Below are 72089 nucleotides of genomic sequence, written 5' to 3'. Positions count from 1 at the left end.
ACGACGGACCTTCTGACCCGAAGTCGGACGCCTTGTCCACATGACCAAAGAGGTTAACCCCGTCAGCAAGCTGACAAGGTAAGGATTTCATCTGTGGGATGACTCCATGCCCTGCTACATACTCCCCCGTCAACAGAAGGCACGTCCCGGGCCGCATAGTTGGGTACTGAGGCTTATTTTGTTCAACTTTGATATGAACGTGCTCAGCCCCATGTTGGGCGCCAATGTAGCGGCCACAAAATTTCTGAGTCCCGTGCTGGGATTCAAACGACGGACCTTCTGACCCGAAGTCGGACGCCTTGTCCACATGACCAAAGAGGTTAACTCCGTCAGCAAGCTGACAAGGTAAGGATGTCATCTGTGGGATGACTCCACGCTCTGCTACACATGTATGTATTCAATATTAAGTGCCTGATGTATGTAACATGTATCTCTTGAAAATAATAACTTACAAAAACAAGAGTCATCAGAAGATGACATATCCCCCCTGGCCCCCACATATTTGAAAGGACAAATCATCTGACAGTTACTTATTGTGTTTTTAGACAAATTTGAATTGTTTCTAAGGAATTCATGAAAAATATAAATGCCATATATCTGTAATCAGAAAAAGTCACCATTTCAAGATCTGTATCTGCCAAGATCTTTTGAAAGATATGAAATGGTTTTCAAGTTGTGCTGAGGAAACAAAGTCCGAAACATTTCCATGGACACCGAGAAAATAATAAATCACAAAAACCTGTAAATACCAAAAGGCACCACTTTGGGGTCTGCCACAGATATCTACTACGTTTTACTGAAAGACATTAAGAAGTTTTTGAGTTCTGCTCCGGAAACGAAATACACTTCTCACTTTGGAGACTATGTCTGAAATGCTTCCATGGAAATAAAAAAAATAAGAAATCACAAAAACCTGCATATAGCAAAAGGCACCACTTTAGGTTCTGATTGATATATCTACCATGTTTTGCAGAAAAATATTGAACAGTTTTGGAGTTCTGCTCCGGAAACGAAGCCCATCCCTCCATTTTGAGACTAAGTCCGAAATGTTTCCATGGAAACACAGAAAATATGAAATCACAAAAACCTGTACATAGCAGAAGGCACCACTTTGGGGTCTGAAACACATATCTACCAAGTTTTGTAGAAACATACTGAACGGTTCTTGAGCTCTGCTCTAGAAATGAAGCCCATCACTCCATTTGACTAACACCAAAATGTTCCATGGAAAAACACACAAACAAAATGTCAAAACTCTGTAAATAGCAAAAGGCACAACTATAGGTTGAGATTATTATATCTATCCAGTTTGGTTTAAAAATATTGAACGGTTCCTGAGTTATGCTCCAGAAATAAAATGATTGCGGGTGGACGGATAGACGGACAGACAACGGACAGACAAACGAGGCGTCAACTATATCCCCCCACATTACATGCCTGGGGGATAAAAATGAAAACAAAGTATAATCTTGCATAGTATTAAAGATTCTACTTCATTGAAACAATGTCTTAAATTATTCATAAAGGTTATTGATTTTAGGACCATGATCGACTAAAATATATGTCAAAAATATCTCAAGGTGGTTACTACAGCAACTTCTGAAAGGATCTTGATAAAATACATTTACATTAATAACTAAAAAGACCAAAATCATGCTTTGTTTCTACACATCATAAAATAGTATCTGCACTGCTAATGATCTTATCAGAAGATTTCAATGTTTTCAAATTACTCTCATGACCAAATCTTAATCCTACTGAACTGCAAAACATTATACCAGAAATTACTGGGGTTCTGGAAAAACTCTACCTGTTGGTGTTGGTACAGTGTGCGTAGACCCGTAGGCGATCAGTTGATGAGGTCGATGTCACATGAAACACCTGCTTCCCAACCAGTCTCTTATACAGCAGTGTCAACCAGTAGTCCTAAATAACACTAATACTTATCATAATAATACCAAGATCAACCTCTCTGCTGCATTTTCACCTTAATCTGTAAACAATGATACGGATTGTTTGATAATGTGACTTTTTCAATACACTTGTGCATGCTCAAAGCTCAAACGCATTATGCCTGTGAGGCACTAGGTTAATTTTAACAGTTATGACTTATCACACTGGGTACCCATTCACAGCTAGGTGAACAGAGGCACTTCATGTTCTAACTCACATAAGGTTAAACCACATGTGGCATGTGTTCATCATTGTGGGGCAAGACCCAAGTCACAGACCCTGTCAGCTGAGTCAAGTTGCCAAAGACGGTCACCCAGCAAAGAACTGTCCACAACCAATGCTGCTTTAAGCTTTAATTGATTTGTGATCTGTGCTGCATACACAGAACCACACACCAGTTTCACCACCACAGAAAGCAGCAACATAACAATCAAAACAAGGCACAAGGCATTGTCCACCAATAGTCCTAAACAAAACATCACAACACATGTGGTGAGTCTCGGGGAGAACGTAAATTGTACAAAGACAAGAGTCATCAAAAGGTGACATATGCCCCCAGCCCCCATATATTTGACAAGACAAATCATCTGACAGCTACTTATTGTGTATTGTGATGTTTTCTTAGATTAAGTTTGAATCATTTCCATGGAAGTCATGAAAAATATAAATGCCATATATCTTTAAACAGCAAAAGGCACCACTTCAAGATCTGTCTCATATATCTGCCAAGATCTGTTGAAAGATATCAAATGGTTTTCCAGTTGTGCTCTGCAAACGAAGCCTAGCCCTCCATTTTGAGACTAAGGCACCACTTTTGGGTCAGTCACAGTTATCTACCAAGTTTTGCAGAAAAATATTGAACATTTTTTGAGTCCTGCTCTGGAAACAAAGCCCATCCCTCCATTTTGAGATGAAGTCCAAAACACTTCCATGGAAACCGAGAAAATAATACATCAAAAAAACCTGTAAAGAGCTAAACGCACCACTTTGGGATCTGCCACACATATCTAACAACTTTTGCTGATAGATATTACAAAGTTTTTGAGATGTGCTCCGGAAAAGAAACACACTTCTCACTTTGGAGACTATGTCCGAAACGTTTCCATGGAAACCAAGAAAATAAGAAATCACAAAAACCTGTAAATAGCAAAGGGCACCACTTCAGGTTCTGATTGATATATCTACCAAGTTTTGCAGAAAAGTATTGAACGGTTTTTGAGTTCTGCTCCGGAAACGAAGCCCACTCCACCATCAGACTAACACCAAAATGTTCCATGGAAAAACCAAAAAAATATAAAAATGCCACAACTCTGTAAATAGCAAAAGGCACAACTATAGGTTGAGATTGTTTTATCTATCAAGTTTGGTCTAAAAATATTGAACGGTTTCTGAGTTATACTCCGGAACAGGACAGACAGACACAAAAAAGTCACACCACTGTGTACACGATTTGAGTCATAACTGTCTGTGACAATAAACTCCATGAAAACATGCATCAATAAATAAATGTACACTGTTGTATTCTGTGGAAGGAATACAAATTTCATAGCAAAAAAATGAAAAGTAACTACGTCCCAGTGTTGCCATTGTCCCTTTCCAGAGTAATTAACAGACTAGACTAATCAGGCTAGTTGAACCACCCTGTACATATGTACATATACCACCCTGTACATATTTGTAGAGCATTTCTATACATGACTAGGAATGAACTCACAGGGTTTGGGTCAAGAGTGTCAAGGTCCAGCAGAGCATAGTTGCCCTTGTAGAAACTCTGTCTGAAGACTCCCTTCACTCCATAAAGGGCACTCAGGCCCAGCTTGTCCAACCACCTGCAATATTGTAGAAGCGATGAAAAAATAGGTCTTAATGTAAGGAAACCCTTATACAGTTTAGAGATACAGTTGAGAGGTATAGTGCATCTCCAATACTAGCATTCCCCTGACTTCATTCCATTTACGCTGAACAAACCTACAATTTGAATGTCTACTAAACCATCTTGAAGTTTGTTTCATTCTTGAGATGGGTAAGTGAGCAATAATTGTGTCTGAATCACTGTCTTAGCAACTCTTACATGAATCCAGCCACATATGCATCCGAGAGACCTTCAGCCCCTCCACCATATGCTGAGGCTGTCTCTCCGATCCAGACAGGAACCCCTGGGGCGTGGGCATGGGCAGTTGTGACAGCATCGGTCAGATCTGTCTTCAGACTGTCCAGGATGGAGGCATTGATGAAGTCTCCAACAGCAGCAGTTCGGCCATCTATGTAGTAACTGCCAACACAACCATGGGCAAGCCTCAACATGAAGAACAATAGTCCTTCTGTTCAATAATGTACACAGTGGTTCAGTGAGTGTTGATCAATAAGAGATTCTTACGGTATGCAGAATCTGTCTACATACTGTCTGTTGACAATTCATTTTTTCATTAACTTTACCCCTCTCAGAAATGTCTGAGTTTGGATCCCTTAGGAATTTTGGAGAATGTTCTGTCAACAACATATCCTACAGCACTTTGACACACAAACCTTTTTCCTCAACAACACGTCCTATAGGACATTGCTGCACTCTAGCCTAATTTATAGGACCAATAGTCCCACTTACTATACATCACATTGATCCAGTCTACAATATATCTACCTACTCTCCTAGTGCTTACTTACTGATGAAATGTTGCCCTTTCCACCACTCCGCCACCACCAGAAGCAAGGAATCTGGAAATACATTTGAAATCTTTTAAACACTGTCTCTGTTAATAGGTTTGCTGTGCAGAAACATACCACATGATTTCACAAGTCCATGTACACAGCTGGATAGATCTGAACAGTGCTGATTCACTGCTATGTGTATATGCTGACAGACAAGCTTTAGAGAAGGTCTTACACTGCTTGCAGCAACATGCCTGCAGCAAGACTGGGAAATGTTCTTTAAACTCTGTACTCATGCAGGGAGTCCAACCTGGGCTGTCTCCGGAGTTGTGGACGTGTCAATAATGTAAGGATCAAGCATACATCAACTGATATTCAAGTTTATTCTAGCAATCCACCCAGGAACAACTGTGGAGGTACTGCTGACTTACTCTTCAAAATATCGCAGAACATTCCTCTTATCAACCTTTGTGACATCAGGTCCCACCAGGAGAGTCGACTGGGAATATCTGCCCATGATCTGTCTCAATTTTACAAAGTCTCTTGCCAAATGAGCAGCTGTCACTGTCCGATCAAACACATGATGGAAGGCATTTGGCTCTGGAAGGGATTATGCATGGTTCTGACACAATAATAAAGCAAAGAATGTTCAGACACAATGATAAAGGAGAGGTGGTTCAAATACAGTGATAAAGTAGAGGATGGTTTAGATTCAGTAATAAAGGTGAGGATGGCTTAGATAGTGATAAAGAAGATGATGATCATATCAAGTGATAAAGGAGAAGATGGTTCAGGCACAGTGATAAAGGAGAGGATGGATTAGAGACAATGATAAAGGAGAGAATGGTATAGGTACAGTGATAAAGGAGAGGGAGCTTCAGACACAGTGATAAAGGAGAGGATGGATAAAATACAATGATAAAGGAGAGAATTATTCAAATACAGTGATAAATGGGATGATGGTTCAAAAGCTGAGGATGGGTCAGATACAGTGATAAAGGAGAAGATGGTTTAGATACAGGGACAAAGAAGATGATGGCTTAGGCACAGTGATAAAAGAGAGAATGGTTCAGACACAATGATAAAGGAAAGGATAGTTCAGATACAATGATAAAGGAGAGGATAGTTCAGACACAGCGACAAAGGAGAGGGTGGTTCAAATAAATGATAAAGGAGAGGATGGTTGAAATAATGTGACAAAGGAGAGGACAGTTAAGATGGTTCATATACAAAAATAAAGGTGAAGATGGTTCAGATACAGTGGTAAAGGAGAAGATAGTTCAGACACAATGATAAAGGAGAGGATGGTTCGGATACAGTGATAGAGAAGATGGGTCAAATACAGTGACAAAGGACAGTATGGTTCAGTGTTAACAACAAGGATAAAGGAGAGGAAGATTCAGGTACAGAGATAAAGATGAGGATGGTTAAGACACAATAAAGAAGACAAGGATGGTCCATAAACAGTGATACAGCAGAGGATGGTTCAGAAATAGTCATAAAGGAGAGAATGATTCAAGCACAGTGATAACCCTGAACCATCCCTGCTTTTATCACTGTATCTGAACCATCCTCTCCTTCCTCATTCTGTCAAGTCCATCCTGTCCTTTATCACTGTGTCCGGAACCACCCAGTCCTCTATCACTGTGTGTGGACCATCCTCCCCTGTATCAGTGTATCTGAACCATCCCCTCCTGACTTAGTGATAAAGGACAGGATGAATCAGACAGAAAGTGGAAGGAAAGTATGTTCAGATGTGGTGATAAAGGAAAGGATAAATTAGGCACAATGAAAAAGGCAAGGAATAAGGATGGACCTGACATAATGAGAAAATAGAAGATAGGCCTGACACAATGATGAAGGAGTGGAAAATGGATCTACCTGTCACAATGAGGAAGGAGAAGAAGATGAATGGAGCTGACACAATGAGGAAGTAGAGGATGGTTCAGATACAGTGATAACAGCAGGGATGGTTCAGGGTTATCACTGTGCTTAAACCATTCTCTCCTTTATGACTATTTCTGAACCATCCATCCTAAGCCATCAGTACAATTACAATAACACAAATGTTATCATACCATTTCCGAGTTCAAATCCTGCAAGCTTGTATCCTCTCGACTTGGTGTAATTCATTAACAAAATGGCATTTGTTGGGTCCCAGGATCCATGTTCTCGAATCAAAACATTAAGGTCAAAGATCATCTCCCAGCCAACAGCTGCTGAAAACTTGTTGATCAAATCCCAGTCGGCAGCTATAACCAGATATATGTTAAACAATCAGTGAAAATATTCCGTTTGATTATCACTTCAGGTAGTTTATTGTAATATCAACAAAACATCCAGACCAGTTATCTCTCAACATGGTAATGTTTAGATTATGTACACCTTTTCGAAATACAGCTTTACTCTACTAAATTCTATTTGATATAAAAATAGTTGATGTCTAATTTAACACACAAGAAATGAGCATGATACGACAATAATGATACTATCTAAAGTATTGAAACAGAACCATGCATGGTAACCATAACTCTCTGGAAGATAACAAAACATCTGGCAAGAAAGTACACAACAATTCCATGTATTTTGTATAGCACTTTAAGTATAGAGAAAACACACCTCCAAGGTTTTGGTAGGCAATATAAAACTGGAGGGGGAGGGATTTCCCGACCCCGATGGTTTTACATTGTCTACCAATGTGTTCATCTACCTCAGGGGATATGCTTACCTACCCCTTGTGATGTGTTGCTCTACCTAAGGATGGGGTGTGTGTGTGTTCCCCTACCCCAGGTGATCTGTTCCCCTATCCTAGGTGATAAGATTCCTACCCTATGGGGGTTGTGTTCCCTGTACCTTCTAAACGCTTGTGTTCCTCTCCATCTGTAAATGTTTACACTGATAAAGGGTAGGCAGTACCTATATACAGTTTCAACAAGAGTAGTTGACATTTACTTACCTAAAATCGAATTTCAGCCATCCTTCCTGAATGAGGTGTGAATCTAGGGTCACAGCTACAAATTTCTCATCGATCACCTGTTGAGCACTGTTGAGCTCAACGTTTACCTCAGCTGCAAAACTAGCTTGAAGTCCTTGCACCATGAAAGTTAATACGTTGTAGAAAACGCTGATAAGAAATGCGTCCATATTTAAGCTTGGATAGCTGGTGTCTCAGGGGATGTCACGTGAGAGTCTTGTGAGTTTTGCTTCTATTTGCTATGAAAAGCCAGGAAACAAGGATGCATTAAATTTGCCCATTCAGTCAGTGTCACGTGCATGCTTTCCTCTTAACATGTTCATTAAATGAAGGCAAGCCATCATTAAAAATGGTTTATAATTGCGTTGCGTCGTTTAAGGTTTAATGCAATGTAATTTTCATGAACGACTTTCATCGTTCGTCGCACCGTATGTACGCATACATGTGTTGTTGATGAATGTCATTTAGACATTCGGTCTATACCGGAAGTAAATACTGCAGGTCTCGTCCTTTTGGACAAGAAACATAACTCTTGCAAGACTGTGAACATTTGAATCACACATAAAATATCACACTGACATTAGTCAGGTAGATAAGTTCAACTGTCGAATGAAAAACACCAAGTTAGACCCATGCGTAAAGTGACCCTAGCGCTCCATCAATACACTATTAATATGATGTTGTGGGTAGTATTTCGTCTTGGTACAAAAGGATACACTTTTCGTAGGTATAACTTATTGCAAGGGAGGCTGGTTAAAGGGAGATAACTTTTGGAACCTTTAGTTTTAACATGCCTCGAAATGGCTTGTTATGCGTGTTGCAACAGTGACTATTCTGTTGACATTACTGCTGATCACGCTAAGCACTTCTACGTGAAAATGGTGTTCACCAAAACCATTCATTAGTGTTACAAGTTATCATGCCATGCACGTTAAGGGTTTATATTCCAACTGATAATAGAACACAATTATAGATAATGCGTTATTTGTTATCATTCTCCCGGACGTTTCGGGACCGGTTCATTTTCATACTTATTATACTATACTATTCGTCTAATCCTGACTGATGCTTATGTGATCTTACACAAACAGGAAATGCTGGTGCTGACACTGATGCTAGTACTGACACTGTTATTAGTGATGATAATACAAGTGGGCATATTGTGTCTGGTAATGATATCCTTAGTACTGATGCTGTGATGATGGCATTAGTAGTGCTATTGTTGCTGATGATAATGACCTTAGTGGTGATATTGTTGGTGGTTATGATGAAGTTAGTGGTGATATTATTGCTGGTGATGAAAACCCTAGTACTGATACTGTTGGTGGTGATGATAACCCTAGTGGTGATATTGTTGCTGATGATAATGACCTTAGTGGTGATATTGTTGATGGTGATGATGAACTTAGTGGTGATAATGTTTCTGATGTTGATAACCCTAGTGGTGATAATGTTGCTGGTGATGATAACTCCAGTATTGATACAGCTGTTGTTGATGATAACCAGAGAAGTGATAATGTTGTAGGTGATGATAACTCCAGTACTGATACTGTTGTTGGTTATGATAACCTTAGTGGTGATAATGTTGTTGGTGATGAAAACACTAATGGTGATAATATGTGGTTGGTAATGATAACTCATATGATAATGTTGCTGGTGATAATCCTAGTGGATTATGATGTTTTATGCTGTAGTCCGGTTTAGTCGGTGGTGATATATCTTGCTGCAGTGTTCCATGCTGTGATGTATCATGGTTAAGTGTAATATGTTGTCATGATTATATGTGATGTCTTCCCATATGTGCTCTGTTGTGCGTACACTGAAACAAACCAGGCTGTCTTTTAGAGAAGTAAATTATCCATATGAAAGATACAAATTGATACCAATTGTTGTTGATTTCAGCACCAAACATTCCTGGTGAATATATACTGTAGACAGCGGAGCTTTAATTACGGCTGCAGTTGACAGTGTTTATTGCAGTCAATCAGACAAAAGAGAGAAGCTGACATTTCCCATTAAACTGACCGACTGAAAACACACTGACCACTGACACTTAGAGATTTATCTAAGTGAGGTGAAAGTCTCAGTGCTCGGACACACCTCGTTTAGCCCCAACATAATGGATAAACAAAGCACGCATGCGCATGACACTGATGAATGGGTTTATGGGTTTTCCAGGCTGCAGGAAGCGCTGAATCCCGCCAATCTTTCTTTAGCATTGACAAACATGAAAATATACTGTGAGTAAATAGACGACGCACTCGGTACATCTATCTGGTTTTTATACTATTGTTTCTCTATAAACGTTGTTTCCAACAAATACAATCATAACACTGTTGCTGTGCTTCTATTCTAATAAAACCGCAACTACAACAACAGTAGTTGTTCCCTCTAATCTGCTACTTACACTGAATGGCTGTTACTGATCCGTTCATGGTTCTAATTTTACCACTAGCATCAGGCTACTGTGACTATTTCTAGTACTGGTAGTACTACAGCCACTGTTCTGTTACTAGCACTCGCCCACTGGTGATTCTTTTAGTACTAAACTGCTGTTGATGCTTCTACTGCTAGTACAAAACTGATGTTGATACTTTTACTGCTAGTACTAAACAGCTGTTGGTGCTTCTACTGCTGCACTAGCAGTAGAAGCACCAACAGCTAGTACAAAACTGCTGTTGATGCTTCTAGTATAGTACTAAACTGCTGTTGATGCTTCTACTGCTAGTACAAAACTGTTGCTGATGCTTCTACTATTAGTACTAAACTGCTGTTGTTGATGCTTCTACTGCTAGTACTAAACTGCTGTTGATGCTTCTACTCCTAGTACTAAACTGCAGTTTATGCATCTACTATTAGTACTAAACCGCTGTTAATGCTTCTACTATTAGTACTAAACTGCTGTTGATGCTTCTACTAGTACAAAACTGCAGTTGATGCATCTACTATTAGTACTAAACTGCTGCTGATGCTTCTACTATTAGTACTAAACTGCTGTTGGTGCTTTTACTATTAGTACTAAACTGCTGTTGATGGTTCTACTGCTAATACTAAACAGCTGTTGGTGCTTCTACTACTAGTACTAAAACTGTTGTTGGTGCTTCTACTATAGTACTAGGCTGCTGTTGATGCTTCTACTACTAGTACTAAAACTGTTGTTGGTGCTTCTTCAGGTAGTAAATAACTGCTGTTATTGTTTCCATGGCTGTCATTTAACTGTTGTTGTCTCTATTAGTACTCAACCGATGTTGCTGTTTCTACTTACGATACTAAACCAATGCGTTTGCTTCTACTGACAAACTGGCTTCTATATTTTTACGGTCTGATTTGTTCTGACACATCCTATTGATGATAAGGGGATTTTAACTATTTCTCAGTACCTTCAACAACAATCTACAAACACTAAAATCATCAAATCAAACCACAGAGGTGCTGGATCATCAAACTACAACATACAAACTGTAGCTGACACTCTTAAGAAACTACATAAACAGTCAGAAGATCATGCAATGTGTATTCTAGAACAACGGTAGTTCAAGCTGACATATTGAACCATTGGGGGTATTTACTATTTATACATCTGTAGAAGTCTCTTTCATATAGGCGTATATTTTCTAGCTATATCAGACAAACAAATGCCTCTGATGCACAGGAGGGTGTTCCAGTATTGTCTACGGATATTGCGTAGAAGTGTCTTAGTTCTTCCTGTAGACATAGTTGTAAGCTGTTGCCCCGTTAACATTATGGTTCAGTCCACCACTAATCCAAGAGCAGACGTCACATATTTCATACCATCCCGACAGACGACACCGGTCTAGTCTGCCATTCAAAAGCAGACGACAATATGACGGCATCAACTTTCCCGCTCACCAGAATGGCCACGGATCGTGCAGGAGAGAATAGTCATAAAGACCGGAGTTGAAGATAATCCCACTTAAGCTTTAGCGTGGCCTTCAAGACTAGATATTTACTCATCTCATCCCTAGGTATCAGCACCGAAATTGTCCAGATAGCGGTGCTAATTCGATATGTAAACACGTTTACTGACAGCGAGTTTACCAGAGGTCCTCTCTCTAAACCGAGCATTGTCATAGTTGTAGAAACTGAACACAAAACAAGGAGAAAGGGGCCGGAGCGCCGCGGCGTCATGGCGGACAGAGTACGGACTATCCACAACGACGCAGCACGTACACGCCAAGCTAGGGTCACGAGGTCACGTGCGTCTTGTCAATGTCATCAGGTACCCAGTCGCCTTCAAGCCTAAGCCCAACAACACGGGCGTTGATTGGGTGCAAACTGCAGTGAGAAGACGAACAGTTGTAGTTTAGCTTCAGAGCCTTGTAAGAAGGGTCAATAAAATGGTGTAACAATTACCCCAGAGGTGATTGTTGGTAAAGCGTGGCACCAACTTGAGCAGTGTAAGATGAACATTAAACGTATGTATGCACTAGATGGTGATTCAGGGAGTATACGCAGCCGTTCGTGGAAACAATCAATGTCGATATTATAGGTTCACCATTACAGTCAATAGGAAGGCGGTTAATCATCAAAGATGATCAGGTTTACCCGCACTGCATATTTATTTACAGGTTTGACAACGTATTTGTCCGTTTAGAAATACATCATTCTCGGTATATAACCAATGAAATAAATACCATAAGAAACTGTTTGAAAATATACAACCATGTACAAGGGATTGTTGACATAGCTGCAAGAGGTTCCTCCTGGTATAGCGTCGGTGTAACTACATATGTGATTTCCAGTCACACATTGAATCAAATTCGTTGTTGAGACTTCATGCTTGCACAGTGCTTCTTCTGGAACGTACGTGTCTGAAGACACTGGCCTAAACAGGTGCATGCTTCATTTTACACAATATTTGGTTTAACATAACATGCATTATGTGGACAAAGGCAAATTATTTCACGAGTATTTTTATTTTAATTCATATGTTTATCTAATTTTAGTTATGTTATTATTTTACTTATTTAAGTATTAATATATTTAGATTTATTCATTCATTACTATCACTTATTTATATATTTTAGTTAGTTGGTTATTTATTTAGTTATTTATTTATTTATTTATTTATTTATTTATTTATTTATTTATTTATTTATTTATTTAGTTAGTTAGTTAGTTAGTTAGTTAGTTAGTTAGTTCGGGGACGGGAGTGGTGGGTATTCTTCCCAGCCTCTTAACGTCACAGTTGAGTATGTAATAGTAAATACAGTATTCTTTAGTTAACAGTAATCGCTCTTAAGAAATAAAACAATTACTGGTAAGAAACATTTGTCAGTGTGTTGTAGTATCATGTTGTAGACGTGGCACACGTATTTAACGCCGCACCAAGCATCTCCCGCGTGTGTTGTTTTCTGCTGTTCGTGTTCTTAACTTACCAGCCTTAATATCCCGGATGTCCTACCGCTGATGGATTCACGATATGGTGTTTATGTGCTTGTGCACCCAAAGCTCCACCAGTATTTCATGTCGATATCCGTAATAAAACATCATTGCTTTTTCACAGATTGACTGCGCATGTTAAGAAGAGATTTTTACACTGTCAGAATTTCTTAGAAAAACTAAAACCTTTGTAGAATTACGACTCCATTTACCCCCAAGAACTTTAGAGGCGGGTGTAATTACATGGTAAAATTATGTTAAAGAATTACCAAAAAACTACATCAGATGGCGTACGAGATTCAGATAATTTTGCTGGAAAAACATGGCGCGTTTTCACTTATGTCACGCGAGGCCATAAAGATGTCACTTTGTGAAACTTCAAAGCTAAAAGGCTTCGGCCTTTGACCCTGCTCGCTACATGTGTCAGATTGTGGTATCCGATGCTTGCCGATACAAGCCGATTGCAACAGCGAGAAATCTCCCGTTATTCCGGGAATGCCCGATGTCGTAGGAGTAACTCATTTCCAAACAGCAGGCCTTGGCTAAACACGGCGATTTAATCTGGTTGGAATGATCCGAGGATTGTGATGGAACAGAGGTATGAACACAATTGACAGTTGCGAGGTGTTGCGAAAATTTCCAAATGGTTTGGCGTGTGGCGCGCAATGTCTTTGAACACTACTGTAATAGCCCACATAATTGGAAAATTAACCTGGCATTTTCAACATAGCTTAGGTTATCGTAGTGGAGAGTCTTAAACATCGACAAAATCCGAGAATTGGAGATGGTTTAAATGACTGATTACATGAAATATATCGGCACACAATAGCGCATGTTTAAGCTGTTTAGAATCTATTCTTAAAGAAACACGCGATCATTTACTTAATCAATATCAGCAGACATCCAACACCTCCACACGCATGCCCACGACTTACAACACGTACCCACACCTTTCAACACGTGATCACACCTTACAACACATGGTCACACCTTACAACAACTACCCACAGCTTACTTTACATACCCACACCTTACAACACGTACCCACACCTTACAAAACGTACCCACACCTTACAACACGTAGGTACACGTCACAGCACATACCCACACCTCACAACACATACTCACACCTTACAACACACACCCACGCCTTACAACACGTACCCACACCTTACAACACATGGTCACGCCTTACAACAACTACCCACAGCTTACTGTACATACCCACACCTTACAACACGTACTTACACTTCACAACACATACCCGCATCTTAAAACACGTAGTCACACCTCACAACACATACTCACACCTTACAACACGTACCCACACCTTACAACACGTGATCACACCTTACAACACATGGTCACACCTTACAACACATGGTCACACCTTACAACAACTACGCACAGCTTACTGTACATACCCACACCTTACAACACGTACTTACACTTCACAACACATACCCACATCTTAAAACACGTGGTCACACCTCACAACACATACCCACACCTTACAACACATACCCACATCTTACAGGTTATCGTAGTGGAGAGTCTGAAACATCGACAAAATCCAAGAATTGGAGATGGTTTAAATGACCGATTACATGCAATATATCGGCACACAATAGCGCATGTTTAAGTTGTTTAGAATGAGTGATCACACCTTACAACACATATCACCTTACAACACCTCACAACACATACCATCACCTTACAACACATACCCACACCTTGCAACACATACCCACACCTTACAGCACATACCACCACCTTACAGCACATACCACCACCTAACAGAACCTGCCAACTTCTTACAAGGCATAGCCACTCGTTACAGCATGTGCCCAAATCGTGCATGCCCACAGCTTAAAACACGTGTCCATACCCTACAACAGGTGCCTCATCCTTTCAACAGTTGCCCAGACCTTAAAATACATGCCCACACCTTACAACGGAAAACTACACCCAAAGCACATGCCCCCAACTGATATACTTACAGTTTACAACACATGCCAAATCTTACAAGGGCATACCCAAACCCTACAACCCTTGCCGACACCTTACATGCCCACACCTTATAACGCATGATCACGCCTTACATGCCCACACCTTATAACGCATGATTACACATTACATGCCAAAACGTATGGTCACACTCTAAAGCACTCACACACAATTCATACCCACACGTCACAACACAGACACACATTACACATACACACATGCCCTGACTAGCTGACTAACACATTGATGTTAACAATATGTCTTACCGGAAGTCAAATACCTGTGTAAAGCTAGCGGCCAGTCTATCTCCACTAGCGGCCATTACTGGTTCTTCGCCGTTATCCAACACAGCTTGCTCGCAGGTTAAATTTTAAGACAAGCTCTCTTTTCACCAAAGAATCATACAGAAATTCTCAGTGGTTACTTTTCAAGAATATCACATACGTTTTACGTAGCTTCATATGCGTATATGTTTATAAATTAATCCATTAGGCTAGCGTCACGCCATTGCTACACGTAACGTTGAACTGACCCAGAACTCACCGGCTACTCTAGACGTGTATTGGAACAACACAAACTGGTGTAATACAACATGAGTCACAGTAATCATCCAATCTGTTGAATCCGGAAGTAGTTCCGAAATCAACAGATTCTCGTGATTTCTCCGTTACAGAATACGTCTGTGCCGCTGCTAGCTGCACCAGATAATACCGTAAGGCCATTTTTTTTCAGGTCCATCACTCTTTCCCCGAGTTGCCAAGCCTGACGTGTAGTAATGTTGAGTCGCTTCTTGGCCTGGAGGTGTGAGCTGCCTTATCATGAGAAGTAAATAGCCAAGACGGGAGAACAACTGTGGAAAAACACCAGCATTTAACTGAGAGGAAATGATTTTCAACTGATACAACGTACATACATTTCCTGTAGCTCTCGAAAGCGCTTATGATTCTCATGTTTAAATGGCTGTTACGAGTGAAGTTTATTTGTTTAACAGGGCGAAGAAGACTTTTCGTGTCATTTCTGTACTTGTAACAGTGAATCTCATTCATCACGCGGCTTTTTGCGACTTTCTTGCTAATTTCTGGAACATCTCACTGAAATGAACAAGAAGCCAGTGACAGATTGTTCGCAATCTCTGCGTGCGGCCACGTCATATGGCGCATGCGGTCACGTGACCCACAATGGCTGCCAGCGATTCCGGATTTTATGGAGTTGTGAAATCACGAAAGCGCCACTTCCCAGCAAAACGTGTGGAAAATCTATCATGGTTTGTTCCCGAGCCATACCGATGGTCGTTTTGAACGTATAAATGGAACGAGAGTTCCACAAGAGCCGGCCATAAACTAGGAGATGTGATTTTCAGCAGACTGACGTGGTAAAGACTTAGACTTTGTCGATAAAACTCTGACAGGCCAGTGGCATTTTGTCTCCAGACGCCATACGTTCCCAGACGCAAACGTTTTTGTTGACTGTTTTCACACCTCATAAATTTTATACTCTGCTGAATAGCGGTTTGGAAGCACCGTCATGAGCCGGGTGTTTTTCTTGGAAACATCTAAACTTAACCGGAGCACTTTTCAGAAAGCCAGAGAAAAAATGTTTTTCGTTTTGAGATGTTTAGAGCGAAGAAGGGGGAGACTTTGTCCGCGCTCACGTGTCAGGCATTTATCTATCAAGGGAAGTCTCACATTCTCACGCGAGAATGAACGAGACCACATGTTATTGTCTGTTTTCAACTCACAAATTGAGACGTTCTTTTTTCCGGCCTCAGTCTAACTTCAGCAAACTTTGGGAAATAAATGTCTTTCCAGTTATTTTTCTTAGTAAAACATTAGCGCCTGAATGGACTTCAAACCAAACCTTCCGGAATCCTTGAAACGCTTAGTTTCAGAACCAATGGCGAGGATGCTTATCGAAATGAAATAAAACACACTTGTATTTATTGTTTGATACTTGTTAACTACAACAGCGTATTCAGTACAGCTTAAGGTCTCGTAATAATCATTTGAAAATACAATATTCCGCGAATTATGAAAACTTGCACAGAAAGACGGACAGCTGCAATATCAATAAGAACACATGTTTTCGACAAGATTATTTTTTCAAGTAGATGGTTAGCTCTTTTTGGTATGCTGGAAACTTAAACTGTTTCAACACAATAAAAAGGGTTTTTTTCATTTATTATGAGAAGTATCTTAAGCCATTGCGAAATTTCGACCTTAGCATAAGCATGCGTCTATGAATCACGATAAAAACTGATTACATCAGACGATCGCTAAAATGAGAGCATGTTTTGCTCCACCGTGTAACAAACACACGCAAAGGCTAGTTAACTGTAACTGTTCACATGAGCATGGCGATGCTTGGTAAAAGTGAGGGTAGGGAACAGAATCGGATATCAGTTTTGTCCCATATGGGTCGAATTTGAAAATATCATCCACATGTCTTCCATAAACAGCCTTGAGAGCTCCTCTAAAAGCATTGAATGTTGTAACCCTCATCAAAGAACTTTAAGCAGGCGGTGTATGGCGCTCTTTTACATTTCCGTATGAGAAGCTTGCTCGATTGTACGTCAAAAGCTTTGAAATGCACACATCAAAGGGTGGAGATGCTGGTATATGGCACGAATAAATAGAAAGTCAACTGTTGAAAGTTTTAGTCATCCTTTTGTCACAAAATGTTTGGTGAGATGAATACTTTTTTTTTCATATTACTATATTATAATATAGCAATGAGTGAAGTTATATTGTGCCAACTTCAATAAGTAAGGTGCTACGTTGTCATTATTACCCGTGGTTTCAGGGGGATCAGTGTGCACTCAACCCAAGCTGCCCGTGAGCAACAAGCATACGGTCATCTCATCCCTTTCACTACTAGATAAACAGAAACAATAATGAACATGGTCACTTGCCTAATATGTAAAACACATGCTTTCTGTTATAAGAGAACCAACGCAAATTGTCTGTCCATAACGTCAAAACGCTTTTTTTGTGAATCGGCTGGGGGTCGGCATTGAATAGGAGAGTATGCATTATACAAAATCTCATTTTGACGTTAAATGATTTAACAGTCGAATACATAGGGCTGAGGCTTCACACACTGAGGTAATGAACCCCATTACGCCAACTAAGTTACCCAAATACACCAAGCCAAACATTTATTTATTTAGTTTCAAAATCGAGAAGAAAATATATCAAGTTCTGGCAAAGATTACAATATATTCGTCACATAAACACTCGGACTGAGAAACTGACCACCTTAAATGGACTCAAGAATCAAGACTGACTTCAATACCCGCCTTTCTGAGACCGAACATTGGATTGTCAGGCCACTTCGAACATTGCTGGTGAGCAACAGTACCTTATCTGTTCTAATACAGCTCTGTAGGGGAGAAGAGTGTCTCAGACTTCAAGGAGGTAGATTCCTGTTTACGCTCCAGTCTATGTCTTCTCGTATGTTATCCTAGAGTCATGGCATGATGTTCATTTGACAACTACATTTTGTTTAATGCTGATATGGAACCCGAGTTTATTAATCCGGACACAATGTGAAGCACGATGACGTGGCTCTCCCTGGGAACACATTATAACTGCTAGGCTACCAACCATCCAGGCATCAAAAGAAACAGTTGAAGTAGATTTGTATTTTTATCATATCAACCGGCTTAGTTGGAAGTGTGCTTCTTTGATATCATAATGAATTACTGTCGGGTGCATTTGAAAAGAATATTTTCAGCGGCCTTTCCAGCCCGTCTGGCGCTGTGCATCTATATTCACCGTGTGCCGCTTTCCACTGCAGTGTTAAATCCTTCCTCACAACCAGTCGTTTAAATGATTTATATAGCAACAGCGGCATGACAATGTTTATGTTCAATACCTTGATCTGCCAACAGCCCACTTGGCTACAGAGAAGCTGAGCCGCTTCCCAAGTACCTACATTCTTTGTGTTTATATGGAAATGGACTGTGAATGAGTTTCAACGATTCGGAATTATTTAGGTTTCCTGAAGGAAAAACACATTTTGACTTGTTCCTGGGGCTGCTTGTCGCTGCATTGCTTGCAGATGAGACGAGTTTCAGCTCTCACATGTACTTGGTGTGATGGGCAATTATATGCATATATATGTTATAAGTTTTGTGATGAGATCACGTGTCAGGCTGTTATTGCCCTTTTTAATGGTCCGGGTTTCAGTGATGTTTAAATAATAACTTTATGCTACTTTTATTGCCATAAAATGATGGGACAATTTATTCGTCTGTACATGTTGGTCTGTGTGCATCATAACAGGATTTTGTCGCGTCTTCTAGAGGAGGAAGCTGTTTTTCGGCGTGCACATTTCACAAATATTTGCACTGGTTTACTTCTGACACAAACCTGCATTTACATCAAAGAATATCAGATGAGACAAGATATTTTTCTTATTCACTGTTACACTCATTATAACCCTTCTTTGTACCCATTCTACGGTTAATTCAACACAGCCTTTTGACTTGTTTTCACGATCCACCACAGACTTCATCATTGCAAGACAAGCGTTTGTAATTGTTCCAGCCTTTGTGGCATGAACACCCAACAGTAAAGGCTGGAGCCGTAGCTACCTTGTTGCAAAATAGCCCCTAGGGCCACAGGCCAAGCCCAAACCTTCCCAACCCGCAGGTGTGCAACAGAAAACGTGCCCAACTGAATATTTTGGTTGTTTCTGCCGCTGAGAATTCCTCCTGCCATTTAGTAAAGAAGGCCGGAGAGAGACGGTCTCCCTGCCGTACATCACTATCTGCTGCGGGCTTTGTTAGCTCACACAACACATAGATCCACTTCTGTCAGCGCCTCATCTCCATGAGCCCATCAGTAGCACATAGAGAGGGAGGCAAGATGCTTGATAAGACTTCAGGATAGACTGTGACTAGTCTTTTAAACATACATAGAGAGGAATATCTGACTATGCGAAGCCAACCATAAATAGTAGTCGATTTGTAACATGGAGATATAACTGTAAAAGTTAAACTAGTTGTGATCGTTTGTCACGACTGTGTACCATGGTGATTACCGGATGTAGGTATGTGTGAAGCAAAGGAGTCAGCCCAATGAAGTATCCAAGGCTATATCGTCGATATGCCACGTCTGATATATATATCTTTGTCTCTCTATATGTACAACAAATGCTATGTACACGTAAACTCGCACCTCATTCATTGGATGTTTGGAAGACATTATCAGCCTGTGTGGGAATGTTTTACAGGGCTCTCAAATAACCTTGAGAAATGCGCTCACTCTATTGTGTGATGTCGCTCTGACGTAACGGAATTGATATAGCAGTTAGCAGATTTGTTTGATGGTGTGCCTAGGTATAGTTTGCTTACACTCTTTCAGAATTTTCCATGAAAACGCTGCACGTGTATTAGGGGTATATTCTGTTGACGCTGAGTCAAATCATCCCATAAAGTAATTCCAAGGCCAATAAGTGTCGACAATAATAATCTGATAAACCAAAGTATAAAGAGAACATTTCCAGACCAAATGCATAGGCAGGGGGTAGCCTGGTGGCTAAAACATTCGCTCTTCAAGCAAGAAATCCCTGTTTCGATTCTTGTCGAGAGTACAACGTGTTGATTCTCGTTGTGATGTTGCTAGAATGTTGCTTAAAAACGGCTCAAACCAAAACTCATTCGCTCCTTCATTGGGGAACATGTCTATTGAGAAGACCTTGAACCGGCTGATGAAAGCAGGAAGGTGTTGTGTTCTCGTCCAGGTGTTGTGTACTTGCACATATTCATCCCTACTTCCAATTAGTCAACAGGCAGGCTGATGAACTTGAACCCTGCCAACCCCCCTGGCAACTCCTAACATTAAAGACGGGTGTTGTTAGAAAGTGTTGACTTAACTCCCTTTTCCCAGACGATAGAAACAATAAAATTGTCTGCTTGATAAGGTAGACATCTTTTATTGGAAGCTGTGGAATTTGTATCTGCAAACAGGATGTTTTGTAGCTTAGCATTACCTGTGGTTCGTTACACCCACGATACATCTCACAACTACAGTTGGTTATATATTTTTTAACTTGGCTACATTTCATTTGAAACTCTTTATTGCTTTCCTGCAGGTTCATCACAGACATATTGCGTTATTCAGTATGTGATTTACGGTTAGTGTGTTTTTGACGGTTGACGAGGGCCTGACAACATACCACATTGCAGAATTCTTGATATTACATATACCTACTGCATGACAGTAAAATCTGTCAGTGCATTCTTAAAAGATCATTGTAAGTACCTCCATCATTTTAAGACCTCATTTTATGAGGCACTGAAACGTGATCGTATCGGTGCGCTTACCATCTTTCCGAAAATTGTCATTGTTACTATATCAAACACTTTGCTTTGAGAGTAGACTATTCACAACATACTCTCCGCGCCCGAAGGACGTAAACTTGTTCTGCGGAGAGTAAACAGTATATAATGTCTGTTTTCTACGCTGATACACTGATACTGACGTCTTCTCGTTATCTCGCACGAGATCGACAAGATGGCGAGATGATATGTCAGTTTTTCAGGCACAGGTGTTACCTCAGCTATGCTCCGTCTGTAGACAGGGCTCCATTCCTCTTTTAACAGGTTTTTACGTGAGGGCGGTAGACATGGTATAAGCATACGGAATTAGCATCAATGAAGTGACATTATTATATCTGTTAATAGTCTGTAATTAACATCTTAAAAATACCTGATTTATATACAACTCTACCTGTACGTCTTATCCTCTCTGTAGTCTATATTTATAGTCGACAGAAGTAACAGACACTGTTTATCTTTGAAACGTTTGTAAAATGTCCAAATTACTGTCCTTATTTTCGGTTTGAAGAATCTTGCCAATAGGGAAGTCAATGAGTACTAGTTCCAGACGTTGCGCAATACATACCGGAATCTAGCTCCAACTACCGGGACGACATTGCTGGTTTCTTACATCGGCCACGATTTGCTGTTCTATACTACTAGCCGCTGAACAGCTCTCAAAGTCAAACCTCTTGTATGTGGGATTACACTTTCTTGATAAAGGACAGGTTCTAGTCACTTGTTTTGGGGGAGTCCCACTCGGGATTCGAAACCATACTCTCGCGTCTGTCACAAAAAATGTAGGTCTGACAGAAACGTACTAGATCACAAACTTTGTATGCCGGTCTGCAGAGTATGAAAGGGTCGAATCTATGGATGCTCACTGTCTGTTAGAAAGTGTCCAAATGTAACACATCGTATATCAGAGATCACTATCTCAGACATCTGGTGGGGTAGCCCAGTGGGTAAAACGTCCGATCATGTGAGGTCGATCTCTGGCCTCCTCCGTCATGATATTGCTGGAATATTGCCAAAAGCGGCTTAAGATCATAATCACTCACTCACATTCTCAAACGCCTACAGATTCTTGTTGATGCTGTCCTCTTGAAAATCTCAGCACATTGACTGTTAAGTGTTCGACCGTTTGATTCAAATTTCTCATTTATAAAACAAATCACAAGTTAATAACGTAAAAATTTGTCTCAGCACAAAAGTCGACTATCATAGGTAGTTATAAAGGGGATGTTTCATATTGAATACTATCTTCATTTTAAAGCATTGTCTCATGTAAATATGTGTCACTCAAAAGTTCCAGCGGTAATGCTCTATTCTGGTCTGATATTGCCGATGGTCCTTTGTTTAGACTCAACAGACAGAACATTTATTAGTAAATAATGTATGTCGCTGAACTGTAACTAATTGGACACGGCTGTATTACCATTGCGTGATTCCCACCTGTACCTGTGTTGCAGTGATGTACGTAAAGTAAATACGATGAGGATTATGAAAGCGTGCGCTGGATTCTGATTCTGCTCTTCTACAATCGGCTACAGATAATTGTATTCACCACAGATATCTTCACAGAATTCGCGCATGCGCTTTGTATATGGCCTGAGTAATTACGTAAGGCCCACATAGGGTTTCCGCTTTAGAGCAACACTGATAATTTGCTAATCTATCAATTTTGTAGCACTTATCTTGGTCCCCGACATGTGCTATATTTCTCCTGTTACACAAAGTCGAAACCAACACACCCCTCCTGGAACTTCGACAGCCATTTCAATGCACTATCTCGTACATGAAACCGGCTACATTCCCCCGATGTACTGGAATGGTCGTATTTGTCTTCTGTGGGGAGTTTGACTACACATATTTTAACGTTCCTTCTAAGCGGCACTTGATAAAATGATTAAAACTCAATCATGTATATACCTACATATGATATAAAGACATGTCCGCATATTGTTCACCATACATTGAAGACTGTATGATCTGAAATGCATTTGTGTTTTGGATGTAGGTGAAAGGCACATGCTTCTGCAGGTTTCAAAAAGAAGTCTTCATTATTTCAGTCACTGGACACCCCTCCTGCCGAGAAATGGACCAGCCCATGTCACGATGTTACCTCCTCGCTATCGTCCCTGCGGAAACGTGGACCCATCTCTGACACACATCCGTGTTGTAGCACAGCCGCAGACTGCTGCATGTTCCAGGGTTTTTTAATGCTGCCTAAGAAATAAAACGAATGTGTATTAGAAAGCATCTACGGTTTCCTATATCCGGTTTGTGTCACACATCACAGACTTATCTTCTTCTTAAAGGAAACAGTATCTGAACAATTAAGTCGAGAGGGAAAATTAATATGAATCGCATGGAAACAATGGCGTTTGCCGTCAGCGGTTGGGCTGCATGCTTGACCCGGGAGTCGGTGCAAGATAGTCAACCTCACTGCTTTCATCTGAAATGAATCATTGCCAGCAATTGAGATAATTAGGTAGGGAGGTTGTGCTTGTGTAGCTGACTCTCTCTATTGACATTGATATTGATACGTTACCATTATGACTGACGTACCAAAACAGTCTCCCAACGAGAACAACAAAGACAATTCGATATTAAGCAGAATGTCCGTACGTTAGCTGTCTACAGCGTTTTATCTTTGGTAGTCTTGGATTGTCTTGTGTTGAGTAGTCTTGTGTTGGGTAATTTTGTACTGGTTGGTCTTTTGTTGGATAGTCTTGTGTTGGGTAGTCCTTTTGTAGTGGATAGTCTTCTAGGATCGAACGTCGCTCGCTGGTGGGTGGTCATATCCTAACGTCGGGGTAACTCGCACTCACCACAGTCTGTGGCCATTCCAGGATAATGAAAGATGGAATTAACACGCAATTCAGCCAGGGAACCACACGTTAACCACAAACTGTTGAACTCTTAAACAGGCAGACAAACCCACACACTCTCCAGCACAGCTACCATGGCTATCCCGGTACCTGATGAAACCCAGACCGAACTCTTCACACCGCTGGTCGTGTACACCAACTACATATGTACGGTTGTATCAATGATACACCGTCAATTGTTGCGGTAACAAATACGGTCAAGTACTGGCTTGAATTCTGTAAATATTCGGTAATATGATGTTACAATTTACGCAAGCTAACTGGATCGACTTCCTCATAGCAACTGTAAGGGTACATTTTAAGGTTTAACTATAATGCGGTACTCATTAGTATTGTCTTGCTGCAATCGCTTTTTTTGCCTTATTCATGATTGATTTCCCTTGTTTTTTGTTTGTGAAGACATACATTTTTTGTCCTTCATCAGAATTCCTCTGAGTGTTATTCGCTTCAAGACGTGAATCTGATATTTGTGATACTTGTGGTGCTTGTGCTTTCTGCTTATGTGAGATGAAATTTATAGTTCATTTCGATTATTGGGCACTGCATAATTTGGATGGAAAAACAGAAGAGAATTTAATTGCACAAAAGCATTGCCTGCACATATGATGTACATTCATACGTGATTGTATATGCATTGATCCTGGCTGACTTTTGTTGATGTTAAGTGCATGACCATGTGACATATGGAAATACCATGTTTGGTATGCTTCTAGATAATCGACAATGTCTGACAAACTGCCGCCAAATACAGGTTGAAATTACATTCTTGCAAATGCATGTCATTCCTTTTGTCAAGAATAAAAACATAGAAGCAAACAATAGAAACCTAAACAGGAAACACGTTACTGCTTTATCTGCATTTTCAAGGCATCGTATGTGTACAAATTACCAACACATGAGTGGTCAGATTGTAGAAAGATTCGTTTCCCTTTAATCAAGCTGAACGTTAATTGAGGGCAGCATGGGCGACAGTATCCCACAAGGCTTTGGACTTTAGGGGCTTAAACTTCTTAATTTCATAAACGCAGTAAAATATTGCGCCGTACAAGTGTCCTAACATATTTCTATCGTCGCACTTTCATTTGATGTTACAGTATATTAAATAGCAATGTTTATACCATACCTACTACAGCTACTACAGCTGAGTGAATGAGTGAGTGAGTTAAGTGTTACGCCGCATGTAACAATATCCAAGCAATGGGGGATACCGGAATTTGACTTCATGCATTGTACCGATGTGGCGAATCGAACCTGGGGTCTTCAACGTGACGAGTGAACACCTGAACCCCTCGGCCATCCAACCGTGCTACCATAGCTGAAGCTAAGTATTACTACTGAAACCGACGCCGAAGTATTAAAACTGTTGCTCGCGCACATTAAGTGCTGCTTATACGGCTGGGCAGCAGGGAAATACTACAGCTTTTACAGACGTTCCATGACGTATACAGCTGATCACTCAATACACATTGATGGGCAGGTCCATGGCAAACACGTGATGGACTGAGTGGTGACAGCATAGTGACATGAGTGGGACGTTGCTCGTAATATTGACCAACCGGTTTGTCTCGATTATTTAAAGGTCGTCACGAAACGTTTCTCTCTTTGTCTTGTTTTCTCCCTTTAAAGCAGTGAAACGGCCTGCCACTTGACTGTAGTTTTGAAGCTGCTAACTTTTATTATCGCAGCATTGTTAGTGAATTATGATTTGATCGCCATGTTTGTTTGTAAACAGTTAGAAGAGGTACCTATCTGACTATTCTTGTTTGCATCTTTCCTGTGTACGATCCCATGGATACTCTCCATTGTTATGTGTGGGTATTATTTGGCCGAGAAGCCAGTCCTCTAGCCCTACTCCAAAGCTGTACTGAATGTGCCAGAGGATGCACAGTAATTCTATCCGTTATGGATACAAGTCTAGATTGGCGCAGAACGCCAGTCTGTTGGAGGAATGTTTATACATTTTGTAGAAATGGTCATTTAAACTATCAATTATGATCTTAGAGCTAGTCTAACAGTCCCCCTGACGGTCCTTGCATCCACTGATTCTATTACAACTAAGTATGATACTTCTTACCTGATAACTACCATTCAAATCGCTACGTTTTACTATCGTCTTCTGTTTCTTTATCATCGTCATCGCTATTGTTTGTATCAGTATACATCTTAAACAATATAACCGGTACAACTTATGCATGTACATTTTCCCAGTCCAATATGAAACACCTCTCTACGACTTACCAACAGCTACTGCTAGCACAAAGTCTACCGTAAATGTCGCAACGACATTATTAAAAACTATTATCCTACAACCACTGTTTCAAACACTGTTGCTACTATATATACACAACCATGACGACAACAGCACTGACATCTGCGTGACTTCACGTTGAAAAACTGCCAAGCCATTATCATGTACTGCCACAGTTTCACATGTACACACCCCAAGTTCAACAACATGTAAAACCTTTTAACATTTTAAGCCTTTTATGTTTTCGCGATGCTCCAAATATGATATAATATCCATGCAATTTCTCCAAATTGAAGAACAGGTGCCATGAGTTGAAGCCCTTTGACACGATAAAATTTTGATTAATGCGCAGTGTCGCGAAAGGGTCGCAAACACCGAACTAGTCTTTTGGTAAGTAGCACCTTGTCACATGCCCTGGTAATTCCCCTTGACAGACTATCGACCCGATTTTGGTGACCTCTGATCCCGAACTGGATGTGATTGACAGCGCAATTACTTCACACATGGCTAACATGTAGCTGTTATGATGGTCTTTTATATTCACAACCATAAAATCAAATCTGAAAATTAGCATTTTAGAAAGCGTGGAGTAAAATGTATTGTACGTTTAATACCTCTCATGGCAAGAACAACAGTAAATTGCATGGTAAGATCAGGTCATGTATCATTTTAAGTGAGATATCAGCGTCATGGTTTTGTTTATAAAATAATGCCTCTCCTGGCCTTCTGTGGGTTTAACCGAGATAAAGAGCTGCGAGCTATGTGGTGACATGTCAACAATTAGGGTGGGGTCATTAATGTGACACACACACATGGCCTATGCTTATTCTCAAGGGAATAATTACAATACAGTTTGACTTGACATATATGCATATACATTGATATATCATTAATGGCCGTGTGTGCTGCACTTACATTACGTGCATAGCATGGCGTTTCCTGTATTTTCAGTACGAGAAATATTTGGGTTTTTTTGTCGTGACCTGTTTGGTAGGAAGTATACATACAGTCGAACACCGTTCGAACACTTCTGCTATCACGAACAATTGACACGTCGAAATCTCGATTGTCTCCATGTGATTCCTCGGTCCCGGCAAAATTCTTCATTATTTATCATTATTTGAACCCTTTTAACTCGATACAGATGTCTCGACATTTCGGACCTCTCCATAAGATTTCATTGCCCCGACAAGCAAAATTACCCTTTAATCTCGATATTTGAGCGTAACGTCGATATGCACCTACCTTTCTGGGACAAGTATCTGAACTGTGACTGTCGCCACTTGTTTACACACATTCTGCGGTATGAATCAAAGGCAGCAGTATTGTAATTAAGGCTAACTGAATTATAGGTGCCACTTGTTTGTTTATCTAATTAGGATGTACTCCAATTTTAACACTTCTGATAACAGATTATAGTATCGAATGAAGGCATAGTAAGAATCTAATCAGGGACTTGTGTCATCACGAGACAAGCAGTTGATTGCTGTTGTTACTAAACTAACGAACATAGATACGAAACATATTCCTTCTTCTAAATCTTTTCTGTGTGTCTCTGTGGACGACCCTCATGCACTGCCTCGGGTCACAGTGCCTACCTTCATAAACCTACACAACCGTAACTCACGTGCTTCACATGTTTGTTACGGAATCATCTCCGACATGCGGCATGTCGCAGTTCATCTTCTCGACTTGTTTTATGGGGCTGTTTTGGCGAAAGATATCATGGCGACTGTCACGCACTATCAGATTTCAAACACAACAATGCTGTCACAAATATGTCCACTGTACAACGGTACCGCCACAGACACTTCTGCTGTCATAGACACTTCTACTGTCACAGACACTTCTACTGTCACAGACAACTCTTGTATCACAGTCACTTCAACTTTCACAGATAACTCTACTGCCTCAGACAACTTAGGCTGTCGTACAGACCCTGAAGTATATATATCCAAGAAAGCCCACGCAAGTCTAGAAAATGGAAAATGAAGAAAGTCTCAGGGCTCCATTTCATTATATTATTTTTGTTTTTCACTATGAACGTTTTTTTTCAGTAAAATATGTTCATTTCAGAGACTAGCTGTTAGTCTACAGACAACTGTACTGTCACAGACAACTGTATTGTCACAGCTAGACACTTCTACTGTCACAGACAACTCAACTGTCTCAGGCAACTCAACTGTACTGTCACAGACAATTCTACGGCCACAGGCACTTAATCTATCACAGAGAACTCTACTATCACAGACACTTCTACTATCACACACAACTCTTGTGTTGCAGACAATTCTTTTGTCTCAGACAACGGCACTGCCACAAATAAATCTGCCATCACAGGTAACTGTAAAGTCACAGACATCTCTCCATCATAGACAATTCTACTGTCACGGCCAACTCCACTGTCACAGACAACTACATTGCTAAAGACAACTCTACTGTCACAGACACTTCTGCTATCACACACAACACTAGCGTCATAGACAACTACACTGTCAAAGACAACGTTACTATGACATTTCTACTTGACTGTCGACTTATGGTTCGTGTATGTGACTCTAGCAATAAAATTCCATAACAAAATCACTACTTGCATCAACTGTATGATGACTGGTAGAAAACCACAGTTTGAGTGACAAGTAGTTTTATATCAGTCATGATATCACCTAACATCTGTCCACCATAAGGACGTGTTGACGGATATACGTCATCAGGTTGTCAGGTTGTTGGAACAATCAAACACAGACACATAAATAGCTTTTTATAGCTTTATAAAATCTTCGCATTTTACATATATTTTACATAGAATTTCGATTCCCCTTCTATAGTCTATACTTACATACATATGTACACAGCTGTAACTGATATATACTATTATGTACACCACTACTTAACACACTCCACTGTGTTGAAACACTGCTGTTGTTTACAAATTTTGAAATAATTTGCATGTTGTCATAAGTACATTGATCCTTTCCTTTCGCGTTATGATTGGAATTACTATAAATGCGAAAATCGATGTATTTATTGACATGATCGGCCATGTTCACGTAGCATGTTGTAAATTCTGGATGTATATTTAATACTAGAAATGGACAACACATGAGAATGTACAAAATGACGTGGAGTTGACACATAAATACGAAGCACTATTTGTCAATAAAAACACATACCCGATTGTATCCTAAATACAAACTAGAAATTGTAGCTATATGATGAGTGATTAGGATGCACGTCAAACACTTCATCTTGGTCAAACACATAAAGATCACGTGCTATGAAACTGATATCACATTTGAGGTCATAAAATGATATCTACACCAAGTTCATTATTGAACAATGTTTATAATTAATAGGATTTCAGCACAGAGGGAATTCTATAGATCGCCAGATAATGATCAATAGGATGGGACGGGGATGTTCAGATTGTGTTAAAATATTGTCATGGCGAAGTAGAACGCCGGGTATCAGTAACATAGATGTAGATATTTATGTACGATTTCAAGTTAGGTGTTGGAAAGTTATTAGACATGGGTTAGGTGGGGTTGTTGTGAGGGGTGGGGTGGGGCCGCCGGTACAATAGGGTGGGCAGTATATTTTACCAGGGTTAGGTGGGGCTGTTGTGAGGGGTCAGGTGGGGCCGCCGGTACAATAGGATGGGCAGTATATTTTATACGGGTTAGGTGGGACTGTTGTGAGGAATGGGGTGGGGTCGCGGGTACAGTAGGATGGGCAGTATATTTTACCAGCGTTAGGTGGGGCTGTTGTGAGGGGCGAGATGGGGTCGCGGGTACAGTAGGATGGGCAGTATATTTTAGACAGGGGTGAAGGATGAAGCTTACTTGGAGTTACCCCGAAGATACGTGATTGATGGATGGATGTGCTTCTAGGGTTATCTCGGCGAGAGAGGGATTTGGCTTCAATCATGCTTCCAGCCACAAACACATAGTGAGGAACATTCTAAAGACATTTGCACCAGCCCGGTCGTTATCTACACTCTCATATCTTCATGTGGTTAAATTCCATTCAAGTTTATACGCTTGGGTGAATGAGCATTCTATTACAGTGTTCAACACGACACCTGTGGGTTGCCTAAATCTCTAAAATATACATACAACAATTTTCATAAATAAATAAAGCATGATGTCTAATTTACATATCATATTGCAACTTTGTACAAACGTCGGGCAATGGCTTACTTTCCAATGTCTTTGAATCCAACATAGGGTTCATGCGTATGTATTACGTCCATCAATGCACGTGCATCTTTCCCAGACAGCGAAAAATATTACTGCCGGAGCAAACACAGCTATTTGTCATTCTAGATATTGACGTCCAATACAAGGTGACTTCTTGTCAGTCTTGTGCTGTGTGGTTCAGTTTCCAGGCTTGAGAACTGGTACACGGTAATTGCTACCTCATTGCAAGTCGTTGTACTATACCGGTTGCATCAACAACACAACCGCCAGATATAACTGTCCATTTCAGTTTGTCGAGCAGAAGTATGATATTATTGCTCTCAATATGTCTGTAGGTATCTTGAGGTGTCCAAATCTACCTTGACCTTCGTGTCATTGGAGACCTTGACCTTGATGTGATTGTTGATCTTGACCTTGAAGTCATTGTTGACCTTGACCCTAACGGCGCTTCTGACCTTCAGTTCAGTTACATATGTGCACGTCCACATCTCGCTCACATTTTTTACATTTCACATAACAGCACCAATGAAATTTGCACATGCACCGTTCAACAATGGTCTTTTTAATGGTGGTATAACCTCGCCCACAGCACATCAGCTCACAACCGTCTATTGCTTTTGAGGTCTTGTTGCATATTCGCCCGTGGGTTCCAAGTGACCCAGTCCTTTTGTCAGGCTCACAAAAATCCGGAGACCCGGCCATGTACACGAGATCCGCTTCTGTGTGTGGCTTGAACTGGTCGTTCAGGGGCACGAGGTCACCCCTTGTCCCGGTCACCATATGGCGAACCTCTGTGGCACCGTCGAACTTCTCCTTCAAAATACGGCCTACTTCGCGGAAAGATGGCATCGCTTTCCAGCACGTTTTGGTTTCACAGGATCCGGATACTCCATGGCACTTGCACTCTACTTTCATGAAGTCTTCTATTGCCTGGAACAAGAAAGCAGATCATAAGTAACCAAGAACACGATGTGATGAAAATATCATCATGTGAAACCATCATAGATATACATATTGATGCAATTCATGACCAGAAATATCTATTGCCCGCTTTTCTGACATAACATACATTATTAAAGGTAACAGAGCTGTTCTCCTTTCCTAATTCTGTCATTCTTTCCTAAATTTCTGTAATCATTTCGTTTCACGTTTGGCAGACAAAAGATTTCTAACTGAGACTAAGTACAATGGCGACAAGGCGGTCGCCAATAACATTCCTTGTCAACATGAGAAAGAGAAACGATAAATATTGACGACCATTTTGCCTCCCTTTCCAAGAGGCCATCTCATTAGGTATATGTCCCTGTCTTTATTTTACACCCCAGACGAAGAATTATTGTCCCTGGAACCAGTCCAGCCATGAAATGCATGAAACGTCTAAGTTGAAATCTGTGTGGCCATTTGGCTTTACGGGCGATACCATTGATTACACCTTTCGCGAAAGTCGTAAAGTCGAAATAGCATCGCTGTCAAATTTGTACGTTCATCCTTTTTATGGGGTTTACCCCAGAGCTATCAGAAAGGACGAAAATGACTCGAGGAATTCGATACAGTCTACGATATGGGACTGTGGGTCCCTGGGACCGCACACGCGTTGGTTAATGACAGCCGCTACTATTCTCCCAAAGACTGACAACTTGTCATTTTCGTTGCATGATTAATTCGGGAATGTGTACTACACTATCATCCGCGGAAGCCAAATTATACTGAAAGTATGTTATAAACATTATGCGAGTAAATTAGGTTTATTTCTATTTTCAGATTTATAACATAATTTGATTTCACTGAGTCACACTTCATGCCAGAAATGCCGTTGAGACAGCAGGCAACATAATTCTTTTATTTGGTTATTTGTAAATATATGATCGTTTTTGTAAAGTTTCCATTGGTTTACAAATGTAATGATTTCTTGTTTCCTAATTATTTCGTGTCAGTCTATGTAATGTTTAAATTTCCGTGTAATTTAAAAACTGATAATGTCACTATCATGTTAACTTAATAATCACGTTTAAGTGACATGTGAGAAACATCTGGTACGTAACACGTGGGAGTTGTACATTGCACGTGCGCAATTTTTGATTGGCAGGAAGTGTCACTGTGATGTCCATCTTCCAGCCGCAGATGTCCACTGTCTTATGTAACAGATGTGCCCACAAACACAACTGTTTACAAGAGCTGTTGCTTACATTGAGCTGATATCCACAACTATCGCTTGTCAAATGTTGATTTCACATGTGCATCGTAAACTTAATAATCACTGAGAATGACACGTGTCAAATTTAAAAGTAACGACGTCTTAACTTCCCGCATCTACTCTCGGTAGGATGAATGGATGAAATGTAAACAAAATATACAGCAGACATCATTACTCATGACATCTACAAAAGTTGAACAAATCCCTTTATCATAATCGTAAAGGTGCGAAACTTGACCCGAGAGACCTATGGCAAACGAACAGACCGTGTTTAATTGTCGAGAAATTGGTCGCTCTCTCAGCCAAATAATAAAACTGTCACCAATTGGCATGAAAGATAAAGTAATTGTCGGACTGATACAAACACTATCTGTGCAGTAATGAGCTGCATTTATCTCATGTTTTCTTCAATCTTTAAGTGGAGTGGCATGTTCGATTAGATTTCTTTCATCGGATAGGTCAACTTGTACAAGGAGCTTGTGCATAGGATTTAAATTTAGAATGAACGTTGCACGAGCATGCAGTGAGCATCGATACTGTTTGTATGCAATCTCTTTGTTGTGGCAACAGAGACGACTTTCTTAAAGATGCTATTTTTCGTTCAAGCCATAAAAGTGTAAAAATTCGATTCTTGCCAAATAATATGAATCATAACCAGCTATAAACGCCAAACCTCGACGAATACACGGCCGTTGAATCGTTGGTGACACTAACTCATCGCGAGCTTGTGATTGTTTATTACCGTGTCCCAAGTATGTGGTCCTCTAACAACAGATTCGAAGAAATTAACAACCGTGCAAAACATCATGTACACGGCTGAAAACATAGCTATTATTGCCATCAGTGACATAATTTACGAGCGGTGATTCTTTATAGTACTCCGGAATATGACCCGCAGACAAAGGGCTTCTAGCTACCTGGGTCTAATTGCGCGTAATTAGAGTTCGAGAGGCAGTTTTACGATGTTGGCCCACGGTTATGAAAGTCATTGAGGCGATTGGTTAACAATAACAGGTGGAACCAATCAGTAATTATCGTCAAATTACGTCATATCGTTACCTAGCAACCAGTCATGATGTCACGGAGGAATCGTTATCATGCATTACTAATGCCACATTGTTTGTATAACGGGTTCATCACTTTCAAATTCCTTGATACGTAGTAACGTAAGATTCTGCCTGACAGCATAATGGAATCTTGGCGTGGCCTTCGATGACGACTGGGATGGTGGAACTATTATTGTGTTTACATGTACTGTTTAATTTCATAGCACCGTCTCGACACACCGCTCGGACTGGGGGATACGTCCCACCATCTAGATCCGAAATAAGACCCTCCTTTCACATGCTTCATATACATCCAAACAGTCTTTACTTTCAGTATTTACAATATTTTCCCGGCCACCGATAATGTTTACACTACAGTTGTCATTGAGATTCATTGTGTAGATGTTTTATTTATTTCACGTTTGCTAATCCGTCTCCAGATCTTTTTTAAGAAAAGGAATTCATTCCGGACTCGCCAATCTTTAGTGTAATGGTTTGAGAAACCACGTCTGTTTTGCAAGTATGTAGATTTGGAGAGAGTTTAAACATTACCTCTCTAAGGTTGACTTGACAAAGGCTTTTGTGTGTCATTGAGTGGAATGTGGAAAGATTTCAAAGAAAAAGAAACACTCATGGCGAATGTACGTGTACGAAGTTGAATGATTGCTATAGCTGCTAAATACTGGTAATGAAATATTGATGCATATTACCTACCATAAAACGTTCACATGATGGTTCCAAAGTTTTCCAGGAGTCAAAGAGTTATTTCCAGAATGCTATTCAGCACGTATCTATAGCCAAACCAAATTTCTCTCTTATGAGTTCTCTTGTTTTGCTTTCGGATGTAAATTGTATTTCTTATTTTTAACAACTCATGACATTTTATGAGAACTGACACATGCAAGCTGTACAATTTACTTCGGAATGTGGGAAGCATCGAAGCCATATGAAATGCTACAGGACGATGGTAAACGGTGCTTCGCTAAATAGAGATTTGCATTCAGAAAAACATATTACACCCTTCATGGAACATTGGACATGAGTCGGAAGTTCTTTCTCCAGAAATCGAGATTTAATCGCCACTAATAACCGACAGAATTTCCAATACACAGACCGCCCTTCGAACACCGTAAAACTGTCACCCAAACATAAAAACACATGTTTACGATGAGCCGGAGTGTAGTGTAGTGGGAATTCTTACCGAGAGCTGTCTACAGTTTCGAATAGTTGCTTGTCGGTACGTGCTGGAACACCCAAGCAATATATCCCGAGTAGGTAGAAACAGACAATGTATCCCACGTTCAAGACAGAAACAGGCCAAAACATCATTAACCTAGGCAACTGAAACGAGGAACACAGTCGCGATGCCATGGGAATAATAAATCAGTCAACGAATTAATTAGTAGGTTTATACCTGAGTTCCTCTCTGACGAGAAGGTGACATGGGTGAAGGAAGAAAGCACTCTTTGAGTGACTTACTCACATCGTGGTTTGCAGAATTTAATTCACCTGAATGCTCAAATGAAAGATAGTTTCGTCACGGTTTAGATAAGGCATGCGTTGTCAGTTTATACGTAGAGAGATCATTTGTACTATAGGGGATCGTTGACACTGTATTGACTTAAGTTTTGACCTGTGTTTGACAGGCATTGTATCCGAGCTGACGCGAGTAGTGGTAGCGGTGAATACATGCGGGATATCGGGAGGCTATCTTATCGAAATGTGATACCGTCAAGTCTACATTTATTAATTTGATTAATCTGTCTAGCCCGTTTATTGCCAATGGAAATTGAAAGCTAAACAATTGCTACTGGACTCTTTAAAATGTCTCTTCAAGATTAAACAAGGTATGCAGACAGGTTAATACACCCGTCAACCCTTTGATAGAGCGACACTCCTATTTAACATTTCTTACGTAAGGTAATATTGACATTACACACAGATGTACATGCGTCCACACTGTACATATTATCTTATGTGAATGCCCTGAAACTGGGGTTTGTCGGTGGGAGAGAGGAAGATAACGATGGGCAGGATACAGTGAGGTTGTATGGTAGATATCCCAACCAACATTGCAAATAGTGACCTAGACTAGTGTTTAGTCTCTGAATAAATATAACTTTGACAGTAAGAAACCCATATGAACTGAAAAGGAGCTCCAGGGAGACCGGAGATTCAGAGCCTGAGGAAATCTAGACTTGCTTTATTTAAGGCTGTAACCTTGCAAAGAGGGAAGATAAATATGGTGAAGGGACTGTGAGGCAGACCCCGCTTCCACTGCTACCAAATACACACGAGCTATAACGGAGACCAAAGTTACCTTTGTACATGGAATGGTGTTTGTAAAGGCTTGTGACATGCGCTTGAAATCCCAGAATAATTTCTTTTGGCGCCAGTCTATAGGCATAATGGAACCCTATTTATAGCGACCATAGACATAGACGCTGCCCGATAATATAAACTAAGCACCGATTGACGTCCCACGTTACCCTGCCATGTCGGACGGCGTGGTCGGTGTGTTCTTCACGTGTGGAATATGCTTTGTTTATTCTTTATATTGAATTGAGTTTTGGAGGAGAGTTTGAATATTTGCTTTGTAGCAGTGGAAATGGATTCTGGATGTGTAAGTACTCGCGGAGACTGACGTTCGGTGCTATCGCCACTATTCCTTCCCAATTTTACGTCAAGGTCAAATGTGTCAGGTGTACATGTCAATATATACAAAAGGTTTGAAGTTGGTATTCATCTAATTATGTTTATAGGCGTAGTGTCGCTTATGTAGTTACCGGAACCGATTCAAAATAACACTACGGTCATATGGAAAAACGTCTGAGATGAAACAACCGCTTTTAACGTTATGATATATACTGTGACTTACAAAATGATAAATCACTTTTGAGACGGTCCCTCAAACCAAATTTTCCTCTTATAAAGAAACGTTGATTTTGATTGACATAACGAGAAATGTAGTTGGACGTTCCAGACCTTCCCGCTTCAGGATACTTCAAGCAAGAACGTGAAGAAAGGAATTTCAGATGGTATAACCATTGCCTCGCCACACCATGGCCAACATTTGAGACTTTTAATGACTTGTGAACGTTGATTATCCTGCCAGATGACTACAGCTAGCTATGTTACTTCGAGTCTGGGTGCAAAGAATAGACGTGTGATAACAGGGAAACGTTAGACACACGCCACGAAACATACAAGCATAGTTGACGCCTTTCATTATGTGTGTTAACATTAAAGATGACATTCGTCAGTCAAGAATAATGAAATGTATTTCATGACGTGCACCATCCATGGCGGGTACAGGGTAATTTGCGAGAAATATATTCAATGAAACGTCATTGTACTTTCAAGTGTCATTTAGTGCAGTGGGTTTTAAAATAGCATAGAAATGTCTGATTTAGTTTTTAAGTGTCTGTTTGAGGTGAACGACTTGTTCTGATAAAACACGATACACTTTGATTAAATATACTGAAAATACACGTCAAGCTACGAGGTAGACACATTTGTGATTGCTGCGAGTACACTAGATTCTTAACTTTTCTGACCTCGTGTCATCTCGTGTCATCTCGTCATGTCTCGTACATGTCATCGAGATTAACGCAGCCCCTATGTTGGATGGCGAGGCTTGATAAATTTTCACAGAATGCTAACAAATGGCTGCTGTCAGTTAAACCGTCATGACGCTAGGTGTCCTAGTTTTTTAAACGCTTTTGACATTGATCCAGGAAGTGAAATATACAATCTCTTACAAATATGCAGCATGAATGTTAAACTTCAAATTTCTTTCATTCCGCATATTTTCGCAATTCGTCAAAGGTGATACGGGGATATTTGTACTGGTGAGCTGTGTATGCCTCCAAAAAGTGGTGAATTTTGTGTAAATACTGAAAAAAAACATGACGTAAACTTACCATTTATAACACACTGTTATCAGAACGACTTTAAGATGTATTGAATGTGTCATTTCAGTGATAGGACCGTAACTCGTGCTTCTATTAAGGACTCCAATTATGCAAACGTTAATTGTATCGTTTTTCTACTGTATCGGTGATAACGTGCCTGCTTTACTAATAAAGACAATTTTAACTAGCAGACAATGTTCCCTGTTTACTAATGAGGACATAATTTACTGGTTCTGACAACATCTTAGCCTAATCAGGTAAATTTTGCCTGGGGAGACTCGCCAAGAACATGGATATCAGTTATGTTACAAACGTTGGCTTACATTCTGAAGTGGGTCTTCGGTAAGAAATTTGGGCAATTTCGCCCATTTGTACTCCTGGCTTTAGACATCCAGACGACACGACTTTCATATCGATTAAATTTTTGGTCACGAAAGTATCAAATTATTTATATAACCATTCAAAGAAAACTAAAAATGTTCTACTTTGTATTACAAATGAACCGACGATCCTTTTGCATATTTTCTACGTCTCAAGTTGTATAAACACATTTCAGCCTTAATGTTGGACATTTTTGGAAGCAATTGCTGGTTATGCAGATCATTTGTTTAGAGAATAAATTCTCCCTGACGCGTAGTTTATTACACAGAATCGAATTTTCCGGCTAAAACATTTTATTCTTTCACGGGATTAAAATCAAATAGGCTGAGTGCATGGCGAAAGAGGCGTTTGAGAGATGAGAAAGATTTTCGTCTCCGTCAAACTTTACGACATATTTTTACGACAATGAAAATTAAAAGTTTGACTTGCAAGAGTGGTTGACGTTCTCTAGGTGGCGGATGAATCACACATCAAACTACATTTATTGCTCCGCGTTTCCGCCTCTTTGCTCAACCGTACATAGTCCTTAGTCTTTCTTCGATTGATCACGCCGTCTTGGGTGCCAATAAATTTGTTATTTCAAAGCAGACCAAACTGCCCCAAGTGTTACGAGGGACCTCCACCCCTCACACTACCCTGGTGGTCTCACCCAAGGGAACTATTTTCAGACGCGGGCTCAGTTCGGATCAGTAAAATAGTTCTGAAAGCAGTCACACCAAGTGATCAGAAATGTTCAAGTGCAGGGTTAAAAGAATTAACGAGAATTTCATATGCAAAAGCGATCATGATTGAATAAAATGTGCAGTGAGAATTTATGGCCGCCCTGGGTATCTGTTTCATGCAGGCTAAAATTTTACTACACGAATACTTTCTTCAAAAAAGGCATTTTTACAAAATTACGCGCACATTCTGTCGTGAACATGAGCGCTCACGGCACTAAAACACTTTATTTCAAGTGATATTGAGCATAAGCGAAATTTAGGTTTAGATATTCTTGTTGTCGAATACAGGGGGAATTACAAGATGAAATGCGATTCTATATATACACGTGTACATCCTCCCTATCTTGAAGCGTTCATCACTTCTTGTCAGTGTATATGACACGACGTCGTATATCTTAGAGCTGCGCACGCTGGGGTAAGAGCATGCCAAGACCAATCTATTGCTTCATCAGTAACAGAGATCTGTATACGTGTTTTCTGTTGTCACTGACACATCAAAGAGGGGGTGCCACTATCGTCAAGTCCTTCAATTGGTCACTTGCGGAGTAAAGGCCGTGTGAAAATAATTAGGGTTAAATGGATGAACATGTAAATTTTGAGAACTGTTTTACACACTATCAGAATCACCACACCCACCGGGTCCCTATCTGTAATTTGCATGCAAGTTGATTAGAGCGAGATTGAGAGTCACCTGCGGGTCTCCCTTATGGCTTTGAAAGGATGGTATATGTTTTAAAAATCGGGGCTTATGATAATGGTGCGTCAGTTGAATTTAACGACTTAATAAAACTGGAAGAAACATTTCTTTGTGGATTGTACAGTACCGGCAGTGGGTGGTCGAGATAGTTGCCCTTGCTGGAGATTCGCACCGCTAATTAACAGAGGTTAAATCCTGAGGCTATTTACATACTGAAGTCGATATCTTTGTGGGGATGCTATTCGAACCGGCCCGGGGGTGGTGATACTCGCAGATAGGGAGCCTGAAGTTGGGCTAGGGGGTAAGGGGGGCTCGATGTGAAATGTGTAGGGGCGTTGCGATAGCAGGATATACAGGTGGTGTCTGCACCATGGCATCTGCGTCTGTGGAGACGGGATGGAGATATTGTACGGGAAGGTGGTTGTAATACGCCCATACCTGGCAGTGTATACTTGCAATACATAAAACTATCGTTACGTTCGTTATAGTCAAAATCTTATACTTTTCAGATTATTGGCTGTATATTTAAAATAGGGCTTTGCTCTTAGACCGTACAGGAACTGAAGAAAAGTGGAATTGAGGACTCCCGCAAAGAATGACATCCTGACACAGGGTGTCATTATCAGATTCCCCGTGCTTATGGTATACATGCATGCCATTCATTGTGAAAGGTTGCATGCAAAACAATTATAAGTTTCGGTAGGTGATCTAGACACGCCAACAGTGATAGGGATAATTCTAAAAAGCATCGAGTACATTTCTTTATTTCCATAAGGGAGAGATAAGTGAACAGCGCTGACAGCTAGAGGTTTAGGTAAACTACGTGTATACAAACACCTCTGCTACCCGCATCTTATATGCGTGCGTATCACTTTAACAAATCGCATCACTTTGGTTTTAGACACGGGCCAGCGGAACCGAATCTGCGCTTGTTTGTCGGAGGCATTGGCTAAATGGAAGCAACATGGAGAAAATGAGAGTTTGGTTGAAAACGTTTATTTTCTCCCTCTCAAACAGCAACTGTTGCAGGTTTGGCTGAGAGGGTCTGCGTTACTGAATCGGTTTTATTTACATCCGTTTTGTTAAAGCAAATACATTTTCGTAAATAAACAGCCATGTAATTACTTGTGTACACACATTATTATTCACGGGATTGACGTCCATATTGTACCGTGTGATTTTCTTACGACGTGGGGTGTACGTGCCATGCGACGAACTTCACGCAGTATTTGAAATTTCACATTTTTAAACATTGACAATGATGATTGAAGGGATAGAGAATTCCTTTGAAGGGTGTTGCCGGATTTAGACTGAAGGTTCTACCATATCTTGCTAAATCCCCTATTTAGGCCAGTGTTTACATTTAAGGATCTGTCTTTGAAAGAAAATCGATGTAAATATCGTCCAAGAGGTGAATCACACTTATAAAAAGATCTTTACCCCACCTAAACACGATATGTCGTACCGGGCGCGCAAATAAATACAATACCGTTTTAACACTGAAACTATTCTAAAGCAAATGTAAATATAATGAGAAAAAGTGACAATTTCTACAAAAGACGTAGAGGAACAATTCTACTCAAAATAGATATGAAGAAAGCGTAAGGGAAAAGCTTTTGTCTGTGAAACGTCTCCGTTTCCTAGAGATCCCCCTGGGACACTGAGGAACGTGCCTATATTCTTGTGCAGTTGTATCCTTTACGTATACAAACAAACAGCGGGCGGGCTTGACACGCGAGTGAAGGTGGGAGACCTAGCGTTATTTGTGCGAGCCAGTAACTCATAGCATCAGAGATGCATTACCTTTGTAGAGGAGTCTGTTACAGTTTAACCCAAACTTTCATCAATGTTTTTGAACCGACTTTTTATTTTCTTAATTTTGAAAAAATAAACACCACATGTGGTAATTCGTTTGAAAGCTCTTAAAATTCCCTTTCGTTTCAATAAAAAATCAAACAAAATCATTGAAAAAAAGTTTATCTTTTCCTCAGAAAATTCAAACTATCTGGGATATGTAATCATAGAATGTTTAGAATGGTATTTGGTTAGAATCGTTGCGTTAACTGTCTGACACACAGAATTAAAAATATATAGAGAATCATTTGAGAAGGATTTTGAAATGCACAAGTGCCAATAATGTAACACACACCCTAGTGTCTATCTCCTCGCTGCTCCCCAATACTCAGGGGTCTAGTTCCCGGCTTCTGAGAGCCAGCCACTACTTCTGGAGGCTATTTACATATATGTCAACAGCAAATGATGGATAGAATACAAAGACTGCGAAATACCCATGCCATCCGCGGAATGGTAACATTACTCTGTTCAAAACAGACAGATTGTATCGAGGGATAATGGGATAGATTAATTGGCAAGCTCCTCTCCACTATGTCAAAATGCTGCAGTTCACACCACTGAAATAAGTTCCCCGTATTTATATAGCAGAGTAGTACATAGATTTATCGAATATTGGGGAAATATACCCCAAGTACGTGAAAAAAAACCAATGTGCCTCCAGATTAAATCAAAGGGTTAAACTTAAAGGGACAAAATCGCGCGTTGACATATTCTGGGAAATTTGGACAAGTACATATGTAATTGTTTTAATTTTTTTAATATAATGAAATAGTTTTTCATCAAAGAAATCACAAGACTTACTCTTTATAACGGTCTGTAGAGCAATCAAACATCTATTACTGTTGGGAATTTATTTTTTATAAATTGTTTGAATAATAAACAGTCAAAGAAAGAATTTCATTGATGCGCCATGCAAAATTTACTGGTGATATTATCACAATAGCCGACAAGCTAAAACTCAAAGCAATTGTGCCAGGCACAATGAATGCGATACCTCTGTGGCTCACAGATTTGGTACTGTTAAGTGAGTATATCCGGGATAAACGCTATAAACTTCATACAAATTACCCCCAGATCAAAGTGCCCGGGAGTTGGGATATTGCGCCAGATAAAGAGAAGTTTAAAATCTAAAAATGCCAAATTGTGTTGACACTCGTTCAGGCCGAAACATGCATAATGTGAATGCAGGTTGGAAACGACCTTAACATATTAACGCGAGTTGGTGTGTATTTGTAACGCCTAGCCACCAATCTGTCAACAATATTACGACATGCTGTAACAATTACAATTCATTTCCACAAACTTTTCAAAATTTCGTAAAGAATGGAGTTAAAAAATAAAAAAGATTTGTTTCAAACTGATGTCGTGAGATGAATATGATTATGTATTATTCATGAAAAGTTTAGAGATATAGAAATATGTGATGTGAAAGCTGTTATGAGAACACACTGTACTGTTGTAATTTGTTCTATTTCCGATGTGTATCAAATGCATAGTGTACATGTTGTGCGTGTGAGCTTTTACCAACCATTGCATTCGATCACATGCGACATGATAAACGTTTGTCTCTAGGTTAGATTCTATCCCAATCGAATTAAGTTGCTGTATCAGCTAGGTATTCACATGGACCAAGGTTGGTAGTTGAACGTGCAAGTTAAGTTGAATGTTTCAGTTAGATATTCACACGAGCAATTGTTGGTAGTTGAACGTGCAAGTTAAGTTGAATGTTTCAGTTAGATATTCACACGAGCAATTGTTGGTAGTTGGACGTTAAGTTGAGTGTTTAAGCTAGACATACACGTCCGATGATGAACTTCTACTGTGGTAGTCAGACGTGCAATCTGTGTGTCACGGCTAGAGATGAACAGACAGGGGCCAGATAGATAGTCTGGTAGCTAGACGTGCAAGCTGTGTGTCACGGCTAGAGATGAACAGACGGGGCCAGATAGATAGTCTGGTAGCTAGACGTGCGAGACTTTCCCCCGAATACCACCATCATAGGATCTTGCGTCTTAAAGCATTTGAAACTTATCACTCCCGTTAATTGTACCCTACCGGATACCACATGAGGCTGCGTGACAGCGTCCCGCGCACCCAACCACGCTATCATTTTTAGATAGTCTGGCTAATCGGGGCTGTTGAGGAGGTAATCCTCTCTTCAAGGGTATCACCAAACAAATTAACTCGTGTTTAGACACTTGAACGGCACGACCAACTTCGACTGGCGACTCGGTTGACACTCTAAGAGTCGTAAACACAGGTTGAAATGACGTGTGTCGTGAGATGGGGACACGACACAGACAATAAGACATGGATACTTTCACTTAAAACACTGCCCCAATTCCCGCCATTGTTTAATCGTGTAATTGTATATGTTTTTTTCTTCAAAACGCTAAGGAGGTATGTTTGAAATATCATGATCTGTTATCTGGGTATTTTTCAACACAATGTCCTATTTTGTAGGTAGTCGTTTTAAAACGTATTCAGTGAACTTTTGGCGTGAAGGTAACGAGGCTGACAATACGATCCCTCTCTGAGATGCACTTAACGGCTAAAAACGTGTCCATCTTAGCTTTAGGCATTTCCAAACAGACTCGGGGACACAGTGTGTACATTCAGCATGTAAACTATGCACTACAGATGTGCAAATTGCTCTCATTGGCATTATAGCCCTGAAAGCATTTTACATGGATCTTATCATCTCCATGTCAACAAACTGGAACGGATAGCGTGCTTCTCGACGCCAAGGGAAGTAACTCTAAACGGAAGGGCAACAATCAGGTGTCGACAGACGGGGGATTCTGTGGAGGTTGGAACCCGTCCTCCGCCCTCCTCGCGAGTCAAGCCCGCAGATATTTTTCAACAATGGGAACAAAGGGTCGGAAATGTTGCTAGTGACGAACATTCGCGACTTGACGTATTTCAGTCCACCAACACTCTAATAACACTTACGTAAGATATAATAACACTTACGTAAGGTATAATAACACTTACATAAACGTGCTGCGTTCATGTACTGGAGAAAGGTACCATCGTATGGTATAGGTAATAAGTGCAATCAGAATGACCACAAAGATGTTATATTTGATTTGCCAGTTAGATACATTTCAGCCAAAATTACCGCTAGATAATTCAGTAATTCAAACTTCCTTTTTTAAATTTATTTTTCTAATTTTTAAAAAAAAAATGTTTATTGTTTTTTTTTGCCTCGACATTTTTAGACACGTAAAGTGTACTTTTCGCATTTTACTGATTTTCAATATGGAGAAGCTCATCGTACATATGTCAATATATATCAACAGAGTGAGGTTCCCCGTACATCGTATATCTTAACGACATTATTTCCATCAAGCGCTGTTGGGCAGGAAGTCACATAGGGTTTGATTGACGTATTGCAATCTAACACAGGTGTAGTGTAATTGACAATGTCATTGGTCAAGGGTAGCCTAGTAAATTACCTCACGTATCAAGATGTCGGACTGTCGTGGCCATCAACTGATGGCTTTCTCAGTTATCGACATATCAATCTGTCTGTCGGCCGACACTTCACCTTTCAAGGTGCTAACTTACAGGTACGTCGGACAGGTAACACCAATCACCCCTCTGTTGACTTATCGGGGACTCTAGAGTGTCAACGCCGGGGATACAGCATTGAACTGTCTACGTGAAACAACTCAATAAAACAACAATCTTCCGTCCGTAATTGCGGACTCGGGTGTCCGTCTAGCGCTGTGTATATGTATACTCCTGGTATTGTGTTAAGCCTCAGACACCAATCTTTGAAAGCGGTCATTTATTTCACACTCCATTGTTGTCAATGAACGAGTGCGAGTTTTTGTTTCCACAACCGAGTGCTGGCGAGTGAATTTCTCAACGTCGATCCTTTGTTAGATGTTGACAAATTTAGACAAATTTACTTGTAGATACAATTGTTGTTTCCTAAAGGAATTTCCTCGAACAATGAACGTACGGCGGTAACATTTTACTTTGATAATCAGATAAACCTGAGCGCGATTTGTCCTTCGTTCGGGCAGAGACCATGGTTCGGGTGACGTTTAAATCGTTGTGACGTAAACACACGCTTGGTTACTGTAGTTAAAGCCTCGGCCAGTTGTATTAATTGATAACGACCGTGTTTCACACACATAACATCACTCGCTTATTATCATTATTTCACGACCTGTCTCCTTAGTAATTTTCTACAGGTCGATCTAATGTGGTGTATTTTTTTCATCTTAATCTGTTAGTTGGTGACCGGTTCGTTTAAACAAGGGGTATTACGGTACTTTTAAACAGTTAGTGGAGGTTTGGACTGTTGGATTGGGTAACGTTATATACTTATAACAGTACCAGTGTTGAGAACACGAGTGCTCAAAGCCCCTCGCCTCACAACCACTAATGTGACATTAAATCTCTAGCACCCCACAATAGCACGGCACACTTCCGATTTTTCATTCAACAGGCAACGCAAATCTCGTCGAGTTCCCTTCTATGGGTCATAAACGTGACTCTGCGAGATCTTGCTAAAGCACGTTGTATCGTCTCAACCTCATGTTTCTCTCCTTTCGCACAACAAAGTGTTGCATTTGTAATTTCTGTTTTGTACAGTGAGGAACATTTGGTAAATATATTTGTACCAGTTGTGCATTTCAGAAGATCTAAACTAGACATCCATATGTCGTTATATCTTTTAAAGAACAAAGCATTGCTAAAAATCCAATTTTGAAAGGAAACCACACATGAGTAAAAAAAGTGAAAAAAACCCAGTTTCCTTCATTGGTTACAGGATCATGAACAGCCAAGTCATGTAGTTCTGATGTTATGCTTACTCGTGTACATGGACGTGAACTCAACCCTTGGTGTTTGTGGTCATTTGCTTTAAAGTGTTAATTACGTCTTTCTTAAAACATAAAGTCATGTAACGTTTCTGCAAATACTGCGCAAGCGCAAATATCCACTTACCCTCCTTCCGGCTTCGTTGTTATGGAGATTCATGAGCGCACGTGCTGGGTTTTTCTGTTTGCGTTTCTTGCCTTTTTCTCTTGCGTCCACGAAAGCCTTAGAGAAAGCCGTTCCATAGGCAATATTATGAGAACACCCTGACCACTCAAAACCCTCGGGGCTCCACCCCCTCACCGTCCGGTCACACCCACACTTCTGCAACTGACCGCTGCTGCATGCACGTGTTACAGCATGCGCCACCCCGGCAGATGAAATTGCATGTACAAATGCTGCTTCCCTTGTGCCTGAAATATATATAAAATATTGTTCATTTTCTAAGATATTCCAAAATTTTTATATGAAAATATGTAAAGAATATACAGTTCAATACAAATAAAACCTGAAAATATTCTTCACAAATTGTCTTTCTAATGGTGGCCTAAAAGTCCACTGATAAGTGTGACTTGTTCCTTAAAACAAACATAAATTTTACTATTTATAATAACGGGTATTTTTGAATTCAGTTAGTCCCGTTTTGACATTACAATAGATGGCGAGTTGACATTTAATCAGGAATCCTCTAGCAGGGATTATACTGTAGTCAGCCTGGTAGTATCGTCTGTCCATTTTCTCAGTGAACAATACGTGTATAAAATTTAGAAACACTAGTTGTCACGTTCATCTAACACTGACAAATTCCTTTAAGTCACACATTTGTCATTCATTTAACTGGAAAGATTGCTACTGTAAAAATAGGTCATTTCCCTCCATAGATTTTTCGTACCGAAAGCGAGAAATAGATGGTAGTCCTGAAACCCTTACTGATAATGCAAAGGTGAGCCAAGGTGAGGGTTATCTGAGTAACGAACCCAGCTAATACGTGAATAGTCTTTATTCAATTATTCGGCATGTAAACCTGTCGGCGTTTGAAAATCTGACAGTGTCTACTGTTCAGGTACATCGCCTTCATTGTCTATTTGATATATCATTCTGCTTCAGCCTTGTTAAAACCGCAGTGTGCCACGGCACAGTTCGTGATACTGGATAATCTAAAAGCTCTCGTTTTCTCCTAATTATGTGAACCCCCTAGAAAACGCAGTCACAGTTTACTGCGGTCGTAATATCGTCTTAAAAGACACCAAAACTAGTGCAGGTGCACGCGCCATAAATTGGTGGAAATAAAGTTTCAAGTGGGTCTTATTTTATTGTTTAATCCTGTTACTTCTGTATCCGGAAGTGACGGGCTATCTCAACAGTGTAATTTTTCAATGACAACAGCTCTTTTGCTGTCTGTGTAATCTGTAATATCAGACGGGAGCCTACTCGGAATTTGTGTAGAACCAATCCATGTCGGTTCTCATTTGGAATAAGTTCCTCGAGATTAGCAGTAACGAGGAAAACAAAGGCGAGAGCAAACATTCTTCCCTCCGCCATTTTTATTGCTTGCTTAAGATAGAGAATAGTTAACATTTCTCACTTTACTTTCGTATTAATTGCTTCTAAACTACATGAATAAGTCAGCTCATTGTCCATGTACGCATCGACAGACATTTCGTCTATGACACCAGCCAGATAGCATCGGATCCGTTTGAAATTAGGCCGTAACACTTATCCGAATTTCATTGATAGCTTAAAACATCGTGAGACTGTAGCGCAGCCTATTTAACAAGGTCCAACGATGAATCTGATACTGGATAATTGCGCTGCACGGAACAGCAGAATGAGACAGCCACTCTGTTTTAATCATGTGAATCCCTCACCACCGGATTAACTACTGTAACCAGTACTGAAACATAGATAGTTAGCAATAACCTCATGCAAAGAGTCTAAAACAATGATTAAACCTTTCACATGTCATTCATGAAAGTAACTCTAATATCTAAATAATACTTTTCCATTTAATCAAGTCGACATCAACGTTCAACAGATGTGTTCATTCAGTATGTGTCGTTACCTTGTTTTAAAATAACATTCCCAAAGAGTCTTTTAGAGTCGGTTGTTGAGCAGTTCCAGCGTCGGTTTTCAAACTGAAACTGGCATTCTTCTATGGCTCTCTTTGCTCCAACTTTCACACTTTCCATAAGTTCAACATTACGTTTACAAAGTTTCTTTTGTCTTTTTACAAGTCCTGCTAAAGAGTCACAGCTTTCTTCATTCTGTATAGTGGTTGTTGAAGACATCAGGGCACTGAAACAGGAATCGAAATCGTTATTACATGAGGCAATATGACGTCATCCTCGATTACGTAACACAGAATATGGCGTTCCCATACTGGGCGAGGAATGGCCGTTTTGAACATCACATACTGTACCCAAGAATATTTGTCTGAAGTAGTTGTGTTTCTATCCATGTCAATACCCTGTAGAGGGGACTTCATAGTCCTGTTAATGACAACCTGACGCTGATGACGACGATGACGACTATGATGAAGTCGACATGACTCGGTCAATACTCCAAGATAAACTTAACTAAGAATTGTGCACATGATTCAATGCAAACAAGACAATTAGATTCGTTTGGCTGCCAGTCGGGACACACCTAGACGTCAGAGTGATTCCATTACACATACGTTCATTTCGACAAACAAAGCGATATACTGAGATACCAGAAAGTTATTTAACGCACACGGCTCCTGTCCGTTTAACAAAATCAGAACTACAGGCACCAAGCCTTGCTGCTTCTGTTCGCTGTTATTCGGCTTAACCGAGCCCTTTGATGTGAGTTTCGTCCCTCTTGCAGTTCTATCGCTCATATAACAGAAAGCATATGATAGACGTTCAGCAGAGGAAGAAATACAGTCGAGATTGTATCTGCAGTTTGCGGATCAGTTTCAAAGATGTACATTTCCATTATATGTACATTGCTGTCAGTCAGGACAGGTACGTGTACATAGCGGCGGAAAGTGGGTCTGGCTGCAGTCGATAAGGATTGTGTGACATGGTTTTCTCTTAATTATAGATCACAATAAATGGTATAGACATGCCCTGTCTTACCACGTGTGGATATGTAGATCACCATGTACTTCCTAAGTATCGTCGTCAATATCACTTACAATATCGGCGTGTTGGGGGCGTTAGTTTTCAATTATGATGACAGAAAACAGCTACACACGTGTTTCAATGTCTAACGGTTGGTAATGTGAATATATGATACACAGACAAAGAACAGCACAGTTAAAAATGCCAATTCTTTGTCACTGGTTGAATTCATTCACATAGTACTCCCCTGTGTGTGCGCGACAAGTACTATTACATAGATACAACCGATGACGCGCACACGAACAGACAGTAATCGGGCCAGGCTTAAATGGATCCAAACGCTTTGATATACAAACATTTAAGAGGGTAAGGAGACGGTCCATCTCAACGCCAGGCCTTCCATTCATGCCATACCACCCTCAAGCAAATGCTCTCCAATCGCTCCAGGCCCTGCATTATATAGTGCCTGTTCTAACTACTCTACTGTCTCGCAAAGTGGATATCAGTGCTCTCGAGTCGGCCATTATAATCCAAACCTACTTAACCCAAGCTTTCAGCCTTAAACACCTCCGAACCATTGCCCTACCCAACAAAACAAAGGGGCAATGCGTAAGACTAATTTGTTGGAACATTATCGATGCTGTACCCGACACTGAATCTACATTCTACTCTCAGAAGCCGCTTAAATGCTTACTTTTCATGCATATGCAAATGTTTCTATGCTAAAGAATAATGGCATACCCATGTATGATAAGGCAAAACAATTATGTATAATGCTATATAGGTTTTAACTCACCACTTACAAGGTGGCAAGTGCTTGTGGTATAGCTGGGGAATATTAACAAGTGAAAGTAATCGATTGAGACGTTCGCAGATTTGTAGTTTATATTTGCACTGTTTATATGTTCATAAAAGGTTTAGTTCTGGAATTACAATGACATTATGGTAATGCATCACAAAATGAATTACTTGGTGAAAAGAATACATTTGTGCACATTCGGGGATCAACTGCCATTGAGACATCATTTTGTTGAGGATTATCATCCTTCACCCTTGTTACAATCTACAACCAGTAAACACAAAGTATTGGCAATATTCATCAGATTTCGAGATTTACGATGTATGTTTCTGAATTACAAGGATACAAATTTCGCATAAATAAGACGACAATATACAATATTTTATCTATAACCCTTTGTCCTCTTGATCCACATGTAACACATTTCAAACTGTCACTCATAATTTCTAGCAGATAATCCTTTAGCTAACAGCAGAACCCTTTGGGCGCCCGGTGATATATGCTTAAGCATGGCGTTCCAGGATGGACGTTAGGCTTTGTGTAAGGGTTCCGTCGGGTCAATTCCTAATTCGTAACCACCCTGGATGATATCTAAGTCCTCATATCACAAACAGCGACACCGCTCAGGGCCTGAATGCTTTGTCATGAATTGGAGAATATCTGAAACATTCCGAATATGTGACGTCGCTGACTAAACTATATTTATTTCGCGGTATTGCACGATTTGGAAGCATTCTTGCATTGTCATGCGTCGCGGGAATGATTGAAGACTGTGTCCTCTTTGAATCCTTTAAGTCCGCTTGTGTAATGCGATTGTTGGCAATGTAACCGCCAACTATTTACCTTAGTTTGGTACAAATCACCTAAGACGGTAAAAACGTCACCATTTCTGTGGAACATTAGAAGAGTCCATCGGTCAAAATATAAGAAATGTCTTCTGTATCGATATATAAAGAGAAATAAAATCAACTTTGTACGCAACTAACTGAAGCCTGCCTGTGTGGACGAATGTATGATATTTACTTGTTCGCGACGCGATCAGCATGCTTAACATTCTTCTAATTTTGGAAATAATTTCACGTCTTCCGAAATTTTCTACACATGAGTTAGTTAACACAGAGCGTAATAATAAGCAAAATGCTTTAGAGTCAGCGTCAGTGACTCTTAACCTTGTCGAGAAGGCGCACTGCCACCGGGAAGCTAGTAAACACCACCGCCAGAAGTTGACTTGATGGGAGTCGTGTGGCTATTTCCATGTGTAGGTCAGAGACTAGCATGTTATCGTAAAATTCACTTGTACCTTTCCTCACGTTTCTAAGGTGGAACAGGGCCATGAAATCGACAACAGGCACACAGGCTCGCGAGCAAGAAGAGAAAACTCTTCGAGTAAAACATGGGAAGGAGTATACACTGTACATGTATTGTAGGAAACCAAAAATATTTTGTATATAATCTATAATTTTAAATAACGTTTTGCTAGGTTAGGTTATACCATTGTGTTTAGTCTGTAAGGAGCGTTGCTTTGATCACCATGAAATAGGCAAAGAATGATATAATACTAACAGCAGTTGTTGACACTCTTCAGCATTATTCTTGCTTAGTGTTTCCTTTGTTCATGACATATTGCTTTGATATTTGTATTCCTTACGATATATTTCCCAACAATACCTCTATGGTCGTCTCAAGTACCTATCATACATAAACAGTGCCATCACCTGCGTGTTAATTACACTATAGAGCAGACACTTGAATAAATATATGTTAACGATTGTCCTGTTTACGTAATGATATTAACACGCGTGTGACAATGTATGTGTACAAAAGAAAGACAAGCACGGGACAATAACCATAAACAGCCGATACCCCAATCCCGCATCATGTCAACTATGCAGAATATGTCAATTTCTCACGTATGTGTAAATTATCGGGATTGTGAGAGACAGCCATGTTGCAATCGTGTTTATTGCAAATGGTTATGCGACACTTGTAGACCACTTAGTATATTTAGAAAACAGTCGTTCCCGAGGTACCGCTCTCGGGCCTTTGTGAAATAGATGGGTTTAATTGACATGGTTCGCCTGTCCTGAGTGATGCAATGTGATATCGACATCGCATTGAAGATGCACCTGACAGATAAATGTCAATTACCATACTTCCCTTACCTGTGTACATTAAGAATCGCACTTCAAAGTGTTGTAAATATATTAGGCAATGCACTTATCTCTAACTGAACATATGTATATAGAACGTAGGTAAATCGTGCCAATGGTGTACCGAAAAGTGTACCAATCTTATAAAAATAACCTCCCAACTGTTACTTATAATTGTACCTGTTATTACTGCAGTTCCTTGAAGTTATTGAATTATTTTCATGTAAGGCTGACACAAGTTTGCCTTAGTTAATTTTAACTATCATTTTCATTTGTTTCATACGGGTCCACAGAATGTAAAATTGCAATAAAAACGAAACAAGAACTCGTATGGAAAGGAACAGGTCAGCTGCTGATTACGGACTTGTCTGGAATTATCCAGAGAGGTCGTTGTCGTAAGATGGGGGTGGTCTTCACGTTCCCGCTGTGGGAAGAGTAAATATGAAGATAAAACGGATCAGAGGCATTGAGCTCTGTTTGGCGGCTAGTCGTTTTCCCAACTCCTAGTGTCTGTCAAGGTTTAGTTAAAGGGAGCATTGTGGCTTTATTTGCACGTGGATTTCAACTTAATAATGCTGTATTAATACAGCAATAGAGATGCTACAGCAACCTGCACTCGATAACCTTTATACATGTGTGTACTGGTGAAAACGGGTTTGACACAAATTGTGAAAATCTGCTTCAGAAATGCAAAATATGTGGAACAGAACAATATTTTTGTAAGTATTGTTCTCTAGGAGTTTGACTTTTCTTAGGTTTGCCTTGATTCGAATGAAAGAATAATTTATTAATTTATAATTTAACCAAAACCTTAAATATGATGAAAGTGGTAGATAAATATGTTTGAACTAAAAGACTCGGATATAGGATTCAGTAACTTCTCTTGTCGATGCTATTTGCCAGGAGCTTGCCTATGTTGATGCTGAGTTGCAATAAATTTTAAAATCAAGTTCTTTATTTGGACATTTTAATTGAATAATAACGAGACAGATTTGAAAGTTAGTTATCCTTTTGCTGCAAATATTTGGTGTTTTTTAATTAGAGCGCGCACACATGTGTAGATGTAGGAAGCCGAATTTCTACATCAGTCAAAGATATGTTTGAAGGAGTTGGCCGCGCCAGGCATAGAACTTGACAGACAATGAAACAGACATGTTGTTTATATCAAGCAGCGATGTACATTTCGGAAGTGGGTTCTAACTTTCTCTGGAGTGTCTTCGGTTCTTCAGCTTTGTTAGATTTCATTTGAAACAGTATTTTGGGTGTTTGTTGATGAGGGATTTCTGATTTATCGTGACAGTCTTTTCCTGACCTAGAGTAAACGAAGTTAAACTGACATTTTAGGACAAATTCCCGTGTCAATAACCATCCACGTGATTAATCAGAGGGGGTGTCTTTTAGACAGGTTTTGACATTTGCGTGATCAAAATAAGATTTAGTGGAAATGAATAAAACCAACGTTTATACACGTCTTGTTCCTGAGATGTTTACAAAACAACCATGACGTTCTTTCTCCTTTCCCCCAAGCCCCACCCAAACACGCCCCTGCCCACACAAGATGACACATAACCGGAATTCTTCCCACCCTCATAACTCAGGACACCCACCCCTACCTAATTTAGCCGCTTCCTCCGACAGTTCGACGTGATTCACTCAAAGTGAAATAGATTACAGCACGTGACTCTCGCGACTAATTGATGCGAATAGCACATGTCACTCATCCCAAGACTGCAATGACTTCGGTGTGCTGAGTCTTTACCCTGAATAACACTATTTCACTATAGCTTTACCCGAGAAGGCCAAATCTATTCTATCTCCGTTTTTTTTTTTCATTTTGATAGATCAAAAGTAAATAAAAATCTTTGCCCGATGTCATTAGATCAAAGTCTTGGATGGAACAAATAAGTGTGATCTCAGGATGCATGCGTACCGGGCACTTTAGCGAACATGCTATCAACTATTTTTACATTATATACTGATTGACGTTTCCTGTACAAACTTATAAATAATACAAAAATGAGAGGCACTTATCCGAAGCGAATCTTGTATCTAACCTTTCTGGAATTACATGTAGAATCTTTAAGAGCAGCTGCTGAAATAAGATAACTTTCGTCAATGAATGTAGTTTCATTGATGTGATCGGCAACGACTTATATAGACAACAATTCGTCAGATATTCAGCGTATTCTACACAAACAAGGCAGTACCTACCATACCGCCCCACGCGGGATTATTGATTTTCATTGATATGATAAAATAATAACATTATCACTAATTGAGACTTATAATTGATTTGGTCTTAAACGACGTGTCGTTTAAACAACGTGAGTCTGTAGCTTACTAGAGGGATTGCAATGTAATGGACGTTCCAGATTACATAAATCTCCTCCTTGTCATGAGGACAAAATTAACTGTCATGTGGTGGAGTTTTTATGAATACTCTATCTTGACTCGAAAACGGAAAGGTGCGTGAATCCTTCGAGCTGTCACAGCTGTGTAGCGAGCAGACAATCCGCCGGCTATTGAACTTGTGTAGACAGCCACTAACTAGGTCTAATTACCCAATTGATGACAGAATAACTCAGAAGTCCACGACTAATTTGTTTAGGCATTGTCTGATTAGAAGTTGTTACTGTCTTGTTAAGTAGTTAATGTCTATCGAATGAATGAATGAATGAATGAATGAATGAATGAATGAATGAATGAATGAATGAATGAATGAATGAATGAATGAATGAATGAATGAATGAGTCGATAAATCTTTCTCCCTCTTGTCTATGTCAGCTGAAATGTGCACCCATCATCCAGTGTGGCAGGTCTACATGCGATTAAGCATATTACATCCAGGAGAGGATGATAACATCAACTTTCTGACATGAGCTGCACATAAAACCAATTCCGAATACAAGCGCCAGAGTCAAATTACACTCACCCCCTTTCAGTTCCTCCCCTATGTTTATTTATGATTGTGTCACATTTGATAACCCAAGACGATAAACCTTACTTTTTCCTACTTTTAAAAAAGTATATCTTTTCAACAAGTTTACACCTCTACTACGCTGAGAGTTTAATCTCGGGGTTGTGATTAATGTTTCTTGGGATAGTTCCGTGATATGTCGAGGATGTGCATGCTGGTTTGCTGTCGGGTTTATGTTCTGCTGGTCGATTTCATTCCATGACATGAACATGTTGACATATACATGTGTCAATTTCATGAAATATGCTCTTTGATCGCATGCATACTCCACAGGGTCATGGACCACCACTTAGGGTCTTTTGAAAATGTCAAAACAAGGTGCCTACGATTTTTTTTCGACTTTTGAGTTTATGGAAAAGGTTATCAAGATGTAGCATTAATTTTAATGGATCATCAGATGCATGCACGTAGAAATGGTTGCATGATATATCATTATCTTACGTGTTTATAGATAGGCACCCGGTAAATGGCTTCCATATTTGCAAGATTCACGATGTTTTTCGGGTCGGTTGCTATTTCAGATACACACAGTACAGTGTTTAGATCGCCTTAATGCATTTGGTCCAGAACAGACGAATGATGAAATTATTTTGGAACTGTTTGTAACTTATATTTAAGAAATACGAAAATGTTTACCTGATAAAATGTACAGATCTATAATGTCTAGCTGGTTAAAGATAAACAAATCGTTCTGCAACATGTACCTGTACTAAATATTCTCTTTTTAAAAGAATAGTCTATGAAACATTTCATCATTTCCTACCAGAATGACCAGAAAACTTCATTCAAACAGAGTAGTCATTGTAAACCCGTGTTGCTCTAATAGATGATGATAAAAAACTGTAAAAGTTTGGAATTGTGTGTCAGTGTTAAACAATGGCAGTTCCCGTACTGACTAACGCAAATAAACAGAGTATCGATAAAGAAATCAATATACTTACAGCCAGCGCACGCCCTCTGACAGTCTTATAACGATTACTATGGATATCACTCCAACAAAGAAATGAAAAAGCGTGTCCTTGTTCATTGCTTGAAGCTCTCCGACGTTTCCTAGATGTTGATTTCAGGCGTCAGATGAGTGACACAAGGTGAAAGTGACAAGTGATCAGCTGATAATCCGAACTTGTTGATCCTGTTTGAAACATCCAACTGGAAATACACTGACTACTATTCCTCATTTCTTGGCTATCACATACTAAAAGAGGATGTGTTAAACAACGGTGAAATCCTCCTCGCTACCTTCCGTGCTGTCAACAACTTTATCCCACGAAACTAAGCAACATAACAGCTATAGTCTCCATGAAGATATGATACTCCGTAAGAATGAACAAGTTTTACCCCTCTGCTTAAACTGTTACCACGTGTACCGAGGGAGACCAGTGTTCTGACTAGATTTCAGCGAGCTACCCTAAGTGTTGTAGCCCTCCTACCAAGCTCCGCCCCCTTCAGTCGGAGGCACGCTCAGTGGTATTGCACGTGGGGTAGCGGCGCGTGCGCAAATTGTCGCGCCGTCAATCTAGCGCTATTGTCTCGGTTACAGTGGCTGGTCGCGGTGATTCCCTCAACTCTTCTTGACACTTGGGGAGGAAAAGTTGTAAGATATTCGTCCCCGTCTGTGGCACGATCCGCTTAAAGTCTAACTGCATACACGAACTTGACAACCAGCAAAGCATGTCGCTTGTTTAAACCCTGACAGTTAGCGCTACACTATGAAGTATTATACTAAAGTCTATTGTCCGAGTTTAGCCCCGGCTGCCCCAAAGTTGAACTACCCTCTTCAAACTCATTTTGTCATGTCTCGGATATCAATAAAACACAACATAACGGAGGTAGACCAAGCTTTATCACATATGTTGAAGACTCTTGTCTAAAAACATTGCGGTAGAAGAAAACTCACCCACTCAACTTGTCCAAGTCGCAATCTCGAAACCTGTAAACAAGACATTATAGTAAACGTTAAATGAATAGTGTGTATATGCGACCAGTAGGAGTATATCCATACATCATATACCGATATAAAGTTTCTGGTGTATTCCTTTTCGGAAGTGTCATATGAGGTATTATCGACGTCAAAAGTCACGATATATGAGCTCGAACTTTGAACGCCGGACGTATACCTTCGGATAGCTATTTTCAGTATATGCAGTTGACAAATATTATTTATTGACAGACAGACAGTTATGCATTGTCAGTGAACCAGGGTTTGCCGATAGGTTGTACCGATCAAATGTCAAGGTCATCTGAGATTATTAACATCTCAGTTCTGAGTTTAAGAATTCAATTGTTTTACAGATTGTTTTTTATTTAGATAAGGCGTTAATTTTAAGTTATCTTTAAAACGCATGAAACTGTCATTTGCCAAAATTCAACTTTCCTTCTGTATCTTTTCTTTGCATGCAATCTCTTGTCTGAACAATGTAAACAATTTCAGCACCGTTACCATGTCGACCGTGACAAAACTTAAAATGGTGATCATGGCGATCACAAGGATCATCATAATAAATATACATGTCAAACATTCACAATCTGCACTTTCTTAATGCCCGGACGTGGCTAATGACTGCATACAGGGATCTCCAACAGTGACGACCCGACGACAGTTCGAGGGCTAAACACGACCGCGTCCACGGTGGTTAGTTGACAAATTATTACAAGCTGGAGTTGTTGACTTGAACATGTCACCATATCCTCCTGTACAGGGAAGTGGATAATAATTATACATACGTTTTGTAGTATTTATGAGTCAAACGTGTGTGTTCGAATTTCAGTGCTATAGAACGCTTGCTAAGTTTTGAAGTTTTCTACTTGTATTTTAATATCATGTTAAGTAGAATCTTGATTGTAGTGTCTAACACAATAATAAAATATAACTTTCCTTTCTGCATGAAGCTAAACAAGTGGACCTTAGCCTTACCTAGTATCTTCTCTTATCACCCTGTGAGGTGCTAGGTTCGCCTATCAGGATAAGAAAGAGCGAGAAAGAAATATCTTTTCTTTACGAGTCACATGCAGTACGTATAATGATACTAATAATTAACAAATATTACACAAACATCCGGTCTTCGGACACGTTAAAGCGGAAACATTACGATATACATGCAAGATACATACCAGACTGAAAGGGTGTGGGTTGGTACCCCATACTATATAGATCAGTCATGATGGAATTTATTAATTTTTCTTTCAAATTTGTTAATAGTTTGTGCAACGTGTATTTGTGATCCAAACGAATGTAAATTTAATCAGAGAGGACAATGTGTCACTGTCCAGGTTGATCCAATAGCATCAAAGTGCCGGCAGTCGTGTCGATAAGGATCAATGGTTGAGGAAGGGTTGATATACATTAACAAATCAATAATTCTGATAATTTATGAAAATGTAATCTTCTGATAGAAATATAATTGTAACTTAATTTGTTAAGTACTAATTACACATTTAAATCAAAGTTTCAACTACAGGTATGCACTTCACAGGATATGTATGTTGTGTAAAGCAAAGCTAATCGTTACTAATTCGTTAACATAATATTTCAACACAATTCATGTAAAACAAGTCAAATGTGGCCCTTAACCTAACTTGTTATCAATTTGTCAGCCAGAGGCTGGGATTAGAATTATATGGCCTTTAATCCTAACCTGGCCTGTGATGGATAGGGCTGTCCCCCATCTCATCCTACTCGTGGCATGCTCACCTCGGGGGGTTGGGGGATGCCAATAGACCTCACCTCATCGCCCTGCTCCAAACCTGACTGTTATTAACGCTACAGTGTTTGTGACATTTATTGCATGTACATGGTGTCTTACTTTTATTGTCAAAGTATGTTCAGATATCACTAAAACAAGGACATCACGCTCCAGCTGTAACAGATGTGAATCAGAACATCTGTTACCTCATTCTGTTAACCTGTTTCTACCATATATAAGAAACATCAAGACAGGTGAAACGTTTTTGTTAGATGTAAACAGAGCATACAGCAACCTATTTATTTACTGATTTCTTTTGACAAATATATATATTCGTCCTGTTCAGCTGTATATGTACAACATCAAGACAGGTGAAAACATATTTTTTGTACGATTTAAACTGTAAAACAGCATAAAGGAAACCTTTTTATTTACTCATTTCGTTTGAAAAATATTCTGGACTAAAATAGTTAGGGATATTTGTAAATTTTGAAATTATGAATAAAGATGTATTTATTCATTGACATACTGATATAATATCAGTCATAAAAATACCAAGATCCCTGACTTATTTTCCCAGTATATAAATAAAATATATATGCTGTTAAATGTGTTCTATTTTGAAACGAATGATTAAGTGACACTAAACATACTGTATATCGATAATTATTACTGAAAATACATCTCAGTGTTATAACCTATGCACTTTTCATATAAATGTCTGTGTTGATGTTGACATGAATTTAAGCATAGATGGTATGTATTTCGGATGTTACTACGACTGTGCCAGCACACTGAACTATACCAATAAGTCACTGTCAAGTACATTTCACCATACATTGTGGTAATCCCCGAATCCAGTTGTAGATTTATGTTGTCAATAGTAGGGGATGTATACAGACGCAGGTCCTCATATAGTAAATAAGGTGTACATGTCACTAGGACTAAGATCCATGTACATTACACAGTCATACATGCTAATACCTGTTTCAGTCTCATTCAAATCGATTACAAAACGGTTTTATAGGCAATATATTGCTTTAACAAAAAGTCTGCTTTTTGAACAATTTATTTTAACGAAACATTGGATAATCCTTTGGTGAGAGTAAATAATTTTTTAAAATCATTTAGCAGGTTTATTGGCCTTCAGTGACCATGAACTTTCATGCTCGAATACCGGTGAGTCATAGTTACAAAAATTGGCTAAATTATTTTCCACATGACGCTTTAGAATATAACGTAACTGTACCAATCTCTTCACACTTACGTTGATGTTAAGGACACAGTGAACTGACATTTATACCTCTGTGACAAAATGGTAAAGTGTACAGTGTATATTACTTCACCAGTCCCCATTAATTATAATGACAAGCGAGTTTTATTTACTCAGTAATATCAAACCACCATGAAAGCTCTACACAAAGGGAAATGTTTCACAGTGCAGAAAAATACGAAACGCGAGGGTCAAATGGCAAAAGTCATTTGAAACGAGATAAACAAAACCGCTTATTGGGCACTTTTAGGTGACACACACAGTTTATATAATATGATATAATATTAAATGAAAGCTAGATCACATATAAAAGTAAACACATTGTGTGAAACGAGACGAAAATAAAGTATTAGAAGCGCGTGGAAGATTATTGTCATGATGAAACATCAAAACCGGTAATCAGAAGTAGACAAATTGGTGAAATGTCTAATATATACGAATGCAATGACAGGGAAATCGACATACAAAAAACTTTACTGTGAGTTTGCTCAATCATTCAGTAATCTGTGGTCGCCGGTTTAACCGTACTGGGGGATTATCGATGTTGACACGACGCCGGAGCAGATAGCGATGTCATAAATATGAAGTGTAGTAATCTCGCCTTCACCCCAGTCACAGAGAACATGGCTGTCATCTCAGTACTGCTGACTCGACTGGCAGTTCGGGGATAGAGAGACGACGAGTTGTAGAGCTTGATAGTAGATATGGTACACTGACAGGTGACTTGTACTTCCTCATCAACTGAGAGGCTTGTGAAATGTACATGATTTGGTTGTGTGGGCGCCGTGATAGACACTCGTTGACAAGTGTAATAATATGGCATTGACAACTCTAAAACTGAACTTCTTATCAACCAAGAATATCTTTAAAATCCTGTTCAGTAAAATTCCAGATAAAATCATACATCCGGACCTGTTTCATTGTGTTACATGTGATAAAACTAGATTCATAAATGTGCAAGGCAATTGTCAGAAATGCATGAACATGATGTATATAGTAGCATGTTCACACAGGATGCATATGGATGGATGCATACGTGAACACGAGGTGCTACGAACCTAGATTGAAAAGTTGATATACATATAAATGCGTTTCTACTTAAAGGAAAGATGAAAGATAGCTTTGGATCGTTGTACACCATGCAATGCGAGGTAGAAATGGGGACATTAACGCACATCAAAGGTTTGCGCCTCAATATTCCCCCATATCGGTTTGGATTAAAGGGGTATGTGATTTGGTTGTCCAAGTCCGGAGTGCATGGACATGAGACATAGAACTTTAATGCCAGTCTCGTCAGATTACTGTGTTTTTAAATTCATTGTACACAATTTATGTTGACCAGGAGCGTTTGTAAAGACAGTTTGTGTTGAGGAAATCGTTACCGCGGTGAATTCATTCTTTGACGGTTAAACAGCAGCGATTCACATACAAGGCTTTGAAGCTTCTTCTTTCCTTACACTATTTCACGGCTCGAAGTACGCCATAAAATCTGTAGTCGCCGACTTTTCTGTCTGCAATGGTAAAGGCTGTATTTCATAGCTTCGCTTGGTGTATAATCGAAAAATAATGTTTCTTGAGAATCGGTATAGTAGATACGCACATGGCGACCAAAGCGTGTATGACTATGTTGCTTATGTAAGTGGAGTTTGGTGGCTCAAAGTACACAGATTAAGGTAGTTTCTGGATAATCACATGCCCTGTGAGTCAGTGGGTAACAGACATAGGGTGTTTGGGTGTCACATGCGACAAATGAAACACCATATCCTCATTCGCCACGCTCATGATTTATTACAAAAATGTTATTATATTCATATTTATGACGCAATAAAATATGTTATAATTAGGTAATGTAGCAAGCAAGGGGAACAGCTTGCGAGACAGTTTGGTTTATGGTTAAAAACATCTTGAACCTTCTCTTTGGACTCTAAGTGTGCATGGCAGATGGAGCTGATACCTCGTCATGGCAGTGAGGCAACCTCCAGACTCTCAATGTTTGTGAAACATAAACGGGCACATGAAACACAACAGCCTCTGATTATACAAGATTCTAACCTGTACTTTTACTGTCGATCTATGACAACAGTGATATATTTATGTTTTACTCGTTTCTCATGACTCTTATTTTAGGGGAGTAAATCACACACATGATAAAAAAGTTTTTTTTTGTCGTTCCGGATCAGGTCCAAACTTTAGCTATCTTTAACGTCATTCATCTATCCAACACCCAAAAGCTGAAATATACGATTTCATGGGGAACGAAATCTGTTAATTATAACAAGTTCTCACAGTCCACATTCTACAAAGGTAGACTGCATGTATATCTATCCAAATGTCCCTAAACGCTCTTTAGACAAGATTGACTCCATCCATTGATTGCATATCCAAGATACAGAGGCAGGCATACAAAAGTCGGGGAAGATCAAAGCAAGATACAAACTGAGGGTACCTGATGAAGCCTGTGCCACATACCGTCACATTGACAAAGTCGACGGCAAAGATTACGCCTCCATTTAGTGTCTGGTAATTGGCGAGCCAGTTTTATACCAGAAAGTAAATATGTGAAATAAAAAGCACGTCTCCTTTGTCGGAAGCCACAGAGGTGAGACGGGTATGTTGACGGGGCCTATCTTCCCCCAACACCGATTAAAATGCCATCAGTACCAGGGGAGACGGGGTAAATTGTTCATATTAAGCACGATACACGATTGTTATGGCCCGGGGCATATAGCTGTTATTGAAATGAAACTGGGAGCACCTTGCTATGAGTAGCGATATCATCTAAAAACGTTTAGTGTGTAGACTGACTCTTTTGTATGGAGTTGACCACTTCAGTTACTGTGTTCCATACATCGTTTGCAGATTAACTGCATGAGATCTTGTATTTGAAAACTGGAAATGCCGCCCATCTACTTTAACTCCGAAATTAACTTTTTACGACTTTAAAACGATATCATAAGCCTTTATTGTCATTTTAACGTTAGAATTCCTTTGTTGAACCCGAAATGTGCATTGATTGTTGACGAATTAAAGATTAATTTCAACTGACAATTAATGGTCGATGTCGTGAATGAAGTATTTTTTTGTTATGTTGGTTAGATGATTCGTTAGACGACGGTATTATCATTGACTTTTTGTGTTCAGTTTACAATCGGCCTGTTTTTTAATGATTCAAGGGAGAAATGCCCAGCCTTTATATGTTAAAGTGACAAGATTTAGATTTCACGAGAGTCTTACTTTGTATATATGCTTGTTGTTCTTATCTGTCGTTTTGTCTTTTATGCAAAACCTTATATTCGTCAATGTGGAAATCGACAGTGCCTGAAGGACGGAGTCTAGATACAAATACATGAAGTGTTAAAATATGAGTGGAGACTTATATGACGAGCCCTTTATTGAGATGTGTAGGGGTGCGCACACGCACACTCAAAGTCCATACGGACACAAATACGCATTTAAAGCGTATTTTGGCATCGAACTTACTTTGGTTAAGTACATGTATATTCTATTTGTTACGTACTAAACAAATAAGGACATCTTATAAAGATGCGTTATGTAGAATATGTACACGACATGACATTTATAATTTTTTTCTCACTTCTGCAACATATTTTAAGTTTGTAAGACGGCAAGAAACACAACGTGTCTACCCCGGGCGTTACGTGTTTATCTATTCTGGGAACCCGTGGAAGGTCAAACAACAATCTTCAAATTTACATATTCAAAAACTGAAAACTACGATAACCTTTGAGTTCAAGAGAACAATTTTAGATACACTGGTAGTGAGTTGCCGAATCTGTTTCGTTTCCGCTTATTAGAACTAGGCATGCATAAATCAAGATATTGCCAACAATAACTGCTCCCTCGATGACAGCGGGGTCAGAGGTCAGTCGAGGGAGACAAATGTCGACTCGATACCATCTGCCTATCGCTGGGCAAGTATTAGCATACAACTGAAAACAGATAGCCTACTTTTATGGTAGTTTAGGAGCAGGCTTGTCGACATGCAATTGTTTTTATGACAACTGTTCGACAGAAAACTGATTTACACGCCAAGGATAAGATTAAGTGTGTTTTATTTTGCCCAAATAATGCGACAGAGACATACGGTTAACGCTTGCCCACTTCACGTCCTCTTGACCCCAAACATTAGAATAATGGCGTTTGACCCCATTAAAGTGACACCGACTTGAAAATGATGTTTCATGTCATGCATTTGGCCTGACGTCCTCTTTCATGCGACACTATCTACCTGTCGGACGTGACAAGGTCACTCCATGTTGTGTATAGCGACAGGGAACTCCATGTACCATATTTGTAATATTGACATGTTGACAGCGATCTGTGAAGACTCTTAATGTGATTGATTGGGAATACGTGAAACGTGCCTCATGTAGTCATTTGTTATTAAAATGGCGCTGAAATGATCAGAGTGTAGTGAGGTCGCCATGATGACGCCAATAGTAAGGGAGTTTAGTTTTACGCCGCTTTTAGCAATATTCCAGCAGCATCACTGCGGTGGACACCAGAAACGGGCTTCATACATTGGACCCATATGCGGAATCGAACGCAAGTCTTGAGGAGCGAACGCTTTAATCACAAGGCCACCGCTCCTTTCCAAGTGGAGAAACCACACAGATGAGTTGGCACTTGCTCGACTCAGTTCACGATGCCTAACTAAAGATCATACTTTTAGGGATCATTTCTATAGTATGCATCGCCATGACTTCGCGTAAAACTGACATACTACCAAAGCACGAGTAAGATAGACAGACTGTCTTTCTGAGCGCGAAGCCTAACAGGGTGAGTACCACATTCTGGGTGGTTTGGCCACACACACAGAAAAAGAGAAGCCGGACTATCAATTAGTTTGTTCATTAAGAGGCAAATTAGAACCCAAACACCACTTGGTAACTGTTGAAATTGAATTGTGCATCATTCAGTATGGGATGCCATGTTATTCAGCATTTAAAGCCACGCCATTCAATATGCGGTGCCATGTCACTCAGTACGTCATACCATTGCATGTATGCAGAGTGGGGTGCCGTATTATTTAGTAAGCCAATTCATTCATGGACATAAAATATATACTCAAAGTAAAAGTAGTAATGTATTTCAGACATAATGAAATATTTTCCATAAATTAAAAAAATTGATCTCGTGTCTATTTTCTTCATTTTCAATGTAAAATGTAACTTCAAACAGTTGAATCACATTTGTATCTCCCAACTTGGAGGTTCAAAGCCATTTCCTAGTCTATTTTTCTTGTGAGACGTGAAAGGTTTCGATCACGAAAACGTAACAAAAACAAACTTGTTTACATTTCGACTTCAAGAAAATCAAAGCATGTGACTTCTTAATGCATGTGTCTCCAAAAAGTCGCATCATGTCAAATTTGTCTGTCTGCGTGTCTTCCCGTCTGCCATGACATATAAAAATGTTGTTCCACCAATATCAAACCTGATTGGTTGACGTCATACTGATTGATGAGTGGCCAGGTCGAAGACGGCGTCATTGCCGGACCCTATGATCTTTGGTTGCCAATCAGCAACACCGAGACAACCCAGTAGCCGACAATCAAGATTGGTCCCGAGATTGTAAAATCAGACGAGATAATTAAATCAAGTCCATTCCAACTCTATCTGGTATTTGACGGATTTCGTTATGTAAACATGTTTATTGCCCCAATCAAACTTAAAGCCGGATTAAACGTGTCTTTTATGTCCTGTTCTTTAAGTCTTTTATTGAACTGAAGAACACTATTAAGAGAAAAAGCGTGACAGAATTGCGCAAGGCTACAAAGAATGAGCGGCGACTGTTTGTGTTGAAATTGTTTAACTTGATTGCCAAATAAAAGAAACTGGAAACCGGGGACGAATATCGTTATGTAGCAAGTTAATATTCAGTTAAACAGGACATTCCATCTTGCCTAGATGCTTCTTTCAATTGATAAAAATTCGCATTGACGCAAATTTAATAGAATTTCTAAAATTGAACCATTTCTGTTGTTATTCATAGACGTTATTCAGTGATATATTTGTCACTTATTTTTCATCTATGACAGTAAAGAAATTGTCTATCAATTAAAATGTTCCTAATCAACGGAAGCGATAAGAAGTATTAGTTTTTGTTTAAAATTTGACTTGTTTGTCGTGGTGCAGTAGTTGACAAATTGGCCCGTCTGTACATCTACCATATGTCAGATTCCGACAATGTTATCACAGCACTGTCCATTTCAATTGGTTGACGACAGGTTGATTGTTGATTGACAAGACAAGACACATTCCCCGAGATGCTCTGGCCAGTCAGGTGTGTCGAGACGCTATACAAACTAAAACCTACACTGCGTTGTTTAGAAGGTGAATTAATCCGAGACATAATTGCTATAATCCATTTAGTTGACAGATTAACCTAAAAACAACACCTTTTATTGCCTTAATCACACTTAATTACTATTATCTGTCTGGCGGACATTCCTTACCTACATGACTAAGTGCAATAATTGATGTTAGCTTGTGGCGACACGACACTTCTCGGAAAGCGCGGACTACAAACTGTTGTGAAAGGTGATTGACATACAAAAAAAGCTTTCCGTTTGATCCGTACATATCTGCTGAAATTGTTCCATGTGTTATAATAACCCGCATTGATCGAGATCCGGTGTGATCCTTGTAGAGATAGAAATGTGCCGACAATTCTTTTCATATTCACGAAACATGTACATATTTAAGTACAATTCTCTTTACATTAAACATGTAGAAATCAGTATCAATTAATCTCCCCTCCAAGGATACTAAGAATGTCGATACCCTAGGGAAAATGTTTATGTAAGATTGAAATCATATATACAGCATTAGGTATAAGGCAGATACTCCAGTATTTGGAGTTTGGATATACTCCGAAACGTTGTCTTCCTTAGTCCTAACAAAGAAACTGGCATCCATGAAAAATCTCTTCCTCATGTGTATCAATTCTAAAAGTCTTTCAAAGACCCTTAAGGTGTATACTGTGTGTTTATGAAATTGCATCGAATGTAGTCTGATTATGTAATTAGTTATTGCGAGTTTAAATCAACACGAATATCCCTGAACACCTCAATAGTGAGGGTATCAACAACTTGTCAATTCAGTTCAATTTATTACTCAACACCACCAACGGCGGTACATGAGCATACAAGTTCATATAAATATATAGAGAGATATATATATGACAAGATGGCAGATAAAGAGAGAAATGCAAAAGGTTAAGGTATCTTTGTAGACTTAAATATCACATTAATGTACACAGCAAGATTTTTAAGATTGTTCACGTGTTGCTACAGGCGTGATGTGAGTATAGCGTCTCCTCACCTGTAATGGGCGAATTAAGTGTAAAACAACACCTTTATGGTCTTTAATTACAATGAAGCTGAGTTGCCCCCCTGCGGGTTCCCTCCGTAGAGCACTGACCATGCCCACAATCTATCGTGTATATACATGTGAAATGACACACACATCTCAGTCGAAGTGTCTCAACTATTGCACGCCGGAGGCGAAGTTGGGTAATTTTTTCTGACATGCAGAAATTAAAGCTGTAAAAATTGTGCTGAATGAGTTCTGGAGGCTGGAATTTGTATGCCGTTTTGCGTTTAGGCGTTTGTTGCCATGAAACTGACGCTTGGAACTTGAAATTATTCGTTGCGAAGAATCGACTTCAGACACATCTTAGTTTCAAACAATTATATTTCATCTGACAGGTTTTAAGGGGTGTTTTGGAAAGTGCAATATTTCTCCCAACAATTAAGCCACGACAAACTTGTCACATGAAAATCAGTCATTTGGAATCATCGTACAGTCACCGTCAGGTCAATCCACAAGTCAAGTAGATGCTGAAGGAAAACAGGTTCTATGGATAATTGACTTCGTTATTACACTTGCTTGATGACAGTGTTAGTACCTACACCAAAGCATCTCATTCATTGCAGTAAAGAAATAGGCTACCCAGTCCAGGCTAGACCTTGACTTTCTTTCATCTTTACAACATCTCAAAATTCCGGTCAAAGTAGAGAAATAGATGTTTTAGGTATCTCTGATCACAAAGAGTTGGGAAGTCAGAACTGCCAAATCTCAAGCTACTTTGACGTAACCACTCAATGTTCAGGAGTCCTATATAATAAAATTCAATTAGAAATCCAAGGTTCGGGATTTGTTAATGATGGGCCAGAAAAAAAACCCACAGAACGGGTAACAATACTGACAATGACATATTGGCCTAAATTTCAAATGTAATGTTTGGGAAACAGCCGCATACCCCAAGGTGTGATAACTGAACAGATACGGAAATACAGACGGGTCTACCAGAAATACTGCAGTTATTCTGTATCTATTAATATAGATGTAATATTCAATATCTGTATGATTTAGATTTGTAGAGATTGAGCCAAATGACCTAACACAAAATGACCTGTCACATCATTTAGTTCATCAGATATATTTGTGATTAAAGGTTTCAAAGTGACTAAATACGCCTGATCTGGCCTGACAAATATCGCAACAGACACTCCATAACGCTTAGGTCAGAGATTAAATTATCGTGCTTCTTACACAAATACACATCCATATATTTGACAGATTAACCGAAGACCAACACTCTTTATGACCTAATTACAGTTAAGGCGATTACATTTCTTGCGGGCATCCAGAGATGAAGACACCGCGATCAGCAGCAAGTGTAATAATTGGTGTAATCCCCTGTCGTGTGTGGGCCGCACAAAGACACATCCAGCAACTGTGTACACACCACTGAATGCTGTATACAGAAGATTCTATATACTAATATCTTGTTGTGAGAACATAATGCAGAAACTGTTGCAAGACCGAAATTAACAATAATTATGAGATTAATGGATAGAGCTTGGGTGATACAAAGAATCAATCTTGGTTTTAATACCATAAAAGTATATCCTCTTAGAAGTAAATAAGATAATTGGTTTATGAAGGACAGTTCGTGTACACAATGGGAAAGTCCAACACAGACCGACGATTGTACTCGTCATTTCTCGCCCCTTTCCGTAACCTACACGGATACTGGGCCCGAAGTCAAAGAAAGTTATGTGCGAAAACACAAAACAGTCATAAAACGCGTATAAGTTCGAGTACATTCGCGAATGGTGTGTGAAAGTTTATATCAAATGCCATTTAGAAAGTGGTTAAATGCAGCACAATGTTATATTTGGGATTGCACTTTCTAAGCAAAGTTCAAGTGGGTGAGTGGGTTAGATTGCTGGCGATTTGGTGCTTAGCTCGGAGATTTTCCGTTGGAATCCCAGATGGAACTCAACCCTACACATGTACTAGAATCTGTACTTTTCTGAGAAGGTGTAATTCCAAATATAACATGTGTCCCGAGAATTCTTTGGCAATATTTTTTGTACTTGACATATACCTTGAACCAAAACTTATACCACACATTCAGTAAATTCAGTTAAACTGCGTATCAACTTAAGCCTAGTGTGTCAGCAGTATATAGTTGACTTGATTCTTAACACCCGTTGTCACGAACTGATTACAATGTTACCCCTTGAATACCCCAAACCGCTTTCATAACTATTTCACTATAACAATTTATTTAAATGCTTAATTTGAATATCAGTCGTTGTAGATACTTTGATGATTAGTGCAGTACATGTGCACTTTTAGTCCGCCACATCGTGCCATTACGACCAGGTCCGACCGTTCAACATATTACGTGTTATTTCTTCTAGTCCACGTATTGTTTTGAATAACACGATCCGCTTACCTCCCATGATGACTGATATACGTCATGAACTCATGAATATGTATGCCCCCCCCCCCCCCCCCCCCCCCCCCTCACCGGTAAAGTCGCATTGAACATCTTTGTTGTCGTAAAATCTTGATAAAAGTAATGTCCGGTTGTAAGTTTGGCATGTTTCTCATTCGATGACTTGGCATAACAGTGATCTATGACACAGATTCGTTATTTGATCAAGTGAATGTGCAAAGACACAGCGTTAGATACAACGAACTGTGACAGGACGATTCAGTTAATGACACACGTGAAATCTCCTTTGACTGGGATATACCAAGGTACCGTGAGAAGATGAATATAACATGACTGGGTTATATCAAGGTACCGTGAGAAGATGAATATAACATGACTGGGTTATACCAAGGTAGTGTGAGAAGATGAATATAACATGACTGGGTTATATCAAGGTACTGTGAGAAGATGAGTATAACGTGACTGGGTTATACCAAGGTACTGTCAGAAGATGAATATAACATGACTGGGTTATACCAAGGTACTGTGAGAAGATGAATATAACATAACTGGGTTATATCAAGGTACCGTGAGAAGATGAATATAACATGACTGGGTTATATCAAGGTAGTGTGAGAAGATGAATATAACATGACTGGGTTATATCAAGGTACTGTGAGAAGATGAGTATAACGTGACTGGGTTATACCAAGGTACTGTCAGAAGATGAATATAACATGACTGGGTTATACCAAGGTACTGTGAGAAGATGACATGACTGACTGGGTTATACACATGGTACTGTCAGAGGATGAATATATGACTAGGCTATACAAATGTACCGTCAGATGATGAAGGTTATTTGACTGGATCATACCAAGGTACTGTTAGAAAATGAATATATTATGACTAGGTTATCGCAAGGTTCTGCGAAAAGATGAATATCAGGCTCGTAGCTGGGTTATACAAGGTACTGTGAAAAGATGAACATAACATGATTTGGTTCTATCAAGGTACTGCGGAAAGACGAATATAATATGACCGGGTTCTACACACGGTAATATGAAGAGATGAATAGTAATATGACTGGGATATACCAATGTAAAATGAGAAGATGAATATACTATGACTGCGTTTTACCAATGTAGAATGAGAAGATGAATACAATATGCGTTATACAATGCAAAATGAACAGGTGAATACAATATGACCGGGTTCTACAGATGACACTGTGAGAAGATGAATAGGATACACCTGGGTTGTACCCGTGTAATATGAGAAGATGAACATAATATGACTGTATGATAGCAATATCATATGAGAAGATGAACATGATATGACTGGGTTATAGCAATGTAAAATGAGAAGATGAACATAATATGACTGTATTATAGCAATATCATATGAGAAGATGAACATGATATGACTAGGTTACAGCAATGTCATACGAGAAGATGAACATAATATGACTGGGTTATAGCAATGTCATACGAGAACATTAACATGATATGACTGGGTTATAGCAATGTCACACGAGAAGGTGAACATAATGTGACTGGGTTATAGCAATGTCATACGAGAAGATGAACACAATATGACTGTATTATAGCAATGTCATATGAGAAGATGAACATAATGTGACCGTATTATAGCAATGTCATCCGAGAATATGAACATAATATGACTGTATTATAGCAATGTCATATGAGAAGATGAACATAATATGACAGTATTATAGCAGTGTCATATAAGAAGATGAACATAATATGACAGTATTATAGCAGTGTCATATAAGAAGATGAACATAATATGACAGTATTATAGCAGTGTCATATAAGAAGATGAACATAATATGACTCGTAATGTCATACGAGAAGATGAACATAATACGACTGTATTATAGCAATGTCATATGAGAAGATGAACATGATATGACTGGGTTATAGCAATGTCATATGAGAAGATGAACATGATATGACTCAGTTATAGCAATGTCATATAAGAAGATGAACATGATATGACTGGGTTATAGCAATGTCATACGAGAAGATGAACATGATATGACTGGGTTATAGCAA

General features: G+C 39.6%; 2 protein-coding genes and 1 pseudogene across 5 annotated transcripts in view; 1 reads left to right on the top strand and 2 right to left on the bottom strand.

Annotated features, from left to right (window-relative positions):
- LOC137268516 (heparanase-like) overlaps positions 1-8091 on the bottom strand; it is a 10066-nt gene extending 1975 nt beyond the window's left edge. Inside the window, exons 1-7 of one of the 4 annotated variants that reach the window (XM_067803084.1) lie at positions 7556-8091; positions 6678-6851; positions 5031-5199; positions 4615-4665; positions 4025-4225; positions 3668-3782; positions 1811-1926 (exon numbers count right to left, since the gene is read on the bottom strand). In XM_067803084.1, coding sequence (XP_067659185.1) covers positions 1811-1926; positions 3668-3782; positions 4025-4225; positions 4615-4665; positions 5031-5199; positions 6678-6801 — 776 coding nt within the window. In that variant the 5' untranslated portion in view covers positions 6802-6851; positions 7556-8091. Of the gene's footprint in view, positions 1-1810; positions 1927-3667; positions 3783-4024; positions 4226-4614; positions 4666-5030; positions 5200-6677; positions 6954-7523 lie in introns of all 4 variants that reach the window. The other 3 variants (XM_067803083.1, XM_067803085.1, XM_067803086.1) reach the window with 3 other exon arrangements.
- Positions 8092-29201: 21110 nt separating this feature from the next.
- Positions 29202-56685, bottom strand: LOC137268115 (protein Wnt-4-like). Its single transcript, XM_067802638.1, has 4 exons — positions 56241-56685; positions 48350-48582; positions 46417-46700; positions 29202-31576 (listed from the first exon to the last, which is right to left on the bottom strand). The coding sequence occupies exons 1-4, from the start codon at positions 56324-56326 to the stop codon at positions 31109-31111; spliced, it is 1071 nt and encodes a 356-aa protein (XP_067658739.1). The 5' UTR covers positions 56327-56685; the 3' UTR covers positions 29202-31108.
- An 8247-nt stretch (positions 56686-64932) lies between these two features.
- LOC137268969 (small nucleolar RNA U3) lies at positions 64933-65043 on the top strand (annotated as a pseudogene).
- The last annotated feature ends 7046 nt before the right edge of the window (positions 65044-72089 follow it).

Source organism: Haliotis asinina, chromosome 16 (assembly GCF_037392515.1).
Source record: "Haliotis asinina isolate JCU_RB_2024 chromosome 16, JCU_Hal_asi_v2, whole genome shotgun sequence".
Classification (NCBI taxonomy): Eukaryota; Metazoa; Mollusca; class Gastropoda; order Lepetellida; family Haliotidae; genus Haliotis; species Haliotis asinina.
This window is presented reverse-complemented; position numbering and strand designations above follow the sequence as displayed.

Excerpts from the sequence above, each read along its gene's own strand:
- LOC137268115 (XM_067802638.1), bottom strand. The coding sequence starts at position 56,326 with ATGAACAAGGACACGCTTTTTCATTTCTTTGTTGGAGTGATATCCATA. Across the intron at positions 48,583-56,240 it reads TCAGAGGGCGTGCGCTGGCT|TGCCCTGATGTCTTCAACAA; the intron begins GTAAGTATATTG and ends TTCCTGTTTCAG. Across the intron at positions 31,577-46,416 it reads ACAACGAAGCCGGAAGGAGG|GCAATAGAAGACTTCATGAA; the intron begins GTAAGTGGATAT and ends TTCTTGTTCCAG.